Source organism: Balearica regulorum, chromosome 5 (assembly GCF_011004875.1).
Source record: "Balearica regulorum gibbericeps isolate bBalReg1 chromosome 5, bBalReg1.pri, whole genome shotgun sequence".
NCBI classification, from domain to species: domain Eukaryota; kingdom Metazoa; phylum Chordata; class Aves; order Gruiformes; family Gruidae; genus Balearica; species Balearica regulorum.
In genome coordinates this window covers 48,843,181-48,905,906 of record NC_046188.1, presented here as the reverse complement: position 1 = coordinate 48,905,906, position 62,726 = coordinate 48,843,181, and the positions used below count along the sequence as shown (strand labels likewise).

Here is a 62,726-nt window from a genome sequence, read left to right as displayed (position 1 = left end):
TCATGTTTATTTCTAGATTAATTTATTTTTTTTTAATTCTTTGAATAAAACAAGTATTTCCCATAGAGTATAAATACCAGGTTTACATAAGTATAATTCTTTACCAATAAATGCAACAAGTTTTCCAGGGAGTATAAATATCAGGTATAAAGAGCATCCTTTAGCAGTAAATGCAGATATAGTTTGCATTTTTGGTTGGCATATATTTCATTATGCAAATAGTTGCACACTTTTCTTTTTTTCTCTGCATGTGTATTTGAGGCAACTGTATTACCTTCTGTTTTATCCTTGACTCTGCCTGAATAACCTAGGGCCCAGTTTAACAATCTTAACTCACCTCACGGTGTTTTTCATTCCATTTAAGTGGTATATACATTTTTTGCTGCCTTTTGCACAGGAGTGAATTTCACCCCCAAGTAATCTGGACCATTCATTGCTATACGTATGCACCACTGGAGTGACAGTCCAGACCTTGTTCATTTTGCACATGTAATTTCAATGACTCCGCTGACATTTTCAAATTCCAAATTCACTTTAACAAGCTGCTGATGTAACAGCAAGTGATTCATCTCACTGCCTTCAAAAGGGTTGAGTACGTTTTATCCATATATGTATGATTTCTCAAGATAAGGCTTATATCCTGGGGTAACTTGTCAGACTGAACAGAACCTGGATGTGGACAGAGGAATGCAGTGGCACGTGAAAGTATTCTTTTGTGAAATACTATTAAGCGATCAAGACACATTTCACATTCAACCAGCTCTGGGCAGTATAGCTGACACAGAGAACTACTACTATGTTTTTTTTCTTTTTTTTTTTCTTTTTTTTTTCTTTTTTTTTCTTTAGACTTGAATCTAGTTTAATCTTCTTTTTCCCCACTGTTGACATCTGTAAATCAAGAGACTACCTTTGAGAGTTTTGAAATCATTACAGCAAACAGCAATGAAAGGATAGGTACTTGCAAGTGAAATTTTTGTGAACAGGGATAACACTGCTGCATGCACACAGCCATGCATCAAAAGGCAAACAAATTCTGACTGCAAACAGGTGCATCATTTGGTTATGCAGTCTACTGTTAAACTTTTTGATTTTGAAGAGCATTTAGAACAATGTAGACACTTTTATTTATGGTACTCTTTCAAACCTTCACATTTTCTTTTTTATATTATTACTTGGCACAAATCCTTCAGTAATTCATGGTAAAATTTTCTTGTTCTGAAATTGTATTGACTGTAGTTTTTATACAATCACATTATGTATCTTGGGGTTTTTTTGTTTTATTAAAGGGCTTCGTATAGTGCATTGCCACGTTACGATGTGAACTATGTTATAAGCCATGATTCCGGTCTCACATATTTTTTTCCTCACAGGAATAACTATACTGAGTTTAGGCAAATCAGCTTTGATTTTTAGTCAGGTAGTTCAGAAACAAATTATTGGTATTTACAGCACCCTAATTTCTGACTACACTGAATTCTGTGCTTTGTCTCACTGCACAGCTTCATAATTTTACTTTTTCATATTGTATTACAGTTTCTTAATTGATGAAACCTGTTTAAAATAAAGGTCTTATAAATATTTAAGTTTCTGGCATCGTATTTCTTACCAGTTTTTCAACTATGCATATAATTTCATGGTAACAGTCTTACTTTTCATTCAAATTGTGGATGCTTTTCATATTTAGGCTGTTCTAATACCTAGAGACAGCTGTGACTCCAGCTCTGTTCTGGAAGTCACTAAATTAACACAAGTGAAGATTACTCTGTGAGCCTCAGCAGTCCTTTCAGCACTTTTCCTTATGGGGAACTGTTTGACAGAAAACTAAACTAATTTAAAACCAGTTTTATTTAGTCTGCAAATGGCTTTTGCTTCATTTACAAATACCATCCCAGTGTCTGTTTAAAATCAGCCTTGCACTGTTATGTCCATGCCAATATGTTAAGCCTCTTTACTGGCTTTTGTGCATCCTTTGCATCAAATGTTGGCTCCTTGTCATAGAATGAGCTGCAAAGATTAGTTCCAATCTACCTTTTAGTTCATGATTTGTAGCTTCCCTTTATTCCACTTCAGAAAATCTTTCTTTCTTCCCTGCAATGATATCTCAGGGTCAAAAGACTTATGTAAACCAACTGGTTTGGATGGAATTAATGATGAACAAATTAAGCTACCTGATTTCCTTGTGCAATCAGGTAATTAAGACATCTGATTGCTGGACTTTATATCATCAACTAAGTTCTTTCAGCTGACCTTGAATAAAAAAATGTTGGATGGAAAAACCAGAACCCATATAAAACAAAAAAACAAGCCTCAGAGAGTTTCCTGGTAAATTAGAATTAACTCCTTTATTCCTAAATCTGTAATAATTAACTGAATTTTATTTCCCATGTATTCCTATTAGAATTGGGATCTGATGAAGAATAATGAGGCTTGTCACTGCTCTTCTTCAGAGTACTGTTTTAGGTGACTGAATATGGCATGATTTTCAAACAGCTGACCAGCTGCAACTACTAAGTGTGGGAACTTGTCTGCCTTCTGCATCAAGTTTACTATTGTCCATAATACAAAAAGACACATTAGAAAGGATTTAATTAGCACCTTTTCTAGCAGCACTGGGAGAGAAATCAAGAGTATTTTCAATGCTCTGCTCCTCCTCTGAAGATGGGCATTCTGAGCCAGTGGACAAGGAAATACACCATAACTACCACCTGAAGGAGGTCCTGCACACCTGTGGTAGTGGCCAGTGTCCTGCTCTTCCTGTATATGTGTATGTATTGAGAAATTGGAAGCTTTATAAGGTTATTGTCTTGTTTTTTTTTAAAGAAAAAATGGCGTTCAGTGTCACAATTTTTCAAAGGTCAAGTGGAGACACCAAACTGGAATTTGATTTTCAGATGTTATTGCTCAAGCCCTTCTCAGAAGCTAGTCTTGTTTGAAATGGGATATGGTAGGAAATCAAATATAGTGGAAGCTACAGCAACCAATGATGAAAAAAAAAGAAGTAAGCTAGTCCTTCTGTCTTTAATACATTGAATCTAGCAGTAAATATACAGATTCCTTTTCAATCTGAATTCAATCTTTTCCTTTTGCCTTGGGCTCCCAGTTGCATTATTTCCACTCCTTTCAATGGTCTATTAGTGCAATGAGTCACTCTGAACTATGACACATGCTTTAGTGCTACCACTAAAGTTTGTGCTGTGCCTTTCCCGTAGATTAATCAGATACTTCAGGGTCCAAGCACCTTTCAATAGCAGTAAAATCCATATATTATTCTCGTAAAAGCTGATAATAACAATTTAGTGTTACTAAAATGTGTCTGGGAACCATGATGCTGCTTAGTGTGGTTACAAAACACATAGGTCAGTTGGATGCAGATACGATAGAGATTTACTTCTGCACTCAAATCTACTTCATTTTATCATCTAATTCTAACCTGCATGAGGAAAAAACTTCTTGTATTGATTAGCTGGTTTTGAAGATAATCAGTGTTCTAACAGGTACACAACTTAAAAGTGTCATCAGAATTATCTGGGAATTAAGTAGTTTCTGCAGTCTTGAATGCTATATCAAGTGTCTTCTTTACAGGCTGATGTTCATATATCTCTTTATGTTCAAGTCTTTTGGAATGATATATTTCACTTTGACTTCCTCTCCTGCAGTGACTACAGTCTCTGAGCTGTAATTTAATGCTGCTTGTACTGCCCTTCATTGTGAGGCTGGGACATGGTTTGACCAAGCAATTTCTCCCTCCTACTCAAATAAACCATGCATTTAAAAAAAGCACAGCTCAAACATACAATACACTAACATTATGGGCCTGATGAAGGATATCATAAAGTCTGACTATGAATTGTTTCTTTCATAGCCACAGCCTTTAAGTAAAGAACAAGAATTTAGGTAGGAATTGAAAGGGGCCACAATGTGTGCTTGTGCTTGCCACATGCTGAGCGTACCTGCTCTCAGCTCCAAGGGGCTCAGGGAGTCATTGCAGCTGCAGGAGTCAGTTCTGGAAACTCAAGAGATGCTCCCAACATACTGGAACCACTCCACCAGTGCCTGAGCCATCAGGCTTTATCCCAGACTGAACATCACTTCTGCTAGGCCAGTGTCAAGCTTTCCCTTTGGAAAATGTCTCCACCCTTTTATCTGTCTGCATTAGCAGACAAATTTGTCACACAATGTGGGGTGTGGGGAATTTGACAGAATGACAGTATTTGAGAGGTAACAGGCAAAAACTTAGACTGGACATTGCCAGAGTTCAGTAATCATGGGGAGTCTTTTCTTGTTATAAAATGGTGAAGAAATGAGGGGTTGAGTTTTGTTGTGTGAGTATGTTGTCCCTCTTTGTTGGTGTTGTGATGATGTGGCTTTAATTTTGGTGTGGATTTTGTTTGGTTGATGTAAATTAAGTCTATGAAGAGTGCATGATGAATGTATATTTCAATCACAATTCAGCTGAGTAAGGCCTATGACTAACCTACATAAGGGGATGTTGACTATTGAATTTCACCAGTTTGAAGGGACTTTATGTGGGCATGATATTCATTTATTCCTTGGAAAAACGTATATACTCACAGCTTAGGTAAAGTAGCATGACAAAGGAAAGGGGAAGCTGGCATTGAAATCTATGAATTTATACCAATATCAAACTGGTGAGAGGGGAGTCAGGGTGATACAGCTCTACCCAAACTATAACCTCCCTCAGCACATGAAAAGGTTGGAAATGGAAAATTTGTATGGTTGCCCTCTACTTTCCTCTGCTGTTGACTTGAGTTGTGAAGATTTTAAGGGGGTACAGCGCACACGCGTCTCTGTCGACAAGACTACAGTGCTACACATGCTGCTTTGTAAAGGAGCGGAGGCTCAGGGTCTGCACATAGTGATCAAATGGGTGACAGCTGCTCCTGTTTTTCTTTTTTTATTTAGGGGTCCAGCATGAGATCTGGACTGTGAGTACTGAGCTATTATCGTTGGCTCACAAATGTTGAGCTGATAGTATTGACTTTTTGAAAAGATGTTGGAGCAGTAATAAAAATAAAAAATAAAGTCAAGAATGATGAGGCTTTACAAATAGCCAATAAAAGAATCCACAAAAAAGTTAGTAAACTCTTGGGCTATTCAACCTTGACAATGTCCTTTTCAATCTGAATCCAATCTTCTCCTCATGCTTTGAGCAGCCAGCTGCATTTATTTCTACCCTCACAATGCTCCACTGGCTCAATGAGTCACTCTGAGCTATAGCTTGCACTTTTATGCTTTCACACTCTACACAGTCACAGAGAAAGAGAAAGAAATGTGTAGTGGAGGACCTGGACTAAATGATAAAAGTCCTGTTCATCAGAAGGAACTTCTTCTGAAGTCAATGGAAGCTCACAGCATAGGGCGACTGTGAGACTAGACCCTTTCTCAGACTTCAGATGGACCTCCCAAGCACGCATGCTGTCCTTTTGTAGATTTTGGGATTTATAGTGTTTGATTTACCCCATCAGTAGATGAAAAAAATGCAGTCATTTTTATTATAAACTTTAATAGCTTACTTGATTTATAAAAATACAAACACAAAGCAGTTGTTGAGCACAGTGGCTTAAAAAAGCAATTTGATTTTTACTATGAGATGATATTCCGCAACTGTAGCCAAAATTGACATATAATCATTTGGTACCTCTCAAAATCAAAAATTAATTATCCAGAATTAAATGCTCCATATGTAAGCTTTCCATAATGGCAGTCCCTGAAGAAAACTGACCTTCATTGTCTGAATATTTCATTATTTCTGACACAAGGGACTTAAGCCTCCACTTTAGTTTAAAACCAGATTAATTAGTCTAATTTTATTTCATTACACCAACATAAAATTGGAGTAATACAGTTATAAATTAGGCCAAATATTTCTAGAACTATTAAGATAAAAAAATTAAAACGGGTACTATAATGTTCTTTATGGACAGATGCTAACACCACTGAGTACATGGGATAATGTCTTATTACTAAACTCACTGGGGATAACTGGGGAGTAAGTTACAGCATAAAATACAGCACAAAGTTACCAGTATCTGCCTGTGTGTTTTCACAATGCCCTCTATGATGGACTTCCTATCCAGATATTACAAAAATACACATAAGAGACAAAATAAATTCATGAGCTTTGAACTGTAACTGAAATATTGAGATAATTGAAATCAGTTAAATAAAAAGATCTCTTCCAGCTCCAATAACCCATTCTGCTTCAACCATTACTAGCCCTCTTTGACTGTGATTTTACTTACTCCCAGGTGAATACAAATCAGCAGTGTAAATCTATTCAAACAATCTCCGAAGAAAGGACTTTTTCGTGGGCGTTGTTAACTTCATGGTTGTCTTTTTGCGCAATGGTTTCATGGGTTGCTTTTTCAGGCGCACTACCTTTTTGGGAGTTTGTAGCCCTTTATTAAGGTCAACATGCTCGTTGCAGAAGTACTTGACATTTGCTTCTGAGAGACGTAGGAGCATGCTCTCTGAGAGATCCATGCATTGCGCGTGGACCCAGTGGCCAGCCCCGCTGGAACACAGGATCATTGCGGGCTTGTTGAGTTCTGTTGAATAGAAAGGGACCCAGGTGTTAATGTCAATATTGCAACTGGCAGAGCAGGTGATCCAGTAGCCTGTTTCTGATTCATCTTCTTCATCATCTTCATTGTAAGTGTCAGTATCATCAATATCAAAGCTATTGGCTTCAGCACTAAAACAAAACTCTTCTGAATCTTCAAATGGAGTGGAATCTCCAGGGTCTTCGGTTGATGTCTGACTGCAACTTTGTGTTGTCAGTTCTTCTTCATTGCCCGCTTCTGCTCCTTTGCATCTCAAAATGTAGAAGTAGTTTGCATCTGAGATTAACTGTTTGTTGGCTCCTGGAATGCCCAGCAATACAGACCCTTTGCCCATATCACAGCCAAACCACATTTTGCAGTGTTTAATATCTGGTGTCCAGTCTGGGCTCGCCCTCTCAACAATCTCTATCTTATCATCTTCCAGAACTATGGTGTTACACACCAACCGTTTCTGGTTGTCAGACTGGTAGCCCCCAACAAGGACAAATTCGGTATCACCGGTTTGAGTCACTATAGCACTTGACACAGATATTCCCCCTGGCAAGATGGTGCAGGTCACAGCTGGGCTGCCCAGTGGGAGATCAACTTTTAGCTTGTACAAGCTGGGGGCCCTGGTGTTATTTTGAAGTGAATGGCCTCCCAAAATGTAGATTGTATCATTTCTGGCAACTGAAACATGGAAAGATAGTCCATCTTGAAGCTCTGGAAGTATGTATGATGTACAGCATCCAAACTCAAAATCAATGAGAAACACAGATGGCAAACAGTCAACTACGCTGTTCCATTTTTCAGTGGTTCTTTGTGCAAGAGGAGTGTATGATCTGCCTCCAAATATAACGCTCATGCTTTTTCCCCGGCTATGAACTATGTTAATTGTATGCCCATATCTAGCTTCAGGGACATCTCCACCCAGGTCTTTCTCAACGCATTGGAATGTGGTTTTCTTGCTATTTTTGCTTACCAGACTTATAACGTAAATCTTATCAGAAAGGTCGTTGTTAGGTGTTTTCCCACCATGGATGATATACTGGTACTCGTCAGACTCTGCATTGACTCTGAGTGTGCAAAGAGCAGGGTAGCGGAGAGGGGGGAGGTAACAGGAGTCTTTAGAGAAGAAGGCAGGTTTCATTTTGAGCTCATTCTGCTTTATATCAAGGAGGAAAACACCAGTGGGACAGGATCTCTTTGGCCACCCTTTCTGCCCAAAAAAGAAAACATGCCCATCAAAATTCAGGAGAGAGAAGCCTGGCTGAAGCAAGGATGAATTACTGACGGCAGATACCACCTGCAGTGACATTTCATCTGCTGACTGGGCCATACTGTGGTAAATATCTGAGAAAAAAAACACAAAAGAAACAGATGAAACATGCTTTAGATCCCCTGACAGCTGTTTAACAACACTTGAATAAATCATATTAAAGTTGCATTTCAATTCCTACACTGAGACCCAAAGAGAGACCCTTTTCTGCAACTCAGGACGTGAATCAAGCAAGATCTGTGTACCAGTTCCGCGGGATTGTGCACAGACTATGGCCTGTTAGCTCGTAAAAGCCAAACATCCGCCCGTGAGGCGTCCGGGCAGCCCCCCGCAGCCCTGCGCTGGGGACACCGCCCCGCTCGGGCCCGGCCGCTCCCATGGAAACGGCGGCCCCGCCGCCTGCTGGGGCCGGTAGTTCTCGCTCGGCGCCTCGGCCCGGCCCGGCCCGGCCCGGCGCGGCGCTGGGCTGCCTGGCCGCCGCTCGGCTCGTCCCGTCCCCGGGCGTGAGGCAGCTGGACTGGAGGGGTTAGCGGGCAGGCGGCGGGTGAGTGGGGCCACGGGGCCGGGGCCGCCAGTGGGCGGGTCTCCTGGCGACGGGATTCAGCTTCGAGGCGCCCGGGGGCGGAGGGACCAGCGCCGGGTATGACACAAGGCCGGCTACTTCCTGCCCGTTTCTCGCCGGGGTGGCCGGGGGTGTTGGGCTGTTGCGTTGGAGCCCTCCCCGGGTCCCGCAGGCCGCCTCAGCAGGCAGCGCAGGATCTGCGGAGAAGGGGCTCGGGTCCCATGGTCCCGGCCCCTGGGCCCTGCTGGGGGCGACCACCTGCCTGTGCCTCGCTCCGTCCCTGGGGCCGAGGGGCTCACCTGCTCCCCGAGACCGGCACTCCGCTTGTGGGAGGGGTGGGGAGGTCCCCCCCATACAGGCCCCTGAGCCCGGCCTCTGGATGGGAACGTGCTTTAGTGCTCTGTAATCAGCTGAAGCAAGTATGTACACGGTCGCGTACAAACTTAGGTTGGACATTTTGCAGGCTTACATGGCAAACATCAAGACTTGTTGCAGACATGTAGGAACAGTTGATGCCAGCTGTATTTCTAACCATGTAGGTATCACTGGTGCGGCAGAGGTAGAAGTGGTTAGTGCCAGGGTGAATCTCGCATGCTTGTGCTGAACAGCCTGCTCCAGGTAACTGTGTGGCTTGGGAGTCTCGCAGCCAGGTGTTTTCATAGTGTGATCAAATTCATTATCTTTGGTGGTTGCTGTTCGCTCATGATTTCGTGAGTAGGTTTCAAGGGATGTCTTTTTTCACCTGTTTGTTCAAAAATCTAAAAGAGCTCACGTAGTCAGCCTAGACAATCACACTGAAAGAGGTTTGGACAGCACAGACACCAGCAAAGGAATTAAGTTCCGGGTTCACTGGCACTGTCCTTTGGTGACAGCAGAGTTACGCCTTTTAGTAAACGTCCAAGTTCTCTGTCCCAGCCTTTGCCAAATCCCCAGAATTTAAAGGCATGAACTAGCTTTCAAATACAATATTTGAAAAACAAACCCACCCCAATCCTCCACATTTTAAAATATAATTCCTTGTTTTGAAATTTTTAGGATTCATATTTTCCTTGCTCTTGCTTTTTGTTTTACTGTAACAACAAAAACAAGACACAAAGGGCTTCTTTTTTAAGGAAGGGTCAGTGTCTTCTAATTCTGTCACATCAAGACCTGGGGACTCCTAATCAACATAGTGTACAGTGAGAGTCACTCTAAAATCATGGGAACTGATGACACTGACTACATCAAATTGCCATCAGTGCATGTTCTCAGTCACAGTAGGAACCATTGTACCACATTCTGTACTGCCTGCCTGCTCCACTTCCTGGTATGAGAACTGCTGTGCTAAGATACAGATCTGCCATTAAAAGCTTTCAAAAGTAGGTGAGCCTGGTCAGATGTGCTTAGGCCAGAGCACAGACTAGGCATAGCCACTACTGCATCTAGTTTAAAAATAATCCATGGAATAGTTGTCTTATCTTTTTGCACATTGTCGAATCATCTGAAGATCACGGTGAAGTTCTGTTCACTGTGCAGCCAGTCCTAATGCCCCTGCCCTGAAGGTGATAGTTTTTTCTACATTTAGGTTCCTTTTCAGAAGTATTGCACTGTAGGTGAAGTTTGGTTACGAGTTAATTAAATTAGTGAACCCTGTTCTGAGCATGTCAGTATACATGGCAGGTTTTGTTCTTATTATTTGCATGAAGAAATATTTGCCGAGTTACCTTCAGGTGATATGTTAAACAGGAATCTCTGCTGCTTGTTTCTTATAGCCATTCAAAAATGGTGTTGCTAAGAGGAGCTTGCACTAAGTTGGGTTTACTGGGTTAGATTTCCTTTTTCTCTTCTTTCATATTGTGTAGTTACTTAGCTGCTTTGTTTTTACGGGATCTTTAGAAAAGTAATGTGTCTTCTGTACTGAAGATGTCCCAAGCACATCTGTAAGTCAGTGTTCTGTATTTTGTAACACTAGTGTTCTACATTTGACTGCTTGTTTATATTTGAAGTCTAAGAAGAGTATTAAAAATGGCAAACAATTTAATTGAAATGTTGGCATTCATCTTATATTCTTACATAAAGAACCTCCAAATATGACAATTATTAGTGTCCACAATGTCACAAACTATTTCCCAAATATCGAACAGTACTCAGTTCTGAAGAGTATACTGTCTGAAGAGACTTGCAGATATAGAGTGGAGAAAAGACCTATGAAAATGATTAAAAGTGAGATTGATAGACACATGGAACTTACTGGTTAAATAATGCTTCTTCCTTATATCCCTTAATATTTCTTAAACTTTACATAAGCAAGCAGTTCAGTAAGTAATGGAGAGAATATTTATCCCAGATTCTCTTACAGAAGTAGCTCCTTAGGTACTTGCTGAAATTGCTTTGGCTTACCAGGTTGTTTCATGCTAATTATGGTGTGTTAATACAGTGTGGTTGACCTTTGGCTATGCTGACCTCTAACCTTCCAGGGCCATGGATTCCTCTGGGCCAGCGCTCATCTGACCTTGAGCAGCTTCAGGGAACCCAGAAGGTAGAAATCTAATGTTTAAAGTTTTTTTTTTTTTTTCTTTATGCTGAAAACCATGTCACTGTGGAGTCGGATTAGCATTAGTGCTAGTGTGGGGGGAAACAGACAAATGGCTTTGTTGTGGTACATCACAAGATAGAGGGGAAAAGACAATACCAGAAGTAAAGATGGATAAATAGAGAAGGGTAGAGTTACATAAACAATTACTAGTTATGGTGACTTGAGTCATGCTTCATCATATCTGGTATTTTTATAAAAGATCAAGCTCCAAGGATTATACAAACAAGTGAGAATCTCAGCATTACTTTTATAACCCCTGTATTTGAGAAGTTAACTGTAGAGATCTGAGCTAGAAGCTAAGCTAATAGAATAAAACTAATATTCTCCCCTATTTTATTTTAAAATCAAACTTATGCTTTTGAGCTGGGTTTTTTAGTTAATAGTTGTTTGTATGGCAAGAAGAGATTACAAGGAATTCAGATTTAGTTAGATTCATTGGGAGATCTATTTACAGAAGGATCAAATGAAAGGAGAAGGTGCTTTTTAAAAGCACTAGCTAATGTAATTTGAAACATGCTTAGTGTGGAAATAGATTGACATAGTTACAATTTTGTATGTGGGGTATTATTTCAGAAACTATGTTAAGTGTTCACTGAGAAGTATAGGATGAATGTGCTTTAGAAACAAGGGGTAGGATTCAGGTGCCTAAACATCAAGTGACATTTCATATGCCTTTGGATATTCTTGTCTTCTAGCTTCTGCTATGGAAGGCAGCAAGTCTCCCATAGGTTCTGTGTCCTAGATCCTAGTAAACCTAGGGTTTATAAAATGTCACTACATTACTATGTTTAGGCACTGAGTCACTCCCAAAATGTGTTTACTACTTATTGTTATCTTTGACCCTATGTAGTAATTGTTTGTTCACCTATGTGCTGTGCCTGTTACCTGATCAGGCAACAAAACCATTTTAAACAGCAGAACAATGAATTATCAGTACTGTTGTTTAGTGTGACATTTCATATTAATATTTGTCAACATTAAAAAATAGCATATTCTTAATAGTTTCACAATAATGTGAATGCTACCAAATAATGATTGATTTGATCTTATGAACTGTAGCCAACCCAAAGCACTTTTCATTTACACAAAGGTAAGGTATTGGACAGCACTGATTGGACACTGAGAGAGTGGATTGCAGGATAGCATGGACTCTTAGCTGGTAAATGCTCATTGTTGACCATTAAATTCTGTCATTAGTTTGAAGTTATTTTTAACTTGGCATGAACACAGATATCTATGGTAGAATTAAATTGATTTTGCAACATTGTATATTTGTTTGGTTTTTTTTTTCCCTGACTGCAAAATGAAAAAGCATACCCCTGAAAAGCAAGTGCTGTTCCCAAATTCTTCACAATCAAAATCATATCCAGACATCCACAGAACTTTGAAGTCCTCCATAAACAGGCTTAAGGAAGGAAATCTTTATATAGTATTCTCAAAACATTCACTAAGTGTATCAACCAAATTTGCTTTGGGCAAAACAATAAGTTAGACATACCTGGCTGATAGGGTTTTTTTGTGTCCTCCGAAATCTTTCTATGTAAATGGGAATCAAATGTGAGCACTTCGAGGAATCTTCTCTGACAGCACAGGGGGCTTGTGGCATGGAGACGCAGCCTGATGGAGGGGAATCTATCTGCTTAATTTGCAGATGTGCTCCTGAGAACTCGGTCTACTGTGGCTAACTGGCTGTGACCGTTTTTTTTCCTTTCCTCTCTGCTGTCTTCAGATGGCACAGCAAGAAACCCACCAGCCTCCAGAAGCTTTAACTCTTTGCAGTAGAACCAGACCAGAGTGACAGTAAATGTCTGTTAGTTAGATTGTAAATGGCTGCAGCGTGCACTCCTTTATAGTTTAATTTTTTACACTGCTAAACCTGTCAAGCTCATGATCTTTTCTGGAATATTTCAGTGCTATTGGAATAGAAAAATGTAATCTAAAGTAATTTTTGATTTCAAAGAAAAAATAATCTCAATAGCTAGCAAAAGAAAAGAACTATTGATTGGTGTACTACTGCTTTCCCTGGGAATGCTCTGCTGCAAGTAGGTAGTGACATTGAAACAGGGCAAAGGAAATGACAAATGCATGCAACCCAGTGAGTGAGGGCTGACTATAAATGCAATTCAAAGTCCACTGAAGTTGTTAGGAATGTATTTTTTCTACTTCAGTGGCCTTCTGATCAGACCTTAAAAGACTAATAAAACTTTGCACCCTTCTGTGGCATTTTTCATCAGTTTCACAGTGCTTTTCTTCAACAAAAAATAATTAGACTCTGGGAAGTCCTCTGGGAACATATCCTTTCAACAGCCAGCAGTGCAGGGGCACAGAGGATAAGCCACTTGCATAACATTGCACAGCAAATAAACAGAAAAACCTGGAAAACAATTCACTCTTCATACCTCCCTGCTTTTGTTTTCCTGGCCATACTTCACCCACTCCTGAGTTACGACATCTGCTGCACAGTATTCTAGAAATATCTCATCTCCCATTTGAAACTGCTGTGCAAAGAGAAGTAGAAAGAGCTTGAAATGGAATTTGATTAGTACAGCAAAACAAACATACCTAATGTTTGCGAAAATTGTCTTGAGTCATTGAATAACTGTAATGCAGGTAGGATGTGGTGACGGTTCTCATCTGAAATACAGCAGCTCTAAGGCACTGTGCCCTGTAGCATTCATATGGATCTATTACTTCTGAAACAAAGGTAAAAGTAGGATGTACTGCAGAGTTGAATGCTGAAGAACTTCCCCCAAATTTAAGGGCATTCAGATCACAGTTATTTCTGTTTTCAGTAGCGCCTAGATGATACGTGACAGCTTCTTATCCAAGTGCTTGACATAGTCTGACCCTTGTTTGGGTCTGTGATCAAAGATCTACTGGCAATAGAGATACAAGTGTTTAAGTGAAAAATCCAACCCCAGTTGTGTCTCCTTTAATATTTTACATTCATTTTATTCTCCTTCTGCCAGTTGACATGCCTTATCTTTAGAAATTCTTTTTCCAATTACTGTGGCTGAGAAGATGGAGAAATTAAAGTTTGTTGGCAACAGCATGTCAGTTTTGGATGAGAACATGGTCTGTCCAAGCTGGTCTTCTGTAACTGTCTGTGACAAACTGCTTTGGAGGAGCTGCGGCAACTATGTTCTGAATAATGTATCTACAAGGCAGGAAGATCATGTTCAGAACTGTCCAGGTCATAGCAAGAACATCTAGGATTTGCATCCTGAATTTATTTGGCAGAGAACCCATGCAAAAATGAATAAATAGACTTTTCCTTCACAATTTCTCTTTTAATAACATTGACATAACAAGTATGTTTTCAGCAGATTGCTCACTGTTATGGAAATGTTTTGTTTCCATTGATTTTCTTCTTCTACAATTAATTACTTAAAATAATACGTGGTTTACATCTTCTTCATCCCAAATCATTCCAAATTGCATTGAGATATTTCCAGGCTTTTCAGCATATTTTCTGCCAGTAAAACACAGTCATCTCTGAGCTGGAATGTCACTGACTCCCTGTGGGTTGCCGTAATGCACTCCAGCTCAGCAGGGAAAGGGAAGACCGCCTTACTTGTGTAGGGTTAGCCAGCCAGAATGCAAATATTCTGGCTATTTAGCCAGGACCTGTGGGCTGAAACCTGTGAAAAAATGGCACAGAGAGTCCAGCATCCTACAGTCTTCAATTTTCTGTCTCATCTAAAAACATCACTAAAACAGTATTTAACATGTGAGGGACAGGGCTTTATTTGGAGGCCTAATCTAAAATAGCTGACTGAATCCAGCTGTCCTTTGACTGTCAAATCCGGGATGATCGCATTCCAGGGGACAGTGGCTACCATGTTTTGAGGAGTGCTTGGTGCACAGGAAACATTACCCTTGTCATAGGCCTCCAGGTGGTCTTTAAAGGGAACAGCGCTCTTGAAGCCATTGGAAATTCATTAAAAAAACCTTCTGATCATGTACGGGACTGACACTGAAATCAAACATGATCAATGCGCTTGCTTGCAATTAAAGCCTGTAGATATATCCCTTAAAAGCTCATATGAGCTCATATGAGCTGGGCACAAGAGGCCATCACAAAGGTCAGCTCTGAGGCTCAGTAATGCACTTATGCAAGCAGATGCAGCTCCCATCCACGCAAATTGCTGATGCATTAAGTGTGTGCCCTTAAGGCCTCCTGCTGAAGGCAGTGGCAAATGTCCGGTTGATTTAAACAGGATTAGCTGTTGCAGATCACATTGAATTGAGAGATGCTGCAAGGAACCTCATCTGAAAGTTTTCGTCCTTTGTATTGAAACTTTTTCTTTTCAGTTTGTTCCCACAGTTCAGTTGACCTGCACCTGCTCGTGGCCAGAGCTTGCTGCCGCCAGGTTTGCTCCAGGAGCTCTGCCTCCCTGCAGGTGGTGGGTGGTGGGAGGGGGAGGGAGAAAAGTAGGGCAGGACAGTAGAGCAGGGAGAGCTTTCTTTTGCAACTGTAGCTTTGCAGATGTCTAGACAAGAAAGAAACAGCTGACTGCCTTCTGGAAAGTGGGTAACCTTCCTGTGCTGATGCACTGGAATCGCTTTATGTCTTTCTCTGGGCAAGAATTCACAGAATTGCTCCTTTCACATCGTCCACTTTCAAAGTGCCATCCTGGGATGTTTGCTAAAGGTGGTGACCACAGTCCATATCTAAAAAGAAACATTTATTAAGGACAGGCTTGAGTTCCAGCTTTGCATGTCTGCCTGCACCATGGGGGCTGATGATCTGCACTCCAGGCTCCAGCTCTAGCAGTAGTATGAGTATGAGTACACTGGTAACATCTGCTTTTGCTAGGGTGGAGGAAGCACAGCTTTCTGGGCCATTTGGGAGTGTGTTTCTGATGAGGCCGTGCTTTCACGGTTGCATAAACAGCTATGACAGGCTGCTGAAAGGGGCAATCCTGCATCATTCCCTTGCTCCCACTGCAGGTTCCCACTATCCCCTTGTGCAGGCACTCACGATCATATGGCTATAAGGCAGATCAGAAAATGCATATTTAAAACAGGCATACATATTTTGCACAGTTTAGTTTCAGGTTTTATATTGGTAGTTTATTTTGTCTGGCCAAGAGATGGGCTGGAATGAAAAGCCAAGGATTGAAGAGGGAAAGAGGGCGGTCGCAGCCTTTTTGGGAGCAGCCAGCACTTAGATAGGCTTAAATTGATTCTGACTGCAGTTGTCTGATACAGGCTTATACCTTTTGCAAAGGTGCTACCTCGTTCTTTATCGCTGTAATAATATTGTAGCAAATCCATACTCCTCTAGAGTCTCCTTGACTCATTAATGTCGTAAAGGGTAGTTAGACAGCAAGGACTGGAAATCAGATACTTTCCCTCCAAAAGTACTAATCTCTGCTCTTCAGATTGAGTTTACTTTAGTTGATAACAATATAGGATGTAGGTCACTCATTTTTTGTATAATTAAACCAGCTTCCTTGAGCAAGCTTTACACAAATATGTAGGTACCTGTATTACACGGAGTGACTTCTACAGTACTGCTCTCTAGAGGGCAGTTTGGGATGTTACAGTTTTTTGTAAGAGACCGCGTGCTGTTACGTAGCTCCTGGAACAGGTTGGAGAGGAGACTGATGTACTGAATCACAGTGTGCTTTCAGATCATCCTTGGGAGGCAGTAACCAGCTCTGGTTCTGTACTTGGTCCCTTGACAAGTTGCTAAACATTTAAGACTTGCCTATACACCTGCAATATTGCCTAATTACATGAGTGGTCAACCCACAGAGATCATGTCTGCATTGCCTTTACCAGCCTGCCCCATCGCGAGTGACAGCTTTTGTGTTGCTGAACTAGCCAGGCCAAGACAATCCCTAGAATCAAGGTCTTTAGTACAGACTGACATGTAAAACCTTTATGGATGAGAGGTGTTATAGAAATACTTGTTGCTTGTAATAGAATAGGATTGCTTTTATGGGAGGTTAGTTAGGTCTGAAGTATTAAAGACCCCTTTGAAAAAAGTTAGTTGTGACAGGTGTAGTTACTGTGCTAGCTCTATAGGGAAAAAAGATCAGGCATTGTCCAGTGGTAACAGTGTATAAGATGTAAGAGTAATGTATTTGTGTTCAATCTGATTTGTGAGACATAGGTTATAAAATCTCGAGAACAGGTATATGTAGTGATGTTTTCCATGAACCTATGAGAGATCTATAAATAAAAATTTCTGAATAGCCCTGTTTTTATTGAGAATGACTTTTGGGAGAGCAAATTCATAGTGTGGAAACCTGACTTGAACCTATGCCATAAACGCTAGGGAAGTACTTTTTTTTTTTCCCCAGAAAAATAAAATTATGTAAGGTTTTAGTGAGTTTGTAGAGAGGATTAGCTTATTGCTCTTTCCATTTAAAATCTTGGTTTTCCTTTCATTGCCTATATTATATTTAAAAGAAACACAATAAAGCACTCAAAAATGGAGCACAAACCAGGAAGCCTATATTCCACCACATTTTTTATTGTTTAATAGAACTAATAACTGGGTAATTGAAATCATGCTAATACTCACTTGACCTGCCTCTGTGATTCAATGCAGGGATTTCTGGTTTGGCTTAAACTGCTGGGAAAAAGACTGCATTTTGAGAAATAAAATTGATTTTCCAGCAAGGCTTAATGAATGATTGCCTCAAGAAGCCTCATTACAGTAATTTGGATAAATGAGCAGGAGTGAAATGCAAAAAGGAGAAAGTATAGTTGCTGCTTGAATGCATCACTTACTGATATTTGATTCTAAAACTATGCAGAGCCAGCACAGGGAAAGGATCAGATATCCTTGCCTTACTTTCCTTGAAATATCCAAGTTAGTTTGATGCCTTTTTGGAAAAAAGAAGATAAGATTTTTATTTCAGTAGTAGTCGCTCTCTAGCGGAACAATGCAGTCATTTCATTCATAGAGGTGTGATTGTATCCGGTTCATAAATTGCAGGTGATTCCAATCCATTATTGTGCATTTTTTTACTTTTTTCATGACAGTTCAAAGAAGTTATTGCCTTGAGGCTGTGAATTGGATGATTGCTGAAGCCTTTTACTTTTGTAGAATCTACTGGTTAGCTCCTTAGCAAAGGTGAGAGTCTTCTGGTCAGCCTGGTTATAGCTGTTCACATTGCAAAACTCTGCAGCTGATACAGTATGGTATTCATTTAAGAGATACTCAGGAATAAAGTAGGTGGGAAGCAGCAGAAGACCCAAATGGAATGAAAATGAAAAATACAAAAACCTTGATAAGCTGGGATATGTTTCTAAACCTCAATTGTTCCAGCCAACCTAACTATATGTTAAATTTCAGGGATAGTAGATGTTCCCAAATACCATCATTTGTGCTTGCTTTCATTAGGGTAATGGAATAGCACCTTGCAGTTCTTCAAAATAGTTGAAAATGGGGGGGACAGGTAGTTCTAGCTGCTAGTCTCTCCTCTTTATTGTTTAAGTGAATGGCTGTTCTTCTGACAGAACCTAGGCTTTTATTAGGACCTAGCTGTTTTTTCCTCTCAATGAGGAGATGATTCTGTAGACGTAAATAACAGCTGTGCAAGGGAAGATAAGGTCTGTGTTGGACTATCACCTCTGCAGTCCATTTTCTATTTTATTTCTTGCTTTAGATTTTTGAAGCAAAACTCTGAAGTTCTTATAAAAAACAATGGGGGATGGAATCCAAAATGACAAATAGGGTTTCCTCCCCTCTTTTCCAATTTAGGATTTCTTAAAATATGAAAAATTTAGTGAACTCATGTACCAATATTTTTTTTTTCAGAAGAAAAAATAAAGAAATGTGGCTTATGAATTGCAAGTTATTTTATTGTCTTAACCCAAGATGAATACCTTTGACATAGTTGATAACAGATCTCATATACTAATGGCTGTAATAACCATATGAGCTATAGCAGAGCTATTCTGGATTTACTTCTTTGACGTGGGTAAAAATTTGGTCCATTTTCTGGTAAAAAAAGCTGTTAGTCTTAAGAAAGTAATCTTTTCCGATGCTTGGAATATCTAAGGAATTTTCTCTACTTTTTTTTTTTTTTAAAGTAATATGGTTTTGATGATGCGTCTCCCAATGCATACATATTGAAGTGCATGCTGGATGAAAATATGTAGGCTCAGTGAAATATATGTTTAAAACCTTTAGGGATGACTTTCTAATCTCCATACCTCAGGATATTTCAGGTATTAAATGTTAGATTATATTCTAACAGCATCCAGTGCCTGCTTTTTCATGAGGCTGATGTTCTGGCTTTTGCAGTCGTAGTTTGGCTAAAACTTTATCGAGTTGAATTCAGACTGCATTTTCTAGCTACCTGATGAGTCAAAACCTGGTGTTTATTCAAGGTCCTGCTGCACTATTGCTCCTCTACAGCTTAACCTAGTCCAGATGCTTAATCTCAGGCTGATTACCTGGTGGCTGTAGAACGTGGCATTCACTGAGAAAGCTGCTGTTCAGCTTGGTTACAGATGCAACTGTTCCCCCAAGTTGCTTATCAGTTTTCTAGCTTCTCAGAGCATTTTAGAGTAAAGGAATCTAAGCTTTATTGCCAGCCCTCCTCTGATTTGTTTATAAGTCATTTTAACTCTTGGTGACTCAATTTTTTCATCTGTTATTTGGAATAATATTTGTTTGCTCTTCCTCATGGGACTATTGTGAAGTTTATTTCATTAGTGTTTATAAAGGACTTGGAGATCCTAGACGCCAGATGCCAAAGAAAAACAAAAGGTTGTTATTACAATTTTCTTGATTAAATATATGTGGGTTTTTTTCTTTGACACTAGCCTTACAAAGCACTGCAGTCTTTCATATAATGAAATTTACCTCAAATAATGACTGTAATAACTGAACAATAATGGGGAATAGAAGGCATTGCTTCCCTCTGAAACCACTGTAATTTGCATAAACCACTCTGAGAGTCTGGAAAATTATTTTCTGCTTGGTCAGTCCACAGAGAGATTAATACTGGTTTGGGTTTTTTTGTAAAACATTAGAAAACTTAAACTAGTTGATGTATGTGTGTGTGTGTGTTTTTATCTTTAGCATATTAGTCTTCTTTACAAGCTGGCAATCCAGTGAAATTAGAGTTTGACAATAGAAATCATGCTTTGTTTTCCTGCTGGGCTCTGAACAATTCTTGTTCAATCTTATTTAACTTTAAAATCAAGTTGGCAGCCTTTCTTTAGTGTAGTTGATTTGAAGTTTTGCTGAAGAATTAAGCTTTCATTCCCAAAAGACACTTCTTAATGCTATGGTAAATCAAGAGAAGAAACACAGGAACACATGAAAATCAAGCACTTAGTGTATAATGCATTCTTGCATCTTTATTACATTTATGTATGCAAACTGGTCATTTACATTTTTTAGTTAAGTTGTGAGAAAATGTGCCAGTTATGTGTGTCCATGCCTCACCTGTATTTTTCTGCTTCTAATAGTCTTGTCCTATGTGTATAAAAAATCAGTAATACTATTAACTATTTAGCATCACACAACTGTCAAAATGCATTTACAGAGCTTTTATAAGTGTGAGGCAAGGTTAACTTCAGCTTACTTCACCAAGAGCTGTTTCAGGGCCATTACCTCCCTTAGAGTCTGGTAAAGTGATGAAGAGGGGCTGGAAAGCTGTTGCTGTGTGACTGAAAAGTGGAGCTTTCAAGTACAGAGAAGCCTCTATGGGGATCCTTCAGTTCTCAGCATTTGTTCCTTTCTTGAGAGTGGTCCTTGCCTTCCTATGTGGCTGCCCAGTTCCATCATGACCTCCCTGTCCTGTGTGCTGTCACAGCATACACACATATCTCATCATGATTTAACATGCCCTCCAAAATCTGGGTTTAGTGACTTTGATGGTACAGTGAGCAGTGCACCTGCAGAATGATGGATTCAGTCCAAGTTTTGAATGTACAGGTGTCCCAGTTGTTCAATCCACATGCTAGTGAGTGGTGTCACTGTTTCTGCAAAGAGGACAGGGGTTGTAAGACTGAACAACTTAAAATGAGGGGGAATGAACACTGCTGAGATAGGTTGGCACTTCAGTGGCCCATATTGCCTGAGGACATAAATTTCAGGCATAGATGATCACAGTCTCTCCCTTTGAACTTAAAATTACTAAGTCCACTTGAATTTTGGGGGAGATGTTGTATAAAGGCTCACTGACACAGTCAGAACTTCACAAGGAGAGAAGAAAAGTATGACATTCTGGTGCTCATCTATGTCAATTAGGGACTCTTCAGTTAATTTGTTTTCTGCCTACAGGGACATATGGCTCTTTTCTTTCTATTGCAGAAGCAGCCTACTAAAGCAGATACACCTGTTTGACTGTCAAGGTGTGGATCATGGGAGAACAGCTGTTAAACAAGAGCATCCTTGATCAATTTATTAATAGCCATGAGCAGTCGTATGAAGAGTTTCTAAATACATTCACTTACCTTTTGAAAGGTATGTAACTTCCCAAATCTCCCATTAGAAATTGCAGCCAGAAGGGAAGGTAAAAAGAGAAGCAGTAGTATTTAGTGTTGTTCTGCTACTTCCTTGCTTTGTGACCTTAGGCAAATCCTTGTGATGCTTTTGTTTCTTCTGTCAGCAGTGGGATCCCTAAGGATAACTTTCCTTAGCTTGGTTCACAGACTGCTAAGGTAGGTCTCTACAGGTGTTCAAACATGTTTTACTTGCTTTAGGGAGCTGGGGGAGCCTGCACTACTTGGAAAGATAGGCTTTTCTTAAGTATGTCCTGCATTGTTTTGCTAGACAAGATTCCATAAAAGAAGAAGAGCCTAAGGAAAGTACTTAATAGTATGAGATGTCAAAAAATTAGAGATGTGCAATTTGGATGCTTTCACAGATTTACTAACACTGGCTTGCTGTGCTGTGCAGTCATGTGTGCCAAGCTAACAGATAACTTGGATGAAGACGCATCAGGACATCAGATTAGGATGATTACGCTGAAAAGGTCTCTTGCTCTGCGGATGAAATAAAAGGTGGGGCTTAACCTTCATCTGAGCATTGCTGAATTACAGGCATTTCGGATCTGGATCCAAATTCTGTAGCTCAGGTTCATTTCTTTTGGCCATATTAAGTCAGGTGCCATAAAAATAAATGCAAGCTACATATTACTCACTTAAAATTCTCTTTACTACAGCTTTGCACTAAAAATGATGTCCTCATCTTATTGCAGAAGCACTGTATTTTTCAATTACAGCATGTGGCATGCTCCATTGATTGGCACTCAGAAGTCTGTCCTGTCCTTGTCCTTCAGGCAGAACTGTCAGTCACAGGCACTGAGCAAAAAAACAGTGTGGGAGTGGAAGCTGCCATAGAAATAATCTTGTGGCAACCTTCTGTCTCCTCCCAATAAAAAATAGAAGAGAAAGGAGACACTGGGGGATGAGATATGAGGACTGAAAATTAGGTTCTGGTCTTCTTTATGTATGATTGATATACTGGGGATAGGTCCTATTTTAGAAGCATGCTGCATATCATGATGCTACCTGCAAAAAGCCTCAGCGTGTATTTCAGTCACTTTCGTTGTCACTATAGCATATGCCACTAAAACCATATAAAAAGTGGAGCTTTAGCTGAGTCAAATGCTTAAAAATGCAGTTTCCTATGCTGATGTAAACAAAACAACTCAGCTTGTTTTCCTCCCACCTTCATTTTCCTTTAAAAATACCCAAAGGTGTTGGTTTGCATTATAAAGTAATGATGACCTGCAAAAATCCCACTTGAAGCACAAGGCATTTTAGCATCAGAACAGTGCAAAATACTTTATGAAATTTCACATTCTTAGTTTCTTAATTTTGCATTTGAAAAATAGTCATTTGGCTATTTTTTTTTAAGCAACTGTGATAACTTAATAAGACTATCTGTTAATAGGCTCCAGAAATTTTTACTTTTATGTATGAGTTCCAATATTTACTGTGGGGATATGTTTGTGGTTACTGTCAAGTCAAATCTGACCATTTCAGATTACCTTTCTGAATTTGGCCTGATAATGGAGTTGATCTACACATTAAATCTTTGTATAATGAGCATTAATGTCACAATTTGCAGTCCTGCGTAATTATATATGGAGATAGTTATTAGTATACACAAATAATCAAGCCCATTTAGTTGTGTGTGTAAATATATAGGAGCTCTTAAAAAAATCCTTGAAAAACATCACCATCTGGTAGATTTTTGGCTGTCTTAACATTGGAAACAGAAGACACACACACAACTAATTGGATCCCACTGATTTCATAGAGTACCATATTTATAGAAGATGATTTTCAATTGTGCATGAATTTGTACTAGCTCTCTAGTTGGGATTGCAAGGATATTTCATTAGGAGTTTCTACATTGTTCTTGAAAGCTTCTCATAAGAATCTGATTTCCTAACTAATGTTTAATTTTTCTTCCTTAGTTAAATTTACACACAGTGAAATTGAAAATAATATACCTTGAGTAAAAAAACCCAAGCATCCTTGACTGGTCTGGCCTATCTAAAAAGAACCCATTGAGGCTATAAATGTCAGCCTGGAATAACCCCCTCTGTAGAGTAAGAATAGAGATCCTATTCTTCCCTGTGTTATTTGAAAAAATATTCTCTTAGCTCAACTAGAACAAGATTTGGAGTCAAAATAAGGTCCTTCTAAATTCTGTGTAATTCATTTAGTTATATGTGTATGGTTTAAATAGCACACAGATATGTTATAACTTTGTTGGACCATAAAATTGTATCTTTGATATAGGAATTTAATCTTCCTGATTTTAGTATTCCTAAAAACCCAATGATTCTGTTTTTTAAAATGTGCTTGGTGCTGTGACAGAATGAGAGTTCATAGACTAATTGACAAGTAAATCCTATAGTAAGTCTTTTACCTCACTTCTACAAAATCTGATGGGACATGGATATTGAAATTTTAAATTTTAAAACTCTGACCTCAGCATTTAAAACTCTAAAAGAACGTGACCTTTGTATCTTAAATGCATAATATTTAAAAAGTATGGGACCACTCCTTCCATATTGGAAAATTTTTTAACCCTTTTTATTGATTCTGTAATGGAAGGATACGTGAGGGCTAGGTTAAGATTCTAGTAAGTCTCTTACTTTTCCTCTGTACAGCATCCAAAGTGTGTTTTTTGTCAAAAGGATAATATTAACAAAATGAATAGATAGGTGAAAGGGCTGGTAAACCCATGGGCATATAATTTATTAATTAGAGCACATGTCCCTAGAGATGAAATTTTTCATGCTCACTGTAAAGCTTTGCAGAAGTTTTCAGCATCTGGAAAAAAACAACAACCTCTTGTGCAAATCCAAAGCAAAGATATTGGTAAGATGAATCATTTCATTAGTCATTTATTTTAATACATTCATTTGTGCTGCTCTTAGAATCACTGAACCCTCTTCTGCTTATGCCAAGTTACATATTTAGTTTTGTTAGTTTGTTCTTTTAGCTTTGAGTATAAAAACAATCTGAGAATAAAATGGCTAACTGGCATTTTCTTTGAGGGTGTACAACTTCACTATATTTTTTTAAGTCCAATGAAAAATCTTAAGAGTGATTTCTTTACTGTGCAGTTGAAGAAGCCTCAGAAGGTTTACAAAGGAATCAAAGGATACAAAGGTATCTATGACACAGATTTCTGTAGATGTGGTCAATGAGTGGTCTCTTCAGAACTAAACGCTTCCTAGAACAACTTTGGACAAAATCTCATGGAAATAGATCCAATCCCCACTTACTAAAAAAAGTGCCACACAGGGAAAGAGGCTCCTTCAAATCTTAGGAAGAGTGTTTGAAATCTGGTGGAGAACTATGATGTCCAAAATTAGAAGGCAGCATCTGCTCATTTTTCTAAACTCAGAGGAAGATTGGGAAATTTACTGGAGCATAAGATATCTCCTTTGACCTTATAAAAAAAACAACCAACCAACCAAAAAATGGTCCAAACTTCAAATTTTTCATCTAGATTTTAAGTTATTCCTTTCCCACTTCTAAAAATAAGGGATCCTGGATCAATCAGCTGCATAGAAAAATGCTGCCATGAATAAAATTCTTAGCCAAACCTAAGTTTAGATTGATGTTTTTTCCATGGTCCTGGGCATTTGACCACTGGGATTAAATTCAGTCCATTCCTGCTGTTAATTTTGTTCTGTTTCATATACCTCACACTGCCTGGCAGTGTGTTGAAGTCTGAGGATTTTGAGCAGGCCAATCTCTAAGCAAATTGAACCTTGGGTATATACCTCATAGCCTCAGTGCTGTTGTTTTTATGCTTGTGTGCCGAGCAAGCTGTCAAGTGGAGGAAGTTGGAAAGTGGCTGACCACTTCTCTGCTTCCAGGTGGCATGCAAGAGCCATATTCTGTGTTGTGATCAGATTAATTTAATTCCCCAGTGAGAGCGGAGCGATATATTTAGTTCACAGTCCATTTGATGGTAGCTGTCTGCTTCCTTTTTTCGTTAACCGCATTTAGGAAAAACAACAACTTTAAACTTCCTACATAAGTGTCAGTGGAGGCACTTTACAAATGTGAGTCTTAAGAGCAGAAAGCATAGCAGAAAACTATATAAGAAATGACAGTAAATTCACTTTAATTTTAAAAATGGACCAGTAGGACAATGCTAACCCCGAGAGAAATTTGCAGCCTTCTTCCTGTTAGTGGATTTGCCAATAAAAGCAACTAGGCAGTTCAATAAAACTAATTAAATTAATCTGTCATCCCCAGGGAACTTAAACAGGGCATGAAATAGGGAAACAGCATCAATTCAGAGCTCTATATTGATGTGTTCTGCTGGATCATTGGAAAGAATTGGGAGAAAAAAAATGCAATTTTCTATTGATCATAAATTCAGTAGCTATCTCTATGTAACCTTCATTCAATATAGTAAAAAATCAAATACCATACAGAGCCCCTAAATGTGTAAAAAAGCTGCAGCCATAAGACGCAAACAGATTATTTTTGAAATAGTAATAGCTGATCTGTTTTATGGATATTTGTTGTCCTTAGATCTCAGTGGTATTTGCCATGCAAACTACTTAATCTCCATTGTATAGACAGAAAAAAAAATAGGCATAAAGAGGGGAAATGACTAGAGTTCATTTGCACAGTAGCTCACTGGCAGCACCAGATAAGGACAGCGGCACTCAGACTCCTGGAAACTTTGACAGCCTTTGAACAATAGTGCTTCTCTAATAACAATTCTTTGTTCTTTTCTGTGATGCCTGTATTACTAAACAATTTCTAAAGATTGTTTTAGATGGAAAAAATGTATTTTAATTCTGTTGCATAACGTTGATTTTCTAGAATGTAGAAAAGGGAAATAGTTCATAATTTTGCTGTTGATCATTTGATATAGATTCCATCCTATAGTGGCTATGATTGAATCTGTATTACTATAAAAAGCAGCAACACAGAACGAACTCTTGCTCTAGCTCATCACCTTGCCTTGAAAGGCATTGAAGTGTGCTAAATGCAGCTGTTGGCTAAGTTTCATGAGGTGAGGAAGCACTGTTAGCCCTCTTTTCCAGATGTGGAAATGATAGAAAGCAAATAATGTCAGAGAGCAGAGCCATATGGTGGCTCAACAGGACAATTAGAAACAGAAATCAGGTGACCTCACTTCCAATTTAGTGCTGAACTCTTTATAGAATTGTGTGCTTTTCTGTGTCCAGTATAAAATTACATAGAAATGCCCCATTTCAAGAAAGTAGGTATTTGCCTTTAAAAAAAATCAGGCCTTTTTGAAGATTCATTAAGAATGTCTTAATTTTAATATCCAAAATCAAGCATTTTTTAAATTTTTCATCTCTCTGACATTTTATTAATTTGTTCCCACCTGCTGTAATCTTTTTATGATATTACTTGTTAAGAAAGGAATACTTTGTACGGAAATGTCAGATGCTTTTAATTATATACAATTCACTTGTGTCTTACAGTGCTTATGTACTAACCTGCTAGTGCTGAATTCTTCTGGAATGCAAGTACACAGAAGATTTTCAAAATCAATTCTGTCCTGATTTATTAGTATATCACGTACTCTTTTAAAGTGCTCCCAACATATGTATTTAATGTAGTTCCCTCATCCTGACCATGAATTTAAGCACATTTGTGGTTCCTTTGACTGTAAAAAAGAAAAAAAACCCACAAGTTTAACAAATACAGTGCTTACTTAGAGTTATAAACTCAAATACATTCTGTTTCTTTTAGCTAAGGTTCAAAGTATTGCTCACTGTAGCCAAGACTCAAGGAAGTGTGGAGTTCCTGTACACATTGGACTAGTGTTCTCCCCTTAGTTACTGTCTAATTCAAAGCTCTTCATAAACTATCCCTCAAACACAGTTTCTGAAATGTAACTCAATTTGCATTCTGCAAATGACAGTGTAGATTTTCTGAAGCAATCGGAAGCAGGCCCACCTTTATCAACTTCTGGAAAAAGTCTTCCAGCTTTTATATCCTGATACACTGTCAAATAATAATTGCAAAATACTATCAGTTGTACAGCCTGTGCCTTTACGATGCTGTTTTTTCCCCCACCACATAAACACTCTATTGTTAGAACTAGTATGTTGACATTGCTTGGTAGTGATAGATAGCACTTGATCCCTGGTAGATATTAAGAGGTGTAACTCCCTCTTAATACTTAGTTACTTAACCATAACTCTGCTGGTTAATGTCAGCTGAGGATCTGGTCTAAGATTTCTGCCATGGTTTTCTGAATTTTTTAAAGATAATTTTTCATCATCATCTGTTGGAAGAAGTAGGATTTTGCTCATGACAGGCTACTGAAATGGTCAAGTGCACATTTGCCTTGTTATTTTACTGACTGCATTATAATATTCAAACGGAGAAGGTATCTGGCAACAGCACTATTGAACCATGGAAGAATAATACATATTTTTAAATGATCAGCTGGGGTGAATGTGGTATAAACAGGAAATACTGCCCCTTTTCTAACACTGACACTATCTAAAGCACAACAGAGACATAGATATTGATACAGATAAACACTACATAAAACCAGAACGTATAGGTTCCGTTAAGGAAAAAGAGAGAGATACTGATGTAGTAAAAGAACAGTTAAACTTTTGAAAACTAAGAGCTGAGTTAGTTTTGAAAAAGTATTGCTGTACATTAAGCTAAAGCAGGTGTGTGAGAGTGGCTGAAATATACTTGAGAGTAACAGTCATTCGTCTTTCCCCTGAAGGAGTGCATACAAAAAAAAAGTCCTTTCCTGTCTAGTTTTTAAACATACTACAGTAAGGGAAGTATCAAAAAATGGCAGTCAAAAGTATTAATTGGGACTTAAGAGTTTACCCTTTTAAGTCAGAAATAGTCCCACTGAAGTTACTTGTCCCAGTCTATGGAACATGTATTTATGCCAGCTGAGGACATGGTGTAGTGAAATTTCCTTAGGAAGCTGGCATTAGTGAGAAACGAATCAAGCCCATATTACTGAATATAGTGAAAGCTGACCTTTTTTTGAAGAGGAAAAAAAAGGTGAACAATACTTTTTGCTGATTATTTGTCATTTAATCAAGATCAAAGACATAAGGGGAAAAGGCTGCACCAGCTGAATCTTTGTTTTGGTGTAAAGAGGAAAGAATTCCATAGACATGAGTGAGTTACCCTGGGGGAACACTGCAGTGAAGGAAAGGGGATTCAGCAGCAAAAATGCCCTTGTTAATTGGCAGTAGAAATTGAAGAAAGCGTAGATAGGGAAGACCACAGTGTTTGACCTATTGGACTTTCAAGATGAGTTACAAATATTAATTTGCACGCTTGGGCAAGTAAGTTGTTATTTTCTCTTAGTTACTTTGACAGAAGAGTTCTGCTTGCTCAGTGCTACTGCACTGTCATTGAAATTAGTGAGGGTTTTGGTTGAGTAAGATTGGAATGGAACTTTAGGAATTTAGATAGCTAGGGGATAGATAATTTGAATGCTGAGGGTTGGCTGATATGATGTAGTATCTATTGAACATCCACTGCCTTTTTGGGTGGCATCAGGAGGTTAGGCAGGATGCCCTAAGACTCTTAAAACAGCACTACATAACAAAGTTCAGGTGCCTGAATTGCACCTGGATTACTCTTGCTTAAGGACAGGCATATAGGACCCTAATACTGAAATCTTCCAGGTACTGTATGGGATACTTGGGTTTTTTCTCATGAAAAGTTGGACAAACTGCATTGATTTACAGAGATTTATGCATTTAAATACATGGAAACAGGAAGATAGCTTGAGAATGTATATCAGAGCAGGTTTTCTAGGCTAAGTAATTATAAAATAAAACACTATGTTCTATTCTCAGCTGGGCAATATACAGGCAGGGGGAGGCTGAAAGTTTGGGTGCTGGTTTGATTGAATTATCAAAAAGAAATAGACGGCTTTAAAAATTATCTTCCCAACAAATTGGATTTTTGGCCTTGAAATTTGTTTTTTCCTCTTACAGCTTGGTATTTAGGGTAAATGAACTCAGCACCATACAACAGTTTACATAGTTGCAAAGAGGTAAATACAGATACTTCTACAGTATGGTACGGTCTTTTGAACATGTCGAAGTGCTATGGAAGCACTTCAGTGACAGGGTTTGTTCTTGTTTTAACATGTGGCTGTTCGCTGATGATGTGTTCGAAGAATGGAGATAGTAAATGAACATGAAATTTGTACTTGTGACCTCTGCATAAGACAGTTATCATGCTACTGTGAGTAAAATTATTTTTTGTTCAGGAGTCCTGCACAATGTCACTGTATTACTTGAATCCCAGGTTTCCCATCAAAGCATAACTTGGAAGGGATTTAAGGGATTCACAGGCCTTCTGCTGGCCCTCAGTCCAGCATTTTGAGGTCAAAGAAGTAAATTGGAACTTACAATAGTATCTTTGCTGTATTTTTTTTTTTTTATAGTTAAAGGGATCCATTTCTCATTCTCACCCAGTTTTTGTTTTTGGAATGAATTAATTGAATTGAAAAAAGGTGAGAAATACCTGGCAGTTTGTATTGTTTCATCCAGTGTATTATCCCAAGCAACATTTTCTACAGTATGTTATTGATTGCTGCATCTGGTCTGGCTTTGAAATGTTTCAAACCACAAGACTTTTATCATTCTTCTGGGGCTACTATTTCATGTAACAGATTTCACTGACAGGAAGTTTTTCCTGATAATCTTGGTAGCTCTCTTTTCTGGCTTTGTGATAAGTGACTTCATTATTCTTTGACATATGTGGGTGATGAATGGACATTTTCAAAAGATTCCCTTCCAAATTGGAAGACAAAGAGAATTTTAAACAATATAGAGGATAGGTAGTGGGAGAGAAAGAAATTATCAAGCTGGATATACTTTCTGACAGAAGTACGTTTCTGAAGTCTGCAACGTACTTTTCAGTGACACACAATTATGATGAATACTTCTCTGAGAAACTCAGATTTACTTTTCTAGACACCTAAGATGGCTTGCTATTTCGTTGTTAAGGTACTGACAGTGGAATTTCTAAAAGGTAAGACTGAAAAACTGTCTGCAGAGTGAATATGTGAATCTTTCCATCATTTCAGCCACCTTCTTCTGCCACTTTTTGTTGTGTTTGTATCCCTTACTTTGGACTTTTGTCACATGTTGTAAAGGCTAGCGATGTACATCTGGGTCTTGGCAAGTTGAGAACTGTGACTGTGAATAATGAATCAATTATCACTTAGTCAGGAGGAAGACGGAGTGATCCTCTTGCTGGCTTGAATATGATCTTTCTTCCTTCCCCTTCTCTTGCAAAAGTAAAGACAGAAATGGTTGAAATTCAGAACAAAGGAATACAGCTGTGATATTTCTCTGCAGGTTGTACTTTCTCTTTAAATTTAGAACAATTTATGTGTGTTGTTTTTAATAATATTTTTTAAGATCATAACTGTTACTGCTTCAAGAGAGTTATGTGATGCATGCATTGAGAAACTGTAGGTATCAATAGTCACTGTGGACATCTGAAGGTGGATCTAACTGGCCCTCAGGGACTGTGCTTGAGGCTAGCAACGTAATGTTTGATTCACCTTCACCCCTCCAACTTATGTGGCATAGCCTCATTATGCGCATGGTTGCATAGCTGATACTCTGTCTGCAGCATGCATTTCACACCTGCTTTGGGTTGTTTAGACTTTTCTCTTTTCCTTCTGAATTTTTCTTCGTTTGCAGTCATGAATCTAGTATCACATTGCAATTTTGAATGTTTCATTAAATGTAATGTTTAATATTCTATAACCCAATAACTCTGCTATGATCTTAACTAGTTTCTGACAGCAGTTTATGACGGATCTCTTAGGAAAAAGGATAGTGCTTCCAGCTGTAGTCTGGGGTTGGTAAATGGCACATAAATACTATGAATGCACTTGATTTCTTATTAGCTCATTTTATCTATCTAGTTTTTTAACTGTGACAATAGCTCAGCTGTCCAGAAAGTATATAACCTAATAAAATAAGTTTGTCAGCTCATGTGTACTGTCTAATTATAACTGCCCAACTATGTGTCATAGGTCTTTTTCATGCTAATCGTGATACTGTTTTATTTGGAGAAATCAGAACCTATTTTTTGGAGAAGGATGATCTAATTTGTGTCCCAGGAGAATGACCACAGTGGTATCCAAAATAGGCATGGGCTTGTGCGGGAATATCATGTTTATTCAGAGCCTATTGACTGTATGAATTATGTGCTGATCATTCCAGCTGATGATGCCTTTTGTCTCTCTGTTGATCTGGCTGAGAAAAGCATATGGCTTCCAGAGGCTTTTTCTCACTTCTCATAGATAAAGGCTCCTGATGTGCACAGGGAGGATACTGGGTCCTGAGTCCCTAGCGTTACTCCGTAGGTCTGCACGTTTGGCTGCAAAATTTGCTAATACACACATACTCTAAAATACATTAGTATCCTTTTCTGGTTTGTCAGTCTTTAATATCAAACTTGTCAGTTGTTAATATAAAACTGTAAGTCCATCCTGGTTTGCCACTACAACAACAAAAGATTGAAGCTTTTTGAGCTAGTCATCTAGTTCTTCCTATAGAGTGACAGTAAAAATATCTTCAAATAGTGGGTGACCATTTTACCTGTCAAGAATTTAAAAGAGGGTATCCTGTGTAACACTGCTTCATTTCCATGGCTTGAAAAAGAGACTGTGTAGGAAGAAGAGATTGCATATATGTACTGCTGTTTCCAAATACTGTTTTAGGAAAGTACTTGCTAAAAAAGCAGGGAGAAGCCAGATGTCGTATCAAGAGACCTGGGATTTAGAAATTATTCAGAGGATCCATCTGTGGTCTGAGCATTAAAATCTGTTTGCTAGATTGCTCTGGTCCAGTGCAATTTACTTTCTATGAACCTTGACTCTTATAAGTGTGGACTTCAGGTTATGCCCAGACTGCCAGCCCTTTCTGTGTGTCATAGTGACTGCAGCACAGAGCTGTCCCTGGGGATTAATAACTCTTTGGTGGGTGGCTCAATGTAGTAATCCCAAGGGCATCATTAAAACTCTCCACAAGAATTACTTCAATGCCTGTAACATATAATTATGCTTTAGAAATGCACTGCGATGTTTCTTATTGTTACAAAGTAGGTTTTTCAAACTAAACCCAAGAAACTGTTAAATGATAATTTATTTTTCATTAAGAACACGTGGTGTGAAGTTCATTTGAATTGATTGTCCTATAGCTGCTCCGTATTTGATAATGGGACTTTTAAAATAAAAAGCTCTGCATTTTTATTTTGGCCATCATTAGTATATTTTTTTGCCATGTTGTAGGAAAAAAACCTGTTCAGCATGGGTTTGGAAATCCATACTTCCATGCACATACTTGTCCTGATCTGTAATCAGCTCCTAGATCCAGTCTGTACTGTTGACATTTCATTTGATGATCATTTAGCTGTATCCTAATTCTACTGGCTGCTCTGTGCCCCGTGGACCTGGCTGGTATAACAGTCAGAAGCACTGATTGTTGTCTTAACTTTGCTGTTGTTGTCCAAGGAGTTGTTAAAGGTCTGACAGATGTCACAAGCTATCATTGAAAGACTCAGTTCTGTTTCTGAACAGGTCGTATTTTCAGTAAGGCCCCAATTAACCACTATTGATGTATAAAATAAACAGGAGAGAAGTTATTCCAATCTTCTGTCAATGCACTGGCAAAACATTTTTCCAGTCTGTCTTTCAAGACCAAAGGAATCCCCTAAGGGAACAAACCCTGCTTGAACATCTGTATTTAATCTCAGGACCTAAACTTCTGGCAATTAAGTATCACTGGTGTATTGCTGTTTGTTAGTCTGAACCCAATAAAAAAATACTAACTTGCAAAATTTTCCCACCCAGTCCGATTGCTGATATAGGGAGGAAATCAAATCGGTAATAAGCTAAGTCAAGAGTAGTTATATAGTTGTTAAACACTGAAAGTAGCAGTGCCTAAAGAAAAGAGCTCTAGTGAGGTGTTTTACTAACTAAAGATACATAGGACCTGTCAGTGCATCTCATCACGTGGTCCTGGACTGGTGGAGATTCTGGCAGTGGTGCCCATGAACACTCGAGAGCTCTGTGGGTGCTGGCCCTGGGCGGACTCACAGCCACTATCAGCATGAGCTCTGACAAGAACTGCCAAGGCTTACTTCTCTACACTAGACAACATGGGTGTTAGCTCTAATGGTTGTGAGGTTCACACGCGGGGCACACGTTTGCACTGGTAGTATAAACAGGGTGGTACCAAGATATTGAGGTAGAAAATACAAGAACTACTCCATTTTTGGACGAGATCATCACTGTACTATGACCAAAATCAAGAGTCCCTTCTTGTCCTTGATAAGAAGGTACACCATCAGTTAGGTATGTGAAGGAATATGTGCACTTGAAGTGCTTAAGATATGGATGATTTTGTGAGCACAGATCTCAGATAAGCACAGATACTGGACTTTTAAAACTAGACATGTAAATGTTGGGAGTGTGTGTTGGTGTTGGGATTTCTGGTTTTAATTCTAAAAATGTACATCAAAAATAGCTCTACTGAGTGCATGCAGTTACTATGGGGTTTATAGTCTCTTCACATGTGCTGGTGCTGGCAGTGCCAGATGAAGGCTTGGGCACAAATGTTATGTGCCATTTTGTGCAGCATTCAGAGAGCACTTTAACAAAGGTTTAAAATAAAAACTAAGGTGTAAACTTACTTACTCTCTTGCTTTTTTTGGTTATTTTCAGCTCTCGGGTTATTTTATAAAGTTTTCTGTATGTTGCATAAGCTTTTTAGGCAATGAATTCTTCAGTATTGAGGAATAGTTGATACTCTGTGCACTTGACGTTCGTACTGTGTATTTGGTTTTATGATGAAGATTGCAGAATACATGTATATGATACATATGAAGCTCTGAGCATGAGAGGAAAAGTGAATGTGTAAAGTATCAGTATTAGATCTAATGAAATTCACATTTTTCTTTTTCTTGGATGGTGCATTATGTTATCTGATCTGGTGTGATTCTCCTTGCAGAGGAAGAGGGGAAAACAATTCAAGGAAATAAAGTGGACTCCCTAAGAAAAACATTTTCTACTTCTGAATTATCAAACAGAAATAAACAGGATGGCTCACCTGGAAGAAGCAAAGAAATGTGGGTGTCTCTTCCACCACAGATGCCAAATGTGAATGAGGTAACGAGTTAACATTTGTCCATGTGGACAAGCACCACATTCAAATAGATGAAAATATGGGGAGATGCACTGTCCAAATGTTAGAGGCTAGTGGTATTTATTCCATCCGAGGCAAATATTTAAAATACTACCAAAGTGTGTGATGCTTACAGAGGCACCTGCAGGGATCACGTTTGGCAGTGGCATTTGCTCTACTGAAGAGCTGCCATAATCTGACTAATAAACAAGGTGCCCTGCAAGGACCTTTGTAATGCTTTCACTGAAGACTGCAGTTAATAATAGAGGTTGGCAAGCAGGAAAAAGTCTTGAGAGTAGGGATGCCAGCATGCACAGATTTATTCTGTTTCTCGGGGATTTTAGCAAGTACTGAATTCTCTGTTACTGAAGCTAGATTGCTTCAGCTACCTAAAGTAAACAGTAGGTGGGCCAGAGGCATTTTTAATCTTCTGAAACATGTGAGATTAGGGATTTAATGTGTAGGGACAGGAAAACAACACACATCATCTGGAGAAAGCAAGATGGAAATATGAATTCATTTATTAAGAACTTCTGCCTTCTTGCCTGAATAACAAGTAACTAAGCTGCAACCTAGCCTGTACTCAAAGTTCCCTTCATTAAACTTTTTATTAAAAAAGAAGTAGCAGGTCATTTTGTGCAGTACTCAGAGCAACACACTTAAGTGCCTTCAAATGATGGGCCTGCCAGGCCTCAGTCAAAGAGCACAAGCTGTCATTTTCCTCCCTACTAGCACATGCCTTTGAGGTCAAACCAAGTAAGGCTTTTAAAACAATCACATTCTGTCAGCTGATTGTATAATGATAATAATGACAAGAATCTTCTTACCATTTTTTCTCATGAAGAATATGGTTGCCTCATTGGGATAGTCTGCCTTTGGGTGTCTTTAGCCACTGTGAATTGGCTTTCTGCCCCATAAAGCAATGTGCAACTTCCATTATCCTTTATTTAATGGAACATCTTAATACTTGTCTTTGTTGCTACAGAAAAAAATTGCAGGCATGGCTGCACATTTTTGTCACATTAGCAGTTTAAGAAACAAATATAGTAGAATGCATCGGAAAAATTGCTAGCGTCATAGCAGGAGGAGGCTGTAATGCAATAAGTTGGCCACGCCTGCCCTGAGGAAAGGAAAGGGAAAAAACTGCTATTGAAGACAATGATTCTGTTCTAAATGCTGCTTTTTAGGCATGTTATGATTACTTGCACTGTTGTTCCAATTGATTCAGTCTGGTCCTGTGTAGGATTTCAGAGAATTACTTGCATACGTTCTATTTTCAGGAGCATTGCATTCACTATTTTAAAATTTTTAAACACACCGTAAAGGGTCTGTATGTCTAAATCAGTAGGAGCTTTGACTGTGATTTTGGTTCTGTTTCATGCATGTAAATGTTTCTGCCTGTCTATCTACATACAGACAGTGATGAATGAGAGCTGGAAAGCTGGTGGCTCTGATGGAAATGATCTCAGTCTATCTGAAAGAGTGAAGGTGAGGTTTTCTTTGATTTTTTCAAAGTGGGGATTATGAGTAGAATGTGACTGATTTTTGCTTTATTCATTTAGAAAGTACTTGCAATTTGTTGATGGATTCTTTCTTTCCCATCTGTGGGAGAGAACGATGAGAATATCACTGTCCAATTTTTTTTTCAAATTTTATTGAGTGTGTACTTTTAAAGTGTAAAGGTTATGTAAGTGTGGATGAGAATGGTGTCAAATCAGGTTGGAAAGAATTATCTAAGAGCATCTCTAATTACTGCGTAGAAACGCAGAAGAAGTGCATATAGTAAGTCCTCCATGGTAACACTATTTGCACACAGGTTGGGAAGGGCCTTTTGCTCTCACCCTATGCATCTATTCAGTGCTACCTGAAATAAGAAAAGTCTTTTCTTGTGGTATGTTTTAGATGGTTTAGATCATTTTGAAGGGACATCAGCCTGAAAAAAACAGTAGTGCAATATCCCAGATAAAATACTAAAAATTTAATAATTCTTAGCTTTTTTATTTCCCTTTCAGTTCACCATTAGTATCAAAACAGAAGGATCAAGCTCTACTTTGCCTACAGCAAGTATTGTCACTGTGCCATTTGCAGTGAGCTTGCAAAAACTGCAGAGTAACTTATAATGTATCTTTCTCCTATGAAAATATTTTACTATTCCATCTTCTCACTAAATTACTGAAAAAGTTGCTGTACAGCTTGAGCTTCTTTCCCGTCACTGTAGTTGATATGCAGCAATTTTGGCAGCAATTCTTTGCCTATACTTAAAAGTATTTCTTTTGGGTTACACATTTCAAGGAAAATTCATATGCTTTCTTGGAAAAATGCAGGGGAGAAAGGAGAAGATGAAGGAGACAATGTAATGCTTTTTTGCTTTGCTCCAGATTGTGCTATAAGAAATGGAATTAATACATTTTAATCTGTTTTCTAATTGGGGTTTTTTATGGTAGGTGGACAAGTACTTAGGTTTGGAAGATACAGACATGGATGAAGAGACATGCAGTGGTAGGTTCCCCCCCTTCATATTCACTGTCATGGTCTGTCTTTGGATGCAAGTGTATGGACATTGTTTAAAGCACCGTTTCTCCTCTAAAAAAGATGTTCTTCCTTAGTTCTTCTATTGCTAGAAAATTCCCCAGATTCCCCAAATTACCCAAATCGCCCAAATTCCCCAAATCAAAGTACTCTTTTCCTCACTCTAAGAGGTAATGAGATAATAGATTATAAGGAATATTTATTATACTGTGTCCTGGTGAGCCAGGTTTTTCTTTCCAGTATTTTTCAGAATTACAAAACACTTCTTGTTAGCAACGTTTGTACATTTTTCTGCACTTTGATTTTGTATTGAAATTATTTTGATTTCAGAAGTTTCTCCACAAAGTAACATGGGTGGTAAGAGAGAGTTCTATAAAGTGGAAATATTTAATGAAAAAGATGTCCCTGCCTATTGAAATTATTTCATCCTGGCTTAAAATAGATTAGACTGATTTTGAATTTACAGTGAACTTCTTTAAGTATTCCAATTATGAGCATTTTAAATTGTGTCTAACTGTTCCATACATCTATAATTTAACTCTTCCACCTCTAAAACGTGAATAGAAACCTAGTGTCTGTAGTTATTTGTCTATCATAGGTGCATGTATGGTCTTTACTACCACAAGAATTGATGACCTTTTAGTGATTAAATACATTTTCCTCATCTATACCTGTGACTGCACAAAGAAACCAAGCCACGCAGATTAAGAGATTTGCCTAAGGTCACTGAAAGAAGCTGTTACAGAGCAGGACTTTGGTCCTAAGTTCCTTGGTTATTGCCATTGATTAGTCTGTCTAATCGGTTAAAGATTTGATTAGTCTTTCCTTTCTGTATTTGCAGAATTCCTATGAAGTCAGAGGGCTTAGAGACTTCCAGTTGATGAATATTTGGAGCTTGGCTGTAACTCACAAGAAAGTAATAAACCAACATAAGTCAGGTTTACGGCAAATATTTTTTTCTCCAACCTGGGCATTTCAGGAAGGAGGGAGTAAGATAGCAGTCCTCTGTCGGGTACAGACATCAAAGATTTCTTTTGAGTGCAGTATTCACATGTACCCATTTTTCAGTTTGTAGGACATTGTTCTGTGTTTATGTCTTAAATTCTGGTAGTATCTATTAAAAAAACCTGGGGCTCATTGCTGGAAACGTAAACCCACATTTCACTTGTATCATAATGAAATGAGAATTGTCTATATCTAGTTCATGGCAGTATTGATAGATATATCTAGTTCAAAACAGGCCACAAATTGTATGATGAGAAATAAGCCCAACACTAAAATACCAAGCAGGGCAGTGAGGAAAGTGCTGCCAGAGCTTGGGGATAGCTTGCTACTCTCTGGACTGTGCCAGACCTTGCCTCTCTCCAGGCTTTTCAGTCATTTCTGTGCATTTGTGAGTGTGTAAGAGTAAACATTAATCACATACATTTAGAAACCCCTAGTAAGACAGACTGCATTTGAATAAGATGAGAATTACAAAAATGATCATCTGCTTGTGCTGTCTGAATAGCACTTTATGCAAGCCACATTGGGAAAACCTTTCAGTTAGTGCTTTTATTGGTGATTATAAAAACAATAAACATAACATTATACCACCACTACTGTAGATTATCAGTGTGCTAACTACTCACTTTTTACGTGACATTTGATTTAGCTTTCAATCTCTGCTCTCCTCAGCTCTTCCCATGAGACAGCACTCCTTGCACTAACTGCCTGCACAGACGGCCTCAGTGCAGAAAGAAGTCGTATCAACCCCTAAACAAGCTACAGTGCTCACTAACAACATTAAGCATTTAGATTGTATTTTATAACATCAAAACGCTGCATAGCCAGAACTAATTATTCCTTCTAAACTCTGTAAGGAAGGTGAACAGCATCCAAATTTACATCTGGGAAACCCACAGTCTGGGTCTTGCCCAGAGCTTCTTCAGTGGAAATAATTGTTGAGTGAAGATGAAGAATTTCCCCTTGACTCCTAAGTGCAGAAAATAGGACTTATAGTTTGATAGTTGTTTTACATGTCAAAATCCACTTGATAGGCTTCATAATGAGAGGTATAGTCTTACTCCTGTAGAAACCATAGCAACAAAACACAAAATATAAAATGGTGTCTCTTCTATTGTTTGTAATAACAAAGTAATATAAAATAATATCCCTACTGACCACCTTAATAAAGGATTAATTCTGAAGAATTCCACTTAGTTTATAAGTGAGGCAAAGTGTGACACAAATTTGAAAGACATTCTGTTGCTGGCCTTTTTAAATGCTGCCACCTGTATGTCAGAACAAATGATAGATTTAAGACTTCATACTGGCAAAACAAGCTAGGACACCTAGTGAAAAATGTCATACCTTGCTAGTTTAATTACAACAAGCTTTAATCTGTACTTGTTATTGGCAACAGTCCAGTATCTCCGTATTTCATTTAGCTTGAAAGGGCAGATCAGTTAGCTGAGTTAGCAACTGTACATTAATAAAGTAAATATTTACACTTAAGGGGAAGTGGCTCAAAGTTGACAGTGTGAAAAGCATTATAGTAAATAGGTGTTAAAACATCCCATCTAAACCAATGCTTTTGGGGAGATGTCCTGGAAGAATCATTCTAGTGGGTTTTTTCCTCTCTTTGTTTTAACTCATTTTCTTAAGTCCAGTGTCTTTTAAGTGTGAATGAATACAGCTGCTTCTTACAAAAAAAAAAAAAAGCAGCCCATAGATTTGGCCAATATGCAAATTCATTGTAACTGTTTTCATTAGACAGCATTGGGCCAAAAGCCTGAAACCAGGGCAATGCTTTGCATTGTGGGACTTTGGCACAGTAAGCTGTGATTGACAAAGTAAAATTGCTGCCCTAAACCATAGCTTTAATGCATCACGTAGAGACAGCATGTGTATGGTGGACTGTTTAATTGCTCTTTCTCACTGAATTTAATCTGTAAGTAGCTTAGAGCAACAATAGAGATGATCAGACTTTCTCCAGGGACGGATGGAGAATGCCTAGCACCTATGTTTGGCAACAGAATTCCTTTCCAGGACTGGTGACAAATCACTTGCTGCAGGGCTTGAAGGATAGTTAGGTAATAATAGGTAATATTTGTATAAAGTACAAAATATGTAAAGAGCGTGTCTAGAGACCTTGAGTGTGCTATTTTTAAAATACAAAATAAAATAGGACTAATGAAATGTATGGGTGAGGCTGTGTAGGCAAGGATATCAGAGTCTCATCCTAATCTGGCTTGGAGCCCTGAGGTACTGTAAATTTGTGTTTTCAAAGTCCCAGTTCTCTGTAACCCCACAGAGGTTGAGGAGGACCCAAGTGACTCAGTTACTTTGAAGCTGAGGCTAAGCATAACTATTTAATTATTTAAATAATTCTATCAATAAATAAATAATTATATCAATATCTGTTATTTTCCATAATCTATGCCTTTCCATTTATATTTTGAGCCTATATTTACATCCAGAAAAATCAGGTTGAAGAAGAGGATTCAGAGTTAAATTTTTGAGTAGGGGGCTCCCCCCAGCTGGTAAATTTCTTTCTTTTTTTCTCCTCCATTCTCTACAATCCATTTAGCACTGCCTCGAGATGATTTCACACTAGGCAGCTCTTTGGGGCTAACAGCCTGAAGGCAAAGAATCAGAGGAGACAGCAAAATTTAGCTTTTAAGCTTTTTTCGTTATCACTACCTCCTTCCTCAGCTCCCCATCAACAACATTTTTGTGAAATGTAGTGTCTGAAAGTGGTAAAACCCATGTTAGCATATCTATAGCAGGGCATCATTTGCTAAACATTTAGACAAGACTTTGAACTTCTTCACTCTTGAAAGCTCAAATCAGGTTTGTGCCATTAGATTCTTTTTTTCTATACTTAGAGTTAATGTCAATGGTACACAGTGAACAAAATCCCCAATTCAGCAGTGTTCATAGATTTAGTAATCACTTTCTGTGAGTCTGTCAAGTAGAGGAGGGAAGGGGACTAAAGAGAAGAGAATTAATCAGTTTCCAAATATGCCCTCATTGAATATGCTGGACTTGAGTAAAATCATTGGAGTTCACTGCCATACCATCCAGGTCATTGATTCTTCATGGTATTAGGAGAGATGCATTTCAAAATCTCTTCTCAGATTTTTGATATTACTGGCTGCTCAGTTATCTCTATATATGGTGCTGTTGGCAGTATCAAAGGCTTTCCTGTTGCTAATTAATCACCTCCACAGAGAACATAATTAGCAGCTTAATTAGGATCATCATCCACTAGTGCTGTAGTATCAACCTAAACCAGCTGTGAGGTGCTGACTAGACCTTACAATAGCCTATAGTTCCTTTGGGAGCTTCTACTGAGAAGGAGGACTGTCAAAACTCCCTAATTTTCTCTCTGAAGGAGTTTCTTGATTGAACGTTATCAGGGAAAGCAGCATTTACAGATTAGACTTTCATATGCTGTCACGCAGCCAGGATGGAGAGACAAAGCGCATTTCTGGCATGTCTACTGGCAAACAAAGGTTGATCACCACATTCTCATGGGGCGATTGAAAGGAATTTGAAACATTTTTTTTGCATTACTAACAAGCCTTAAAATAGTGGAATTGACATTCTGAGTGTGACAAGCACTTCTTGCTAAAAGCAAAAATAAATTTCCTTCTGTTGTCCTAATTTTTAAGAGCTGTCTTTCTGAGCCATTGCCAGACTGTTGCATAACAGTGCTTCCTCCTCGTCTTCTCTCAGTAGATTGGTCTGTTGGGGTGGGGAAGCTCAAGGTACGGAAACAATCACTGTTTATATCAGGAGGTGATACAAAACTCCTGATGTCCAGGCATTCCTTCCTTCAGTGAGGGTATATTTGTATGGTGCAAGTTTGAAACAATAGTGAAAGATGCCATTGCCTTTAAATGAGCATTCACATCTTGCTTCCATCCTACAAATAGTTTTGACCCAAGTTATGAAAGATTGAAAAAAGCAGTTGCAGAGCATGTGAAGACACAGCATATATACCTGTGGACTGCACCATTCTTTTCAGGAAGCTTTCTCGTATAACTGATGCAGAATAAGATCAGATGCTATGCTGATAACAAGTACTGAAAGTATATAGGTGACTAGAGATAGATATAAGCAACCAAGAGAATGGGGATGAAAACTGGAAACCACTTATACGTGGATCATGAACCAAAAGACAAAAATCCAGGAATGAGATACCCAAGGGAATGAATTCAGCTCTTTTTAAAAGAACATTCTACTTTACAAGTCCAAAGCCCTGCTGGCTTTGAAATAGTTCACAATTCCTAGAAGAAAACTAAATGACAAATTCAAACATGGATTTTTTACGAAGGCCTAGCTAGGAAATCATTATTTTCAAATGCAGATTTACAGGAGAATGAGAGGTCTGTAACTCCACTACTGTGGTATAAATGTGCAGGTAGAGATAAATCACCACTTCTTCCTTTTCACCCTCTTGTTGGTTCCATTTACTAACATTTAAGCAATGCTTTGGAAACTTATTCTGAGATTTCAAGAAGAAATCAAGCTACTAAAATATAGTATAAAGCTGTAAAGAAACTTGTGTATCAGCCAGAAAAAATGGTAGGTAGATTTACATAATCCTTTGACTAAATTGCAAGACATATGGTCCCCTTAAGTTCCTTCATAAAAACATTACTGAGACAAGATGGACACACATCTGTGCTGTAGCAGAGCTGAGATTGATTCATGTTAAAAGATATTTCTAAACCTAAGGCATATCCTTCTGAGCTGTTGCAGAACGCAAACCCACTGTTCCCAGTAGGAATGTTTTGCTTAAGTATGTAAAGGAAAAGTGATTCAGAAAGTCTGTACATTTATGAACTGCGGACCAAATCCTGCCTGTGTGGAAAGGTTACATGTTCCTGTGTCCCAGATATAGGCAAGTCCTCTCAAGTACCTCTTTTTGGAAAGCTCAGGGAGGAACAAACATCCATTAAAAGATTCTTGGACAAGAGAGTCATCTGGCACTGTAGTGGGAAATATTAGTAGTTCTACCAGGTATTTTTAATTAATGTTTTGGAAGAGTCACGTTAAGATGCTTTGCAAAGATTCTTTATGCCCAGTGTACGGGTGATGAAACTCCAGCAAAAGAGAATTGAGACTGCCCAGCTAATCAATGGCAAGACCAGGACTCAATCTGGTATTTTGTAACTCCTACTGTAGACATCTCCATTGAGGACCTTCCTTCTTTGTTATGAAAGAGATTAATCTAATCCCAGCTGTTCTGTGTATTTAGGAGCATCTAGATCCAAATTTTTAATTCAGTGTCCTCAAGAAAGAAGAGCTACCTGTCTATTTTCAACACAGTTTGATTTTTCCTTAGTATAGCGTATTTTATTATCTAGATTTTAGCTCAGGACTGCATGGATCTGTTTTAAAGATAGCTGCCTATATTATATATTATGCAACAATAAATACAGCACACTTTGACTAACAAGCTTCTGCCTGTATCTGAGCACTACAGAATTTTACACAGGATTTTGCTAATTTATACATTGAATGGAATGGTAAAGTTGACTGTTTTTTATTCAGCAGGGTCGTTAGTTCTCCCAGGAGAGGCGGAAGAGACAGTGACTTATTGTACACCTTTTTTTGATAAGCCTATTCATTTGAAGTTCAGAACCTTGTCAGTTCCACAGCCATCAGACAGCAAAGCCCAAGAGGTATCATGTCGATTTATTTATTTAAACACTGGGGGTTTGGGGTGGGTTTTTTTACCTATTGGCTTCTAATGTTATTTCCACAAGAACAGAGGGATATAAATGGAGTGGGTGGAACTGCTATGAGTTAACAAATGACATTATAAATTTTTAAATTATTAATGAAATCTTAAATACATTAAGAATTGAGATAAACACTCTAATAGAAAGGTACTATTTATCTTGCACACTGCTACAATATAATCACACATTTTCAAAATGTGTACTTCAGTACGTCAAATGGTATGTGGGCTTTTTACTATTTAATTGATGTAACTCACAGAATGTTCAAGTAAACTCTTGCTCTTCCTGACCTTTCAACAAATCATCACTTAGGTAAAATGGTGGCCCATTTAATTTTCCAGTGATCTCATGATCTTACAACATCCTGCAGTTCTCATTGAGCTGAATATAGGAACCATCTTCTGCAACAAGGAGGTAGTGAACGATCCCTTTAACATGACATTTAAAAGAAAAAAAAGGTTTTAGAATATATTGTGATCAGAATTGGGATTTGTCCTTTTGGAAATGAGTAGTAGCAGGATGCTGCTGAGGATCTGCATTGCTTAGGTCTGATGTGGAGAGGTTTGCATTATGGAGTCTGAGTCTTTTAATCAGACACAATCAGTACAAACTTTAATTTAGAATTCAGAATTACAGTTCTTTTCTAACAGAAGGTGTGGATTGCTCGCAGGCTTATTTTAAGTCATTAAGCTTCCTATCCAAATAGCGTGAGGATTAACTTTTGTGGATGTTTCTATTGCAGAGAATTCTTCTTCACTCTTTTCCATGCCTGATCATTGTAATAGAAGCTGAAGTTAGCTTCCAGCTAAAATGGGCCAGTTTTGATAGTTTCATATGCTTATTGATGTCCCATGAGGCTCAAATCAAGTTTATAAATGATGCGTGACCAGTGAAGGACTGACGTTATAGCAGTGCATATGGTGCTTCATTTCCTGAGCTCAACTATGTTTAGTCTTTACAATAAACTCTTTACTATAAGGAACAAGTCTGCTTTGGGAAAAAGTAAATGTTCTAAAATGACCTTTCAAGCTTTGATACCCACTACTTTGTGAATAAATATACTCACTCTTTTCCCTAAAGACTGACATAATTCAAAGTTTTTTTGCCTTGAGAAATACCCATTTGCACACAAAAAAAAAGCCCTAAAATGAGTTTTTATAGTTTCCTCATTTGGTAACTTCTGTATAAAACCAAAGAAGGATAACTTCTGTATAAAACCAAAATGTAGCAGCCTGCAGTGTTCATAAAGGATTGCATATGACTCTTTAAACTATAATTCATGAAAAATAGATGAAGATCCCACTGCATGCAAAATTCATTTCCATTTGAGAAAAAGTTGGATTATGAAAGAGAAACTGAGTATTATTACATTGGTTAAAGGGTTGCTGCATTTTTCAAGAAGAAAGACTTAGGATTTTCACAACTTTTTGGTTGGTGCCAGGCTACTCAAGATGAAGGCAGTGTTTCCCCTAAATTATCCACGTATTTGTGCCTTCATTTAGATATAACTGTGGCCTAATTTTTGGAACTGTCAAGACTGAACAGGTCTATTTCAAAACCCCTCAGTGCTTCAAATTGTCACTGCCTTGAAAATTAAGTCTTGCGTTGCTTATGGCAGGATTTTCCCTGCAATAGAATCATAGAATCATTTAGGTTGGAAAAGACCTTTAAGATCAAGTCCAACTGTACTTAGGCACCACATCTACAGATCTTTTAAATACCTCCAGGGATGGTGACTCAACCACTTCCCTGGACAGCCTGTTCCAATGATTGACAACGCTTTCAGTGAAGACATTTTTTCTGACATCCAATTTAAACCTTCCCTGCCACAACTTGAGGCCATTTCCTCTTGTCCTATTGCTTGCTACTTGGGAGAAGAAACCAACACCCACCTTGCTACAACCTCCTTTCAGGTAGTTGTAGACAGCGATAAGGTCTCCCCTTGGCCTCGTCTTCTCCAGGCTAAATAACCCCAGTTCCCTCAGCCGCTCTTCATAAGACTTGTTCTCTAGACCCTTCACCAGCTTCATTGATCTTCTTTGGACGTGCTCCAGCACCTCAGTGTCTTTCTTGTAGTGAGGGGCCCAAAACTGAACACAGCATTCAAGGTGCAGCCTCAGCAGGGAGATGGTCACTTCCCTAGTCCTGCTGGCCACACTATTTCTGATACAAGCCAGGATGCTGTTGGCCTTCTTGGCCACCCAGGCACACTGCTGGGTCATATTCAGTCGGCTGTTGACCAACACCCCCATGTCCTTTTCTGCCAGGCAGCTTTCAAGCCACTCTTCCCCAAGCCTGTAGCGTTGCATGGGGCTGTTGTGACCCAAGTGCAGGACCTGGTACTGAGCCTTGTTGAATCTCATACCTGATCAGGAGGAGGATGTTGATGAGGCCTTCTACAGATAGCTGGAAGTAGCTTCATGATTGCAGACTGTGATTCTCGTGGGCAACTTCTACCACCCTGATATTTGCTGGAAAGGCAACACAGCTAAGCACACACAGTCCAGGAGGTTCCTGCAGAGCACTGATAATAACTTTTTGATACAGATGGTGGAGGAGCCCATGCGGAGCAGGCTGCTGCTGGACCTTGTTATAACAAACAAAGAAGGACTAGTTGGGGATGTGAATGTTGGGGGCAGCCTTGGCTGACCATGAGTTCAGGTGGACTTCATGATGGAATTCAGGATCCTGTGTGGAAGAAGTAGGGCAATAAGTAGGATTACAACCCTGGACTTCAGGAGAGCTAACTTTGGCCTTTTCAAAGACCTGCTTGGGGGAATCCCATGGGTTAGGGCTCTAGAAGGTAGAGGGGTCCAAGAGAGCTGGTCAGTATTCAAGCACCACTTCCTCTGAGCTCAAGATTGGTGCATCCCTATGAGTAAGAAATGAAGCAAAGGAGGCAGGAGACCTGCATGGATGAGCAAGGAGCTCCTGGAAAAACCCAAGGGAAGAAGGAAGTTTACAGAATGTGGAAAAAGGGAGTGGCCCCTTGGGAGGAATATAGGGATGTAGTCAGAGAATGTAGGGATGCAACAAGGAAGGCTAAGGCGCACTTGGAATTAAATTTGGCAAGGGATGTCAAGGACAGCAAGAAGAACTTTTTCAAGTACATCAGCAGCAAAAGGAAGACTAGGGAACATGTCAGCCCACTGCTGAATGAGGTGGGTGGCTTGGTGGTGGAGGATACAGAGAAGGTGGAGTTACTGAATGCCGCCTTTGCTTCAGTCTTTACTGCTAAGACCAGCCCTCAGGAATCCCAGACCCTGGAGGCAGGAGAGAAGGTCCGGAGAAAGGTCGAGGAGGATCAGGTTAGAGATCATTTATGCAAACTCGACACCCACAAATCCATGGGCCCCAATAGGATGCGCCCACAAGTGCTGAGGGAGCTGGCAGATGTTATTGCTAGGCCGCTCTCCATCGTCTTTGAGAGGTCATGGAAAACAGGAGAGGTGCCTGAGGACTGGAGGAAAGCCAATGTCACTCTGGTCTTTAAAAAAGGCAAGGAGGAGGACCCAGGAAACTACAGGCCAGTCAGCCTTACCTCCATCCCTGGAAAGATGATGGAACAACTTATTCTGGATGTCATCTCTAAGCACGTGGAGGAGAAGAAGGTTATTGGGAGTGGTCAACATGGATTCACCAAGGGGAAATCATGCCTGACCAATCTGATAGCCTTCTATGACGACATGACTGGCTGGGTGGAGGAAGGGAGAGCAGTGGATGTTGTCTACCTTGACTTCAGCAAGGCTTTTGACACTGTCTCCCATAACATCCTCATAAGGAAGCGTAGGAAGAGTGGGTTGGATGAGTGGACAGTGAGATGGACTGAGAACTGGCTGAAGGGCAGAGCTCAGAGGGTTGTGATAAGCGATGCAGAGTCTAGCTGGAGGCCTGTAGCTTGTGGTGTGCCTCAGGGGGCAGTACAGGGTTCAGTCTTGATCAACATATTCATCAATGACCTGGATGAAAGGATAGAGTGTTCCCTCAGCAAATTTGCTGATGATACTAAACTAGGAGGAGTGGCCGACACACCTGAAGTCTGTGCTGCCATTCAATGAGACCTGGGCAGGCTGGAGAGCTGGGTGGAGAGGAACCATATGAAATTCAACAAGGGCAAGTGTAGGGTCCTGCACCTGGGGAGGAATAACCCCATGCACCAGTACAGGTTAGGGGTTCACCTGCTGGGAAGCAGCTTTTTGGAGAAGCCCCTTGGAGTCCTGGTGGACAACAAGCTCTCCATGAGCCAGAAATGTGCCCTTGTGGCCAAGAAGGCCAATGGTATCCTGGAGTGCATTAAGAAGAGCGTGGCCAGCAGGTCAAGGGAGGTTATCCTCCTCCTTCTACTCTGCCCTGGTGAGGCCACATCTGGAGTACTGTGTCCAGTTCTGGGCTCCCCAGTTCAAGAAAGACAGTGAACTACTGGAGAGAGTCCAGAGGAGAGCTACAAGGCTGATTAGGGTACTGGAGCATCTCTCTGAAGAGGAAAGGCTGAGAGAGCTGGGTCTCTTTAACCTGGAGAAGAGAAGACTGAGAGGGGATCTTATGAATGCTTATAAATATCTAAAGGGTGGATGTCAAGAGGATGGGACCAGACTCTTTTCAGTGATACTCAGTGACAGGACAAGGGGCAGTGGGCACAAAGTGGAACATAGGAAGTTCCATCTGAATATGAGGAAAAACTTCTTAAGTCTGAGGGTGACTGAGCACTGGAACAGGCTGCCCAGAGAGGTTGTGGAGTCTCCTTCTCTGGAGGTATTCAAAACCTGCCTGGACGCAATCCTGTGCAACCTGGTCTAGGTGATCCTGCTTTAGCAGGGGGGTTGGACTAGATGATCTCTAGAGGTCCCTTCCAACCCCTACCATTCTGTGATTCTGTGATACAGTTGGCCCAGCCCATCAATCAAGCCTGTTCAGATCCCCCTGCAGAGCCTTTCTGCCCTCAAGCAGATTAACACTCCCATACAACTTGGTGTCATCTGCAAACTTACTGAGGATGCCCTTGATCCCCTCATCCAGATCATAAATAAACACGTTAAACAGAACTGGCCCCATTACTGAGCCCTGCAGAACACCACTTGTGACGAGCCACTAACTGGATTTAACTCCATTCATCAGAACTCTTTGGGCCCGGCCATCCAGCCAGTTTTTTACCCAGTGAAGTGTATGCCCATCCAAGCCATGAGCAGCCAGTTTCTCTAGAACAATGCTGTGGGAAATAGTGTCAAAGGTTTTACTGAAGTCCATGTAGACAACATCCACAGCCTTTCCCTCATCCACTAAGCAGGTCTCCTTGTCATAGAAGGAGATCAGGTTGGTCAAGCAGGACCTGCCTTTTATGAACCCGTGCTGACTGGGCCTGATCACCTGGTTAACCTGTACATGCTGCATGATAGCACTCATGATGATCTGCTCCATAACCTTCCCTGGCACTGAGGTCACACTGACAAGCCTGTAGTTCCCTGGATCCTCCTTCTGGCCCTTCTTGTAGATGAACATGACATTGGCTAACCTCCAGTCAATTGGGACCTCCCTCGTTAGCCAGGACTGCTGATAAACGATGGAAACTGGCTTGGTGAGCACTTCCTCCAGCTCCCTCAGTACTCTTGGGTGGATCCCATCCAGCCCCATAGACTTGTGTGTATCTTAAGTGGTGTAGCAGGTCGCTAACCATTTCCACTTGGATTATGGGGGCTTCATTCAGGTCACTGTCCCTGTCTTCCAGCTCAGGGGGCTGGGTACCTGAAGAACAACTGGTCTTACTCTTAAAGACTGAGGTAAAGAAGGCATTAAATATCTCAGCCTTTTCCTCATCCTTTGTTTCCCCCAGCATCCAATAAAGGATGGTGATTCTCCTCAGCCCACCTTTTGTTACTAATGTATTTATAGAAATATATTTTATTGTCTTTGACGACAGTAGCCAGATAAAGTTATAGTTGAGCTTTCACCCTTCTAATTTTCTCCCTGCATAACCTCATTACACCTTTGTAATCCTCCTGAGTTGCCTGCCCCTTCCTCCAAAGGTTGTAAACCCTTTTTTTTCCCCAAGTTCCAGCCAAAGCTCTCTTTTGAGCCAGGCTGGTCTTCTTCCCCACTGGCTCGTCTTTCAGCACATAGAGATGGCCTGCTCCTGTACCTTTAAGATTTTCTTCCTGAAGAATGTCCAGCCTTCCTGGATAACTTTGCCCTTCATGACTGCCTCCCAAGGGACTCTGGCAACCAGGCTCCTAAACAGGCCAAAGTCTGCCCTCCTGGAGACATCCCTGCTTTGAAATGAGACAGTTCTCTGTCCATCAAAACAAGTCTGTTCAGGAAAGGCAACAGAATGTGGCTGGCTAGTTGGTTTTCACAGAGAGTGGAAAACCATTCCCTATGAAAAATAAACAAGCTTAATAGAGCAATGTAAGATGTCAAATGTCTATGCTATGGACATATTTGTGAAGGACTTTATATATAGGCGTATATTTCTGAATGAATTGCTAGGGAAAATTAAAAAAAATCTCTGCTGACCCAGTGTATAACTTGGCTAATTGTTAAAGAACAACTTGTCTCCCTCAAAATGCTTTTCTGTCAAAAGTTGTTGGGAAGAGTCTTAGTGAATGACACAGCAAATTATTTGTGTTGTCCACCAATGTTGCTTCATCTTTCTTCCCAGGTTTTAGACATAAATATATTCCTGGATTTCGGTATTGACAGCGCAGCAAACATGACCTCCCACAGGCCACTGAAAATTGAAACAACATTCACTCCATGGTTGAAGTACATTATCATAGAACATTTACCTTCCCTACTCAGATATTTATTCTTTCCTTTATTTCTACTTAATACTTTCTTTAATAAAAGGCATCATAGTTTTTTTTAAATTACCAGTATGTATTAATGTCTTCTTTCTAGAGTCTTTATTCGTTCTTATCTCCCCCCCTGCACAGTTTCAAAAAAGTATTTACCATGCCTATCATTTTATCTGTGGAGCGGCAGCATATATAACCTAAAATACAGCTTCCATTGAGTTCCTTTCATTTAAGGATTTACTGATCGGCCTCAACTGAGGTTTGTTTCTGCTAAGTCCTATGCATAAATGCAACGAGAACAAGGAAGAACTTAAAGACAGGATTGACTAAGTGAAGGAAGATGGAAGAGTCATCTTCTCAGAGGCCAGTAAAGACACAGAGATTGAGTGACTTGTCCAGAATGATGAAGTGGAAGTAGAAAATTGGTCAAGACTTACTGACTCTCAATCCAGTGCCCCAAACTCAAAACAAACTTATTTTTTCTCCCAAGTACCCCAGTATATATTAAGCTTATATGAGATAATAGCATACATGCCCCCCCCCCCCTTTTTTACTTATTGTTATTGAACTAGTAAGTTTTCCCTTGAGTATACAATGAAATCATTGGTGAGTGTATGTGCATCCTTTACATAATTTGAGCAAGTGAATCATCGAGTGCCATAATTACATAGAAATAAAGGTTTTAGAAGGACAGAGACAAGCTGTTCAGTTAACTGTAACTCCACACAGATTAATAAAAAGAACTGAGTTGCCAATTATTAATAGACTTTTGAAAGTCTCAACTTTAAGGTATTTTATTTACAAGATTACTTTGTAAAACAGCCTCTAGCAAAATACTTCAGTTATTAATATGAACATTACATTCTTTCCCCTTTTAATTTGGACATGCAGGAACTGTAAATGAAAATGATTATTTCTTCAGAGAATAAATCACAGGAGCAATCTTAAGCAAACTGGCAGTTTTCTAATAGAGCAAAATTCTATTCCCAGAGAGCTCTCAAAAAGATTTCAATTAGATGTTAAATTAGACACCTGAAATTCACATATTTCTCTCAGCTTCTTAGGCAAAAATAACAAGATAATAACTTGATCAGTTCAGGAGATTTGGTGTTCTATTACAAAATGTCTTCCTTTTGAAATAGATCAAAATTGCAGTTTGCAGCATAAAAATTTTAGATTGCTTGTGTGCATGGAATGTTGAAGTGAATGGCTTCTTGGGAGACGAAGCAAAAAAAGAATCCCTAGTGCTTTGAGTACTCATTTGAGAGATGAAGCACACTGATAACTATGCAATGTGAATAAACTTTTCAAATGTGCAATGAGTGGGTAACAGAAAAATTGTTGACAGTGAAGTTGGGTGTGTTCTACTTTGGCATCTAATTTCAGTTAACATTCTGAGGTTGAGTTTTTTAAACAAAAGGTTTTCTAGTATTTCTCTACATGCATAAAATGTTCCTGGAATGACATGAAGGTCAGTACTAGGGCATACTGAATGTGTGTATACTTTCCATAACTATGTTGGCAGAAGAAGAATGGATTTGTTTTTGTAGAATCCCTGTGAAGGCTTACTGTAATTTAAACTCTTCGTAGCTTAGTTACCTATAGATGTGGTAACAAATATTGTTACAATCAAACCAACTGAAAAATATTTGCACCTTACCTCATATTTTAGAAGTGTTTTGTATTTCTGCTAAGGAAAGACAGGTAGTAATGAACCCTGGTTGCTGGTACCAGTTCATAGAATCATAGAATACCAGGTTGGAAGGGACCTCAAGGATCATCTCGTCCAACCTTTCTTGGCAAAAGCTCCATCTAGATGAAAGCACTGTCTAGAGAAGATGGCCTAGCACCCTGTCCAGCCAAATCTTAAAAGTGTCCAATGTTGGGGAATCCACCATTTCCCTGGGGAGATTATTCCAATGGATGATTGTTATCATTGTGAAAAATTTTCCTCTAGAATCCAATTGAAATCTTCCCAGGAGATTTCACTTGTTCACCTGACTTGCACCCATTATCCCTTATCTTTCCCATGTGACTCCTTGTAAAAAGGGAGTCTCCATCTTCTTTGTAGCCACCCTTTAAGTACTGGAACATGGTAATAAGGTCATCCCTAAGCCTTCTTTTCTCAAGGCTGAACAAACCCAATTCTCTTGACCTTTTCTCATATGGCAGGTTTTCCAGTTCTTTGATCATCTCTGTGGCTCTTTATACCCTTTCCAACATGTCCACATCTTTTTTGTGTACTGAACACAGTATTCCAGCTGTGGCCTGACAAGCACTGAGTAGAGTAGGATAATGACTTCTTTATCTCTGCTGGTGATGCCTTTGTTGATGCAACGCAGCATCCTGTTGGCTTTCCTTGCCAGTGCAGCACACTGCTCACTCATGTTGAGCTTGCTGTCCACTAGGACCCCTAGTTCCCTTTCCCTGCTCTCCAGGCAGGTGGATGTCAGTCTGGGCTGCACTCCTGGATTATGTTTTCCTAGGTGTAAGACCTTACACTTGTCCTTGTTGAATTTCATAAGATTCTTGCTGGTCCACTCTTCCAGCCTATATAGGTCTTCCTGCAGGGTGGCGCTCTGTTCTGAGGTGTCTACCTCCCCACTCAGTTTGGTATCATCCGCAAACTTCATCAGCGTGCATTCGATCCCATCATCCAGATCACTTATGAAGATATTAAACACCATTGAGCACAATATTGATCCCTGGAGGACCCCACTTGTGACAAGTTGCCAGTTCGAAAAAGAACTGCTTACCACTACCCTCTGGGTGCAGCCTGTCAGCCAGTTCCCCACCCACTGCATGGACCACTTATCTAGATCGTAACACATCTGTTTCTCCAGGAGGAGGCTGTGGGGAACCATATCGTTGTTACCCAGTTGCTGGTACCCTTACTGGCATGGACTTTTAGGATGCTTTACCTGTGGAAAAGATGAAACTGGACATGAATATGGAGAGGAGATCAGTGTGTTGACCTCAGTCTTAATGGGAAAGAGAGCTTATGTGCAGGCTTTGTCTCATGTAAACATTTTTTGAATGTGCTACTTATAAAAGTTAATGATGGTTTACCTGGGATAGTGTATGGACATAAACAAGATATCTTTGCATGCAGAATGAATACTGTTTTCTAGACCAGCTCTATCTTCTAAGTTTTTTTTTTCTCATTTATAAATGCCCATGGTCTACAGGTCTGCATCGAGGATGATTTATATGCTCCAGCATCTATTGAAGCCAATGTAAGCCAGGTCCCTAGGACATTAAGCAATACTTACACATGACCAGAAAAAATATTTCCTAATCAATTAGGCAATATTACAGTTTATTAATGAAGTATGTAGATACTTGCAAGATACTCACTGCTGTATCTGTCAGGTGGCCAGTCACTGGAGAGGAATCCAGGTAACACTTCTCTGACTTATTAGATGGCATTAACTGTGTCAATACAGCTTCTTACAAAATGTTACCAGAAATTGTGTGGGATACTGTGCCTTCTAAACTGAGCGGTGACCATAAGATGCTGAGTGTTCTTCCTCCCATTCAGCAAAACAAATAAGTGTATTCTTAACTTCAAATATGTCAGTAATCAGTGGCTTCATTGAGGATTCATCAGAAGTTTGAAAAAATAAGCATGTGTTTAAATGTTTTGCTGATTTGGTACTGAAGTACTTAAATCTTTCAAACACAGAGCCCTTGAGGAGTTGTGCTATTTGGCATGGTTGAAATTTCTAGACATTTTAGATTAACGTCTCAAAGGATAGGGAGCATTCCTGTACAGTTTCGGCAGTGAGGATGTATGTAGCTCTGGAACTGATTTTATGTAACTGCCTATCATAAGTCTTTTGTGTCATGGCCTCCTGCAGTTCCTTATCAGTGTGCAGCCTGCCATAGTTATTTGTTTTCATTATTTTATTTCATAGGCAGAGCATTTATTCTATGATACTTCAATGAGAAGCAATACAGAAATGCTATATACTATGTCAACAAAGCAAATACTGGCAAATGCAGTAATACTTTATGTTCATCGTGCAAGAAATCCAAACCGGTCAATTGCATATCTCTGAGATGGTGAAAAGAAATTATTAGAGTCTGAAAATTGATTACATATCATTTTGCTCATTCCAGGCATTTCCTTTGCTGAAACTGTGTTCTGGGAAGTATGTTATATTAGTATCAGATACATGTAAAGTGAAGCTTTATGTGATGCTAGCCCAAGTTTTAAGGATATGGAATCTGTCTTTGAAATTTAACATAGCTGTACATAACTTGTCCATATCCCCACATCCCTGCTGCTACAAGTGGCAGGAGTGTAATAGATGTGTGCAAGGGAGGTTTTTAGATTCCTTCCCTTGAGCAAAATTAGCTAATGATATTCATTCGGATACAGTACAGTACAAATGTGGCACATTAAATGGCTTAAATTAGGTCAAATTGAATAATTGAATTTATTCTTTTACTTAAAAAGAGCTTAATCAGCTGAGAGTGCTAGAGTCAAAAAAATAGTTTAATTAAATATTAATTAGAAGTTTATATTTTGAGCTTCCTTATCATCACTTGCAGCAATATTATTTATGTATCTGTTTTTCCTCATTACAGCTACTAGGGGATGATGTTCAACCATTCTCACTTGATGAAGAATTTGATTATGACAATGCGGCACTGACCCCTAAGTTTTCTGAAGCTGAGCTGAAGGCCATTATAAAATTGTCTGAAGAGAAGAAAATGGGGACAGATGTCAAGTCAGCATGAGTTGAAGACTGAGTCAAAGGCATTCTGTGCAGTGCTGTTGAAATAACATTTTTAGGGGGTAACTCTAGCTCTTCATTGTACCCTTATTTAGTGTTTTTATCTATGTTGCCAGTAAATCCTTGAGATTTTTTTGTTCATTCTACTAAGATGCCTTGGAGCCTGAGATTGCCTTTCCCTGTACTGCCTCCTAGTCCGAATGAAAACAGAATAGGAAGATGGTGCTTGCCCAGAGTTGCTTGTATAGTAGCCCTTCAGCCAGAGAGGAAGCATTTTCATCCTTTTTATATGTCCGTACACTGATTTGCTTAGGCATTCGGATTGGCTAAGGAGGTCTGTATTTGTCCCTAAACCCAATGGGATTTTTATATAGATTAGTGACCTCAAATATTTTTAGGACCTAGTGCTCAGCTACTTTGTTGTTTTCCAGGTGGTACAAGGCAGTTGGAAGGATGTCTCAAATGACAGCCATAAATTCCCTTTTGTAGAAACGTTCTTGAGTGCGGTGGATCCTGTATGGACTCAGGCTAGGTATGCTGGAGTAATTGCTCCGTAGGACTAAAACAAGCTGTTTGAATTCAGAATAGCACTATAGCACTTTGCCTTATATTTGGTACCGACTCAGTTCCTGACTGGTGCAGAGTCCTTTTACCTCATTCTTTCAGTAATGCAAATAAGAGCTTTTTGCAGCTGACAAATCAGTCTATAAACTCTTTCCCTGTCATTATAAGACTTAAATATACAAAGTTATATGAGTGAATAAATCTGGGAATGTTGGGGTTTTTTCTGTCTTTTGGGTTACTGCAGTTCTGCAGAGAAATAAATATTCCTGTTTCAAATAAACTTTCTGAGTTGATCAAAATTGACGTCGTGCAGCTCCTAACAATTAATACATGAACTGCTACAAAAAGTCTTCTGAACAGAGGAAGAAACAGTGATCTCATCCATTAAAGAAATTGTCATTGAAAGGCTGTCAGATTTTACATTTTTTACAGGAGATGATTCCAAATTCTGGCTTATGGCTTACACTCAGCATCACTGAAATGTAGCAAACTGTGGAGCTGAGTAAAGGTGAGGTAGTATGGGTGGGAGAGAAGAGTGTGCATCTCTGACACAAGGTAGTATGTACTCTTGCTATGAGGTGTTTAGAATTCTTTTTTTTTTTCAGCTTACTGTAGAAACTTTGCTATTGAGGCTTGGTTTAACATCACAACACAGAATTGCATTGGTCTTTTCCTGTTATGACTGCATTAGCTAAAGTTTATTGACCAACATTTTACCCTTGGCCTATGTGCGTTACTTCTAAAGTGGGTGATTAACATGATGAATATAGGAAGAGTGCCTGAGCAAACAGACTAGAGACCAAACCACAAGTTGTTTAAAGGCTCTGAGTGAAGTCCCTGTGGCTCATTGGCTGCTCCATTGTCAGCAATTTATAAAGGCAAAGAAAGGTGCTTTGATGTTCCAAAGGAAATTTTCTGGATCAGTAATTTTGTAGACCATAATTACACACCACTGAAATCTGAATAGCATTTGCTTTGCAGGAACGGTATTTACCTCGATTAGGGGGATATAATTTAAGATTGAGATTATCAAAAAACCAGAAAAGAAAGTGGTCTCAGACAAGATGTTTAAAGAGACTGATATAAAAGTACAAGTATGTTGTATAGAAAAACTGATCTGTATAGGACCTTGCTGGTATTAGGTAATGAGAAATTTATTTTTAACATCTACACTTAAAAGGATGCCTGTGCTGTAGTTAAAACAGGTTTTGATGCAATTGGCTGTATAACAGATTCTGCTATTTTTGGGAAACTTTTTTTTTTAATGTGAATTAATTTTAATTCAATGAAGTGTTTTGTTGAACCCAAGATCCAAATCAGATCCAATTGGAATTTTCCAGTTAAACATTCAGCTAAAAATTCCTGAGCAGATCTATTTATTAATTCATCTTCTTCTGGAAGACACAGATAATGTGTATAAATGGGAGGGATAAGTAGTAAGATCTGGATGAGCTCCACAAGCAAATCTGGGAGGAAGAAATTGAGAACTGCTGTATAAAGATAGCAAGGTCAGGCTTTAAAAGCCTCAACAGAAAAATAAGAGAGACAATCTCATTAACATATGTATGTATAGCAAAGATAAAGTAAGGAACCTTCAGAGTTTGCTATCTGTCAGACAAAGAATCAACCATACATAAAGGTGGACTTTTGTGGGTTTGTGGAATGATGAATTTGGGACTTTTTTTTTTTTTTTTTTTAAGAAAGGTATGGGACACACAAACTATAGATCAGTCCTGTTGGAATCTTATTGCCAGTAGAGTCAATGAGAAAACTTGTTCAGGGGTTCATAATGATCTTCAGGCCAAATCAGGTCTGTAATCTCTTAAGTGCATTTTCTATTCATTTCATTATCAATTTTTCCCTGTACATTAGATGATTCTCCTACCAAATATTCAGAATACCTGTTATGCTCCAGAAGTGTCATTCAGTATAGGCATTATATGGTTCTGTTTGATGTAAAGAAACACTTTGCTGCAGAATACCCAACAAAATTGAAACTCTTTAGTGACATCCATCTTACGCAGAGAATTGGGGATAATTCACTTACATTTACACCACACATGAGTTAGATTTTTGCTCTTTGTTAACACAGATGAATATCACAGTGGAGATTAGGCGATGTAGGCTACGTTTTCTGAACATGACATTTTATTGGCCCACCCTTGTGGTTGTTTTTGGCTTGTACCTTTCGTTTGATTATCCTTCACAGAGGAGGCATTTCCTCTTCTCCATTACCAGGTTGTCATTTTTAAGAGCATACTTTATATGCATGTTAAATTTTATACATGTACATGGAGTTAGTTACCTGCAATTGTTTCAGTGTTTGCAAGGTGATTTGGATTCTGAATAATACATATCTTTTCCTCTTGTAGCTAGTATTCTCTTTAATATTTAATATTTTCAGCAGGGGTTGGTAAGGGACATTGTCCTTTTCTATTTATCATCTTTTCTAAACATTTTTCCTGTTTTCCAAAAGAATTAAAGGCAAAACTCACCCATGGAACAGGAAACTTGGAGTGCTACTTGAAATCCATTTAGGGGCTGCTGCAGTAGGGAATAGGATTTTCTCCCTACCACACTGACAAGGATTTTGAACTGCAACATCTCTGATGTTGAGTGAACCCGTTGGAAGTGAAGGCTGTGTGATGCATCTCTCTAATCCCTTTGTATTCATGACTTCATTGATGTCTAAAGTGCAATAGAGTTATGCATCCATATCAGTATTAAATCTTGCTTAGTTGGGTGCTACCAAAAGGATACAGACTGTTTCTTTCCACAGTCTTGATGGATCCTGAGTTATGGGGAGGAACTCCTTGAGGTTTATGGGAAGTGTAGTAGTCCTTCCACTGGGGCAGGAATCTGAAGGGTTGTTTCCTTGACTGGCTGTGGTGCAAGCTCGGATATTATTAATGCTCAGAGTTACTCCTTATGAGTATAAAAGGAAGAGTAATTATTTGCTGAGATAATGGTTGTGAAAGAATAAGATAAAAATTGAAAAAATGAAAAGAGATGCAGACAAATCTGACTCAGACATTATTATGGTTCTAAATATATTTCTATTAATGCGCAAAGGTATTATTATATACTTGTATACACACAGTGCCACTGAAAGAAAATAATTTTAGTATGGAGAGTACTCATCAGATAATTCAGAACCTTTTGAAGAAGATGGCATGGAAACAAATCCCTGCTCCTATAGAAAAGACCCCTTGATCCTCTGGCCTTGATTTTCTGCTGCTATAAACTGGCAGAACTCCACTGAGGCCATTTATATTCATACAGAGCGGACAGGACCCTAGTATTTGCAGTCTTAGCTGAAAGAATACAGAGCCAAATCAATTCCTGATTTAACTTTACTAAATATAAAGCTATGTATGTGACCCATTATCATTATTGGAAAATATTTAAATGCAGAGCCAATGCAAATGCAATGTAAAAACCATGTCTTTAACTGTTCAGTTACTAATTTTACACAGGTCGTTATGGAGTTTCTGTAGTGGTATGTACTTAGAACATTGCTTTTTACTTTAACAAAAATATCACATACATTTTCAAGTCCTGTTCAAATCATGAAACTTGATTACATACATAATTACTAAAGATTCTCACCTCCTTTAAAGTTTTTTTTTTTTCCTCTGCATCTTGGCAAGGATTGGAAATGGACTTTGCTTTATCTTGGAATTGTTTTAAAAAGATCTGACATCCTTTGTAAAAACATACACTTTCTTTTAAAGGCAGACTCTCTCAGTTCAGTGATGCCACACTAAATGCAGAAATAAATATAGTACCAAATTCCTAGTTATTCAGAAATTTCATGTACATCATGGTGTGGCTACACAGCCACTTGGTATCAAAGTGTCTGCTTGGATAGCAGGCTCATTTGTATTCTGTTGTTCCTCTACCTTCAGTTTTCTCAGAAGTCTAAGTGGTAACTTGGTCCTACCTAGGTACGAGTTCTTACAGCCTTGCAAAGAGACTGCAAGACAATTCAGTTATGCTGACCAAAGCAGCTGAACCAGCAGTCTTGTACCTGGGCTCCATGTACACTCCAACCTGCTGAATAATTTAGCTGTGTGGCTATTCACCTCTGTTCTGCAGAGATTTGTGTTACAGCCATCGTGAAGGTGATACTCCTGAAGACATGCAATGGAAAAGTGATGACTGACAAGGGTTGGGGCAGAGATTCAGTAGACCCTGATTGCTCACTGGGGCTGTGCTGAACAGGTGGCTTACTACCCTCCTTCACAGGCTACAGTTCAGCCTCGGCGTGTTCAAGCCACCCAGTGAAGTGAGGAAACCCACGGTAAGGGTTCTTGCTGGCCTCAGGAGGTAAGCTCCCTGCACCGCAGAGCTGAGCGCTTGTGATAGTGAAGGGCATTCCCACCGCAGTGTGCTTTCTTGTGGTGAGGTGTCAGTTAGCGCAGGTGGGTGGTGAGGTGCTACACGTAGCCCAGGCTTCTCTTGGAGGGATGCACGGAAAGGCGGCTGCCTTTGCCGGTTTTGGGCACATGCAGTTCTCCCAGGTGCTAAATGTATGCCCATCCCTTGGGAAAAAAAGACAGACAGTTTTCTCTGAAATGGTATTAAGTCGTAGAACATGTCAAAAGATGATGAGTTTGATAAATTTGTGATTGCTGGCTGTTGGAGGTGACACCTTGTGTTTTGCTGGCACGGTACTGTAAACTGACGTTGCAGGTGTATGTGAAATGCCATGGAGTTAAACTGGAGATAGTTTTAATGCTTCTTTATGACAAGTTTGCAAGAAGAAAAGCAAGTGTGAAAAGGTACTGTCATTTTTACAGACAGGCTACTTCATTTGCAATTGCAGTGCCCCACAGCTAAAACGGAAATCAATTTTAATGCCTTACAAAATGCAGAAATATTTGTCTCATTTACAGCACTTCTAAAAAGGACAGATAATAAAATTCCCATGATTAACAATCTATAATTTTATGTGCTCTGTGGTGTCGTTTGGTACATCTATCCGCATAAATGTTTCAAAATAATAAGCAAATATAGATCTGAAAAAATCCCTAAATCTAACTCCACACTGAATTTCAGGTCATAGAAGCTCTATGTATTCAAAGCCCTCTTTGATCTGAATATTCCCAAACTTTGGGGAAGTAGATACTGTAAAAATCTCTAACCAAACATTTCTCAAGCAACCATTTAGTACCTATCTGGACTACAAAAACCAAAGCAGTCAGGGACCTGCCTGTGTAAAAAGAGCCTATGGAACGTAACAGTAACTCACTGTATAGGAAGGTAATGGTAGTCTATAAAAGGACTCTGAAGGTAGTAGAATTAAATGGAAAATCATTGTTCTGGAGAGTGAACCATACTAAAATATTCTGTTGATACAATTCTTGAGAATCTTTAAATGCTCAACTGAAAAATTAGTGTAATCATTTTGTAATTCATGTGGAATTACAACACATTTATCTCTTGAGCCATTAAAATGAGATTAAAAGTTCTGTGGGATTCTTCAGTGTATTTTGTGGCAGCGCTAACATCATAAATTAAGGCTTTAGCCTCATTCTATCATGTTACAACACAGTTTGTTCTTTTGTGGCTATTGTGGTTAAGACTCTGGTGGCACTGTTTCTGGAGTGCAGGTGTGTACTTGTAGCAAATAAGCCTTACGTTTAATAAGTTTTCTTGAATCCATCTGCTTTTCTGTCCATATGTATAAATCCTTGTAATATGCAATATGATATGCATAATTCTTAGAAAGAGGCAAGTGTCATTTATTATGTTGCGTATGCTCCTCAGAATGACTTAGCTGGAGGACAAATTCTACCAATTACTTGAAGTGTTGACTCTGCCATTTAGATTTGCTGCAGATTGCACTTTGTTCTTTGAGAGAGAAAAGTTAAAATGCATTTTTCATCCGCTTTTCCTTATTTTTGGTTTTGTCTTTCCTACGTCAGATTTGCAACCAGCTTTCCTAAACTTGACAAGACACTATATTAATCCGATGAGCTACTTTCCTGCTGGATAAAATTGTAAAGTAAAAAAAGATGGAAAGCTGGTGTCTGGGCTAGGAAACATCAAAGCACCGTTAGCATTTCATGCAGAAGCTTAGCATTTGCAAAGCTTTCGAAAACAAACAATCAGGAAAATACAAATAATGGTCATCCTGCTTACTGAATGAAAATTTAATTCCAAATTGCCTTTAAGTCAGCTGCTTACACTTCGGCTCCTCTGCCCACCAAGGATTATGTTCCCCAACATATTTCAGAATCCAGACTGTCAAAAATACTGACAGCTCGCACTGGCTGTTTAACATTTCTGGCAACAAAATTGTGATCCATTTAAGGCTCTTTGTTTCAGGTTTTGAAATACTTCCTGAATCCCACAGATTTATTTGCCATTCATGAACATTAATAAAGTAAACTGTACAAAAAAATAATGGCCCAAGTGGGTATCTTTCTGCTGAGAGCAGAAAGAAGGGAGCTAGGGGGAAAAGAGGTTGGCTGGAGCAGCCAAATATTGTCTGTGCTCTGAATGTGATATTTGATGTCTTGCTTTTGATTCTTTTGCAATATTTGTACAAGAATCTTGGTTGTCAAGACAGCTGGCTGAATAACACCCCTTCCCACCCCCAAACCCACATGTATGAATGTGCTGGCAATCAAGCTACCCAAATTCAATTGGGTACTATTCCAACAGTAATATTATTCATTATGGGGTGTGTTTTACAAGGTACTTGCAACTGAAAGCATTTACTAAT

General features: G+C 39.1%; 2 protein-coding genes across 24 annotated transcripts; one reads left to right on the top strand and one right to left on the bottom strand.

The window, feature by feature from the left end:
• Window positions 1-5,585: 5,585 nt before the first annotated feature.
• RAG2 (recombination activating 2) lies at window positions 5,586-7,904 on the bottom strand. The gene has a single exon (XM_010309876.2). It carries the CDS (start codon window positions 7,900-7,902, stop codon window positions 6,295-6,297), a length of 1,608 nt encoding a protein of 535 aa, XP_010308178.1. The 5' UTR covers window positions 7,903-7,904; the 3' UTR covers window positions 5,586-6,294.
• A 280-nt stretch (window positions 7,905-8,184) lies between these two features.
• On the top strand, window positions 8,185-56,296 carry IFTAP (intraflagellar transport associated protein). Of its 23 annotated transcripts, none has more exons than XM_075754735.1 (12): window positions 10,268-10,323; window positions 10,861-10,922; window positions 17,982-18,072; window positions 21,271-21,423; window positions 34,460-34,617; window positions 36,050-36,121; window positions 37,078-37,132; window positions 43,709-43,839; window positions 50,552-50,655; window positions 53,531-53,648; window positions 53,876-53,923; window positions 55,281-56,296. In XM_075754735.1, the coding sequence occupies exons 4-12, from the start codon at window positions 21,321-21,323 to the stop codon at window positions 55,431-55,433; spliced, it is 942 nt and encodes a 313-aa protein (XP_075610850.1). In that variant the 5' UTR covers window positions 10,268-10,323; window positions 10,861-10,922; window positions 17,982-18,072; window positions 21,271-21,320; the 3' UTR covers window positions 55,434-56,296. The 23 variants fall into 23 exon arrangements, 20 of the variants coding, with proteins under 20 accessions (XP_075610865.1, XP_075610862.1, XP_075610858.1 ...); XM_075754745.1 differs by having other exon boundaries at window positions 10,821-10,922; window positions 43,712-43,839; XM_075754734.1 differs by having other exon boundaries at window positions 10,821-10,922.
• Window positions 56,297-62,726: the final 6,430 nt, after the last annotated feature.

What these genes read in the sequence shown, in the direction of transcription:
- RAG2 (XM_010309876.2), bottom strand. Translation starts at nt 7,902, where the DNA reads ATGGCCCAGTCAGCAGATGAAATGTCACTGCAGGTGGTATCTGCCGTC.
- IFTAP (XM_075754743.1), top strand. Translation starts at nt 21,321, where the DNA reads ATGGGAGAACAGCTGTTAAACAAGAGCATCCTTGATCAATTTATTAAT. An exon ending in AGATGCCAAATGTGAATGAG is followed by an intron (nt 34,618 to 36,049) that starts GTAACGAGTTAA and finishes ATCTACATACAG; the next exon opens with ACAGTGATGAATGAGAGCTG. An exon ending in CAGACAGCAAAGCCCAAGAG is followed by an intron (nt 43,840 to 50,551) that starts GTATCATGTCGA and finishes CTTTCTTCCCAG; the next exon opens with GTTTTAGACATAAATATATT.